Here is a 72089-nt window from a genome sequence, read left to right as displayed (position 1 = left end):
TGCAATAGAGGACTGTTTACAGCTAACTCAGATAGGGTGCTGGAGAAAACAGACACAATGAACAATGAAATAATTAAACAGTCCTAAATCAAGACTTAAATGTTAAGTTTTTTTTTTTAGATGTTTTAAAATGATTGGAGTTTGTGCTTTAAACAGGACAAAATGTGTAGCAAGCTTTATGCTTAAACAAATTTTAAGTTTTATTACCTTACATAATTTGCTTCTAAAGTAAATTTATCTTGTTTTAAACAAGATTTGTTTAGACAAATTTACTGTAGAAAAATACTTATTATAGATTAGCTCTTTTTTTTTTTTTTTTTTATTATTTAACTTTTTTAGTGTATAATGTTGCTGTTTAAGCATGAAAAATATCTGTTAAAAAGCACAAAGTTCCTCCAGCGGGAGTTCTTCTCTATATCAGTGTTTCTGAACTCCCTGAAACATTTATTCTTGATATCAACAATTGAATTGCTACTAGTAGAAATGTTCATTTTTGATATCAATAATTTGATTGTCACTAGTGAAAATATTCATTTCTGGTTATTAATGTGATTGTTACTAGTATGAATGCCATTTTAGATTTCTGAAATTATATTGATATCAGAAATACTTTTTCAGATATCAGAAATGCCATTTTTACTAGTGAAAATGTAATTCCTGATATCAAAAAATGCCATTGTTACTAGAAGAAATCTAATTCCTGATATCAAGAATTAGCATTTTAACTAGTGAAAACTGAGTTGTTTAAATCAAGAATTCATGTAAAAATGGCTTGCCATATTCCTATGAATACAAATTCTTGATATTGAGAATAATATTTTTACTAGTTCAGTTGACTTAATTGTTATCAAGAATTCATATCCTCAAGTCAAGTCAAGTCAAATTTATTTATATAGCGCTTTTACAATTGGTAATTGTTTCAAAGCAGCTTTACATATTAGAAGCACAGAAAAAAAGGGAAGTGGTTAAAAATAAGCTGTACAAACAAGCGTGGTAATATGTAACATATACAAGATGGTGCTACATTAAGCCAATGTCGGCTGACTCCCAGGGGTGGAAAAAACCCCCTAGGAGAAAACCCAGCGTGGGAAAAAAGTCCTAGGAGGGAAAAAACCCCTTGGAAGATATATATAATATATGTAAATGGATATGGAGATCAAAATCTGAATTATACATTTTTATTATAGAGATTAAAAATAGATTATATATATATATTTGTAAGCGGATACGGGGATTTAAAAATCTATGCAGCCAGAACTGGATCTGTAGGCCCATTGTCTCCTGGGCTACGTTGTAGTCAGGTCCAGACACAGGTTCTCCATCTGATCTGGATACGGCCTGGATCCAGCACCCGGAAAACCTCGGGATAAGCAGAGAGACAGATATTAGCGTAGATGCCATTCTTATTCTGATGTACAGGTATATCTAGTGTTATAGGAAATGTTCTCGGTTCCGGCCGACCTAATTATTGCAGCGTAACAATCCTTTAACGGATTTGAAAAATGTTAATGTATTGATAATGTGTTATGTGTATGCAAGAGCAAAGAGATGTGTTTTTAGTCTAGATTTAAACTGACAGAGTGTGTCTGCTTCCCGAACAATGCTAGGAAGATTGTTCCAGAGTTTAGGTGCTAAATAGGAAAAGGATCTGCCGCCTTCAGTTGATTTTGATATTCTGGGTATTATCAACTGGCCTGAATTCTGAGATCGCAATAAACGTGAAGGACTATAATGCATTAAGAGCTCACTTAGGTACTGGGGAGCTAAACCATTTAGTGCTTTATAAGTAAGTAGCAAGATTTTAAAATCTATACGATGTTTAATAGGGAGCCAATGTAATGTTGACAGAACTGGGCTAATATGGTCATACTTTCTGGTTCTAGTAAGAACTCTAGCTGCCGCATTTTGGACCAACTGTAGTCTGTTTAAAAGCCGAGCAGAACAACCACCCAGTAGAGCGTTACAGTAATCTAGTCTTGAGGTCATGAATGCATGAATCAACTGTTCCGCATTTGTCATTGAGAGCATATGTCGTAATTTAGATATATTTTTTAGATGGAAGAAGGCGGTTTTACAGATACTAGAAACATGACTTTCAAATGAAAGATTGGTATCGAAGAGCACACCCAAGTTCCTAACTGAGGACGAAGATTTAATGGAGCACCCGTCAAGTGTTAGAGAGTATTCAAGGTTTTTTCGTGAGGAAGTTTTTGGTCCAAAGATTAGGATATCAGTTTTTTCTGAATTTAATAATAAGAAATTTCTTGTCATCCAGTTTTTAATGTCAGCTATGCATTCTGTTAGTTTTGTGAATTTGTAGGTTTCGTCAGGGCGCGAGGAAATATAGAGCTGAGTATCGTCAGCGTAGCAGTGAAAACTAACACCATGCTTCCTAATTATCTCTCCTAAGGGCAGCATGTACAGAGTGAAAAGCAACGGTCCTAGTACTGAGCCTTGTGGTACTCCATACTGAACCTGTGATCGATACGACATCTCTTCATTAATTATTACAGACTGATAACGGTCAGATAAGTACGATTTGAACCATGCCAAAGCAATTCCACTAATGCCAATATAGTTTTCAAGTCTTTTTAAAAGAATGTTGTGATCGATAGTGTCAAAAGCAGCACTGAGATCTAATAACACTAATAGAGAAATACAGCCACGATCGGATGATAAGAGTAGATCGTTTGTAACTCTAACGAGAGCAGTCTCAGTACTATGGTACGGTCTAAATCCTGACTGGAAATCCTCACAGATTCCATTTCTTTCTAAAAAGGAGCACAGTTGTGTTGAAACTGCCTTTTCTAGTATCTTTGACAGAAAAGGTAGATTCAAGATTGGCCTGTAATTTACTAAATCTCTCGGATCTAGTTGAGGTTTTTTAATAAGAGGTTTAATAATAGCCTGCTTAAAGGTTTTTGGCACGTATCCTAGTGTTAAGGATGAATTAATTATATCAAGAAGTGGACCTACGACCTCTGGAAGCATTTCTTTCAGTAGTTTAGTCGGCATTGGGTCTAACATACATGTCGTTGATTTTGATGATTTGATAAGTTTAGATAATTCTTCCTCTCCTATAGCGGCGAATGATTCTAGTTTTACCTCAGGGACACTACAGTGCACTGTCTGAAGCGAAACTGTAGACGGTTGCATGTTTTTAATTTTCTCTCTAATATTATCAATCTTGCAAGTAAAGAAGTTCATAAAGTCATTACTGCTGGGCATGTATTAAACATGCCCAGCAGTAATGACTGGGCATGTATCCTGCAGTATCCTGGGCATGTATTAAAGACAAAACAGTTTGCCAGAGTTTGTGTGTTGTTGTGTTTGTGAAATCCAGACTATATCACTGTACATGCCTCATATTATTCAGGTATGAACATCAAACCCAAAGAGTGGAAACATGCATCGTTGATGTGGTTCAAGAACAGAAAGAGACTGAAGAAAATGTAAAGAAACACACTGTCGAGATGAAGGCTCTGGAGGATGCTCTGGCCAAGCTTGAACTGGAGCTGAGCAAAACTGCCTCTGAAAATAACAGTCCTCTAAACCAAGAGTGGGACATCAAAATCAGACTGATTGATCTTCAGATGAAGTTGGCCAATTGCAAAATACAACAGGGTGAGAGTCTCTCTGTGCTTTTAAGGACCAGAAACACACAGTAAATGCATCTGTGTGCACATCATGCTGGATCTCTCATGAATCAGAATCTGTTGTATGTTGTTTGTTCAGGTGCGATACCCAGTCCTGACCACCTGGAGGAAGTCCAGAAGAGTCTTGATCAAATCCGACAAATTCTGCTTGATCTTAAAAAGTTCTGGGAGAAAGTGGGTGTTACGCTGGACACACTGAAAGAGAAGTCCTTTGTTGGGCAGGATCTGATTGATATCCCGGAAGACATGAAGGAGGAGTTTCTGAACTCCATTGAAATAGCAGGAAAGGTTAGTTAGACGTTGAATAAATGCTTCTGGTGAAAGTTGGGTCACACTTTACATTAGGGTCCAATTCTCACTATTAAATATAGCTTCAAACTCCTAATTACTGCTTATTAACAGTTAGTAAGGTAGTTGAGTTTAGGATTATGGGGTGATGACATGAGAAAGCAAATTTGCCTTGATCTTTTGGCATATAAGAGGACTCTGAACCATCAAAACTTCCTGCAAGTTTCAGAACTTAAGACGTCCTCCCCATTATAAAGAAAGCATTTATTTAATCAAGCTCCAAATACAGCTCGTTGTGGATCCTATATATAATATTCTGATTTCTCAATTTCATCCCCTATGTAGTCTTTGTATACTCCATAATGCAGTCAATAATAGTGTATTACAACTAACACTATATTTTCCAAAATCCAAATTGTAAACTCAATAAACATATATCTAATAGTCACTGAAAGTTATTACCTGTACATGCATTTTTATCTTACTACTTTCAATGAAACCACAACGCTGACATACCGCATATTGTTTTATTCTAATTATTATTTCCTAGAATACAGTATGTGACATCAGCAGCCACATATTCAATCTCTGCTTCCCCATATAGAGAATAATTTCCACCAAATTCAACAGAACTTAAGTTAAGTTGCGGCCCAAAAATGAATTTTCTGTCATTAATTACTCGCCCTCATGTCGTTCCAAACCCGTGAGAATTTCATTCATCTTCAGAACACAAATGACGATCTTTTTAATGAAATCTGAGAGCTTTCAGTCCCTCCATTGACAGTTACGCAACTACCACTTTCAATCCCAGAAAGATAGTAAGAGACATCATTAAATGTGACTCCAGTGGTTTAACCTCTATTATATGAAGCGATGCGACTGCTTTGTGTGCCTCACTTCATAAAATTTAAAGTGATAGTCTGGAGGGACTGAAAGCTCTCAGATTTCATTAAAAATGTCAGTAACACTTTAGTATAGGGAACACATATTCACTATTAACTACAACTTTTCCCTCAATAAACTCCTAATTTACTGCTTAATAATTGTTAGTAAGGTAGTTGTTAAGTTTATGTATTGGGTAGGATTAAGAATGTAGAATAATCGGTAACACTTTATAATAACTGCACACTATGAAGCATTAGTTAAGCATTAGTTAATAGTTATTTCATCACTTATAAAGCATTAATAGACATTAGTAAGTAGTTTATAAATACAGCTATAATTGCTTTATTCATGATTTATAAGCATATCTATAATGTGTTTAATAATTGTATTTTCATACTTTATTAATAATCAATTTATCATTTCTAAATTAAGTATTACATTATTTACAAACCAGTTATTTAGGAGTTGTCAGTAGTTCATTTAGTAAGTGTAAGTAAATGATTAATAAACTATTTAAACATTCATTTATACATCTTATTATTTAGACACATAGTAATAGTTACTTAGTGTGTTAGTAAATGTTTTATTAACACATATTCCTACTGCAATTCATGATTAATTCAGATAGTTATAACACATTTAGAAGCGGTCAGTTAACTATTTTTTTGAGCTCATCTAAAGTGAGGACTATTTATGCTTTGTAAAGCTTTTATAAATGAGATTTAAAGGTTCAGTGATCTTCTGCACTGCTGTTCTCTAATGTTTTAAAGTTAGTACCGAGGTAGCATTTATTAACACACTGAGTAACTAATACTATATGTCTAAATAATAAGATGCATAAATGTACATTTAAATATTTTATTAATCATTTACTTACACTTCCTAAATGATCTTATGAACCACTGACAACTCCTAAATTACTGGTTTGTGAATAATGTAATACATAATTTAGAAATGATAAATTGATCATTAATAAAGTATGAAAATACAATTATTAAACTCATTATAGATATGCTTATAAATCAAGAACAAAGCATTTATAGCTTGGCTTACTAATGTCTATTAATGTTTTATAAATGATGAATTAACTATTTACTAATGCTTAACTAATGCTTCATAGCGTGAGTTATTCTAAAGTGTTACCGAATAATCTGTAGAATAATGTGTTTAATCTGTATTTATAAACAGCCATAATCCTAGTAACATGCATGCTAAAAAGACCCTAAAGTAAAGTGTTACCAAAATGTCTTAATTTGTGTTCCAAAGATGAATAAAGATCTTACGGGTTTGGAACGACATAATTTTAATTTTTGGGTGAACTAACCCTTTAAAGTCACCATGAAGTCCATGATTCTTCTTTATGGAATATTACAGTGCTTATTATAAAATATATATCTGTGCAGATCACTATTAAAGTTGAAATTGTTTTAATTATTTTGAGTTAAAGTAACTTTTACAGACTCTTACATCATGGGATGAATGTGTTGTGATTTTTTTATTATTTAATTTTTTTAAGTTTTGCTGGTGTGTCTTTAATCTTTCAGTACTGGAAGAGATTTGATGAATGCTGTCAGAGGGCACAGGGCATCTTCAGCGTTCAGTCTAAGGATGCATATAAATTCCTGGAGATCAATCCATCTTCATTTTTAAAGGATGAATGGAATAAGCAGTATGAGTCTATCATGGAGAAGCTGAGGAATATCAGTCCTCAGGGCTTGACCACAGCCACCATCACTGAGTGACAGACAGAGATCTGATGCTTCTTTCACACTTTAAACGCTCTTTATATGGCATACACATTTATGCATGCAGCTTATATTGTCATTTTTGTAACGCTTTGTAATCTTTACAACTGTTCATGCAAGTTACAATTCCATGTATAATTTCTTTAGTGAGTTGATATTAGGAATGTATTTCTCAGTTGTATGCTATTTCTGTTAAAATGGCTTTGCATTTCATTATAGTTTATAGATCTTGTGGTGGGTCTGGTCACATGACTGATTATGTCACACAATAAAGACTAAAGACATTCAACATCAAATGTTTCAGTGTACATCAGGGGTCAGCACAGTACCGATACTCCACGAGACATACCATCATTTCACAGTTTCTACAGTTTAACTTTAACTTTTTTTTTTTTTCACTTGCTCAAAATGGATAGGTTGTTCCTCAAAAGCAAGTATTCGTGTCAATGAAAGTGTCAGTGTCATCAAGATGAAAAGTCCTGACACCATTGTTTATGAACAAGATAGTCAAATGGTTTTGTCATGTTTTCATTATGACAGTTTACTCTGTCAATGTTTTCCAATGCAAAAAAGTCAGATCTTGGTGACACTAAATGCTCAAGACAGCACTATATACTATTTGCACAGCCATTTGAAAAATACAGTAAAGTTACACATTACTGTATTTAGTGAGGTAACTGAGTACAAGACACTACAGTTTTTCTCAGTCGCTTTGGTGCATTTCTCACATTTGTACAACAGTTAGTTCAACCTCCACAACATTTAGTCATTTGTGCACAACATAGTAGCAGTTTCTCATTCCTTCGAACAAATTGCAAATGCTTTTGGACATGCATCAATCGCTTTCACACAACTCTCTGCTGTTTTATAACATTATCATTTGCTCATGTCATGTCAGCCAAAATGAACTGTGAATGCTGAATAGTCATTCCATATAAAACTAATAGTCCTCATGAACTAGTTGTCAAAATCTGTCAAGCAAATTTTACAAATTTTTTTTAAATCTTTTTTTTTCCTGAAAATGTCTCCTAAATTGAACAATTTCTCTCAAGTGAATCTCAACTTTCACTGATGAGAAGGGGTGTGTGAAGCATTAGTTGCAACCAATGATAAGCCACTTCTCTACAATCACTGTCAGAGCTGAATCCCATAAACTCCCACTTTACAAGCATATACGAACCAAGCAGGACATAGTGTGTACCGTTTCTACAATACTGTGACACAGAAGTGGAAGGTCAGCCTCGTGGAAGAGGGGTGAGGGTGCGGGGAAGAAGGGGACAAAACAGGGGAAGAGGAAGAAGAGGCCAATAGGCAGATCCCTGATGAAATCAGGGCTACAATTGTGGATCATGTTGTCAATCACGGCCTCACAATGGCTGAGGCTGGTCGAAGGGTGCAGCCAAATGTTGGGAGAACCAATGTAAATTCAATTATTCAAACATTTTGTCGGGAGAACAGATGTGTGTAAATGGACAGTAATTCAGCACTAAACAATCTCCACTGCACTACTGTCATTGTGTCATACATGAAGCTTGCAGTGGGACAAGAACTTGTCACTGTACATTTTACATTTAGACGTACAGCTTTACTGCATCACACATTTAGTGTATTGTAGTGTACAGTAGTGTTACAGTAAAGATTTGCCATATGTACTGCAATATTGTTTACAGTTGTGCACAGCTCTACCCAAAGGGAGTTTATGTTTGTTGCAAATAAGGGTGTATTTTTTCTTTTGCACAATGCTGTGAACAAATTAGAATTGCAAAGAGCATATGCAGTAAAAATGTGAAACATACATATTCAGTGTCTTGTACTCAGTTACCTCACTAAATACAGTAATGTGTAACTTTACTGTATTTTTCAAATGGCTGTGCAAATAGTATATAGTGCTGTCTTGAGCATTTTCAGGTAGTGTCACCAAGATCTGACTTTTTTGCATTGGAAAACATTGACAGAGTAAACTGTCATAATGAAAACATGACAAAGCCATTTGACTATCTTGTTCATAAACAATGGTGTCAGGACTTTTCATCTTGATGACACTGAGACTTTCATTGACACGAATACTTGCTTTTGAGGAACGACCTATCCATTTTGAGCAAGTGACACGCTTTTGCAGGTTATCAACTAGGTTTTGCAGTTTGTACTAATTGTTTTGAGAACTGCATTAACTGTTGTGCAAATGTGAATAGTGATGTGAGAAATGCACCAAAGCGACTGAGAAAAACTGTAACTTTATCACTGCTTTAGAGTTATGAGGACTTCGTGTGCCTCATATCTCTCCTCTGACTGATCGTGCACAGCTTTGGATGGTAATAAAAAACATAAATAAGAAACTTGAGTTACAGGCATGAAAACTTTGGGCAAAAAAACACAAGAAAAACTTCTTCCCATTTTTGAACTGACTCTGTTGGCATATAATGAAACAAAGATTACTAAAGTCAACAGATTTTACTAATAGATCTACCAATCTCTGTGCAAAAATAAAATAATGATGCTACCATCTTTCTAAAGTCATTTTTACACCCCTCTAATAAATGTCCCCCTAAAGTCATATAAGGAAGCTTGAACTGCAGCACTTTCATTACCAAAAGAGGACGTTTTTGGAACATCCCTAATGTTCTGTAAATGTTCGGAAATTTCGTCACCTTTAGAGAACTTTTAGGGAACGTTGTGCAAGGTCCTGAGAACGTCGCCTTCTATGTGGGAAGTAACACATTGAATTAAGCATTAAATTTTGATGTAGAAAAATTGAAATAGTAATCTTTTCTGAAAACAATTTGTGTTTGTCAATCCCCAGATAGCAAGCAATGATCGAAATAATGTCAAATCAATGTTAATGTGTCAAAGTTAACCTTATTGAATCAATATCACTTTTGCACCCTCAATTAATGTTGAAAAAAAAAGTTAAAATTTCAACAAAAAATCAGTGGTAATGGCATTGAATCAACGTTTGCACTCTCAGAAAATGAAACACAACTACAACTGACTTAAAGCCACACAGCCTGAAATCAACTGGTTAATTGTTCCAACCTCTCCTCAGCAGACGGGTGAACTTTCATGAGCGTTTAGCTCAATGTGTTACATGACAGATCCTGAATGCTTCCAGTTGAAACTCAGTGTGATACATGCCCAGACTGCTGGAGGTACTGTGGCAGGAAATGATGTAGAAGTTGCATCAGTTCCAGGTGTTGTGCCTAAGAATGATCTAATCTGAAGCTATATCAAATACAACATGCAGTGCATTTATGTACAAATTCATTGTTCTTCTTCTTCCCGAATTTTAGTCATTGGCAGTCCTCCAGTATGAACCATAAATACGAAAATTATCAAATTTGGCTGGGTAGACCATGTACAGTTGAAACATGATAAATAACTTGCATGTTCATCACACCTGATTTGTGCTCCACACAAAGCAGTGTCCTCATCCACTGGGAAAAATATGAAGGATGAACCGTTCTCTAATCTGAAGCTATATTGAACAAAGTCTATTTTTGGGGTTAATGTTTTTACTTCACTTCCCTTCAAATTTAGAGCTGAAGTTAGTTATTGAGTCTCAGTTATCTTACATGAGGCCATCAACCTGAAGAACTCAATAACACTGATCCACTCTTGTTCTTTCAGATGTTGTGCTGTGGTGAGCTCAGATAAACCGCTCTGAAGAGTTTTGATCACAGATTCCTGTGAAATGTTCGTCACTATTTTGAAAATGTAACTCATAATATTTTCCACAAATGGCACCATCATTGCAAATATAGCAACACTTGATCCCATCATGGGCGTGTCTGTGTCATCATTTCTTCCTTTGTGCTGGTGAAGCTACTAATCAATGTTTGTATCTCAGCATTTTTCTCGGACTCTTCTATCTGCGAGTACAATTTGCAAAACTGTGAGAATAGGTGATGTGTAATATTCAGTAAGTGACTGGAGTATACTGAAATTGAATATTACACAACACCTGTGTATACTTCATCACCTGGAAGAGTTATTCACAAGAACTGAATATTAGACCTATATTTGAATATTAATCCGGACCGCTTTCGCAATCCGCTGTTGTGTAATATTCCGTTCTTGCCAAAAAAAACTCTACTTACTGGAATGGTTTTTCAAAATTATTCACAAGAACTGAATACTAATAAACAAAAACAGATTGCGAAAGCGTGCACGGATTATGAATTTATGGGTGTGGTTTACAAATCTGGGCGTATCTGACTTTTTCCCCGGTATTTGCGTAATCTATTTAATTCTGTTTGATTAATATTTCGTTCCTGCCAAAAAAAACCCTCTACCTACTGGAAATGTTTTTCACAATTGTTCACAAGAACTGAATACTAGTACACAAAAACAGATTGCGAAAGCGTGCACGGATTATGAATTTATGGGTGTGGTTTACAAATCTGGGCGTATCTGACTTTTTCCCCGGTATTTGCGTAATCTATTTAATTCTGTTTGATTAATATTTCGTTCCTGCCAAAAAAAACCCTCTACCTACTGGAAATGTTTTTCACAATTGTTCACAAGAACTGAATACTAGTACACAAAAACAGATTGCGAAAGCGTGCACGGATTATGAATTTATGGGTGTGGTTTACAAATCTGGGCGTATCTGACTTTTTCCCCCGGTATTTGCGTAGTCTAATTAATTCCGCTCCAGTTATCAGCTCCATCAAGGTCATGCTTCAATGTCAGTTGTATTCCCAGGAACAAGCGATGCACTTTTTTAATGTTTTATTAAATAAGTAACACAACTCACATTTTCTCACGTGTACCTGCTGTTGGTATTTATCATGGATTGGTGTGTATGACTAACATGATTCTTCTCTGCCAGTGTCAACTTATTAAACATATTATTTAGACCTGAATCACAATTATAATAGCCAATGTGCGCATATATTTAAAAATGTTAAAAATGGTCTTTAACACATTAGTCATTCATTTAAATATATGAAATATATTTTATAATGTTAATTCCATAATGTTCTTAAAGTGCTCTATTTTCACGCAATAATTTTGGTACTTAATATACACTAAAAATTCTGTGAGAAGTGTACTACATATGGTAACTAAATGTATGTTACAAGCTCATTTCTTAAAATTATCTTAAGAAGTACTAAAGAAGAATAGTTAGTATATTAAGTACAAAATTAGTGTGCGAAAATAGAGCACTTTAAGTACATTATGGAAGTGTATTTTTTCACCTGGGAATGTTCAAATAAGAACACTAAAAATTACACAGAAGTTTCAATTTAAGTATATATTTTTACTATTTAAAAAAACTTTTAAAGTGTGTTAAACTGCTAATATACTTTTTATATATTTAAAGGTGGTAAAAACTACTACTGTACTACTGAAAAGGAAATGTATTTGAAATATAATAAAAAAAAACAACAGTGAAAACAAATGTTTATTTATGCTTGAATATATGTGTTTACAGTTTTTTTTACGATTGCTTAAGCACAATTTTAAAAACAAGGCTCATTTTGTCAAAACACTACACACAATTCACAGATCCACACACAAGTAGCAGAACACCTCAGTTCATTTGCAAAATGAAACACTTCATTCAAAACTTTACATTAACTTAACAAAACCCAACTTTGACACCGTGTGGAACACACACGTTTCATTCTGATTCTGTTTGATTCATTTACACACTGCTGTGCTCAATCTTAAACACTTGTAACTTTCATACTTTTCTAATGATATAGTCTGGGTTTGATTTTTTTCAGAGATATTGTTAGAGTAATGCACATGAATATATTTTCAAAAAAACCACAAGATCAGTACTGCACATTGATGAAAATATTTATTTCTCACCACATTGTAAAACCATTCTATACATCCATGCCTTTCCAAAGGTTAAATTTTGCACTGAAAATCAGAACATATTCTAAATACAATATATTACATGAACAAAAATATTTGTGGAGACAAAACAAAAACATGATTTTAAATAAAAAAACAAAAGGAGAAAAAACACCTAAGCATCATCTCTGGCCATAGCACTTCATCCACATCACAGGTGATGTCCTCTCACGCAAGACAGCGAGGGAAGAATCTTCTTGAATGGCGAATCCATCCTTGCACAGACCCTGCATCAGTTAGGTCAGGCCTTCTCCATGGCTTGAATGAGGGACATCTGGAGATTGTAAACCTTTCATGCCAATAAAATAAAATAAAACCCTCCTCAAATGGTGGGAGTATTGGAGTGAAAATTGTGGATGCATATGAAACCAGTTTTGGACCAGAGCAGATAGGTGGAAATATACATTGTCCCATATGACAATGTATGTCATCTGCTCTGCATCCATTTGGTCTTCTGCTCTGTGATGATTTTGTGTAGTCTGTCTAAAATGTGAATATGTGGACCGTGTTGTAAGGGCCTAAGTTGGCATGCTGGTAGAGGACCCAGTTCTGCATGATTGCAACATACATTGTGATGTTACCACCACGTTGTCCTGGGACATTCAAAATAGCTCTGTGGCCAATGATGGTTCTCCCTCTAACTGCAAAATTGCCTTCCATTTTGTTGAAGACGCATAAACTCACCTTTTGCCTTTTTATAGTACTTGCACCTGATTGCTGAGTTTACAGTTAAGCACCTAAGTGTCTGCAGACCTGACGGCCATGTTTGATCAATTGGTTTATAGGCATGGTATTTTGGAAAGCAGCGTCTTGAAATGGCAAAGAAGTGACATTATGTTTCAGATTTCTGTGTCTAATGTAGAGAAGTGTGTTTAATGTTGTGCAGATCTGGTCTAAGGTTTTGCTCCTTGAGTGTGGAGTTTTAGTAACTGTGTGTTATTTTTAATTTTAGTGTGTAAGCAATCGTAAAAAACTGTAATACAATATACAAGGCCTCTTACAGTTTTTTTCTGAATGCTTAAACCCTAACCCTGATTCTTATAGTACAATTTCTAAAACTATTAATACTTATAGCAAAACCACTCACTGAGTTTGCAAAACTAAAAGCACAAACACTGCTTTGCACTCAGTTTGCAATTTTGTAACACACACTTTGCAAAACTGTAGGTACAATCCACTGCACAGCACTCTTTTTGCGGAACTGTAAACACAACTCACTGCTTTACACTCAATTTCCAAATGATTAACACACTCCTAGTAAAACTATACACATGTATGGCTATTATTTACACTATTTTGCCAACTGTCTGGCACACTGTCACATGTGAAAACTGTTTTAGATAATTAGTTCACTTTGCAATCAGCCTAAGCACTATAAATAAGCCACAGGTAAGCTGTCCGTGTGGAGTACAATGGAGGGAGCAGGAAGAGTGAGAAGAGTGAGAATTAGAGGAGGCAGAGGAAGAGGACGTGGAGGTGAAGAAGTAGGAGGAAGAGGAGGAGGAAGAGGACGCGGAGGTGAAGAAATAGGAGGAAGAGGACGCGAAGGTGAAGAAGCGAGAGGGAGAGGACGACAAGGACAAGGAGGATGAAGTTAGAGGAAGAGGACGAGGAGGAGCAAGAGGAGGACGAGGAGGCGGAAGAGGAAGGGTAAGAAGAGTAAGAAATAGAATTACTGATGACATCAGAGCTACAATAGTGGACCATGTAATCAACCATGGAATGACCCTGAGGGAAGCTGGCCAACGGGTTCAGCCTAACTTGAGCCGCTACACTGTAGCAAGCATCATAAGGACATTTCGAAATGAAAATCGGTTAGTACAGTCACTTTGCACTAAGTTTTGTAGCACTGCCATACTCTAATGAGAAACACAACAATACCATACATGTAATAAACAAATACTGAAATTGTTACTTTACAGAATTGCTAGACGTCCAGATGCTGGGGGCAGGGGAAGAATGTTTACTGCAGAACAAGAGACCCATATTGTCAATATGGTGATTGCAAATAATTCCATAAGGCTACGAGAAAATCAGCAGTGCATAATTGAGGATGACACCACCTTCCAAAACATACACAATGTGAGCATTTCTGTATTACAGTTTTTCTCAATTGTTTACACACAAATATTGGTACTTGAGACACAATGACCTCAAGCATGTAACTCATGCACCAACCCCCTGAACCAATTCTGCTAAACTACAAGCACAATTCCTGCTTTACACTCACATTGCAGTTCTAAAACACACTTTTTTCAAAACACTACACACAATTCTCTGCATTTGGCACAATTTTCGGGCAGAAAAGTCTCTTGTTTTCACAAGGAACACACTGCCATTCAAATATGCACACTGACTCATCACATAGGCAAACACCTGTCACACATTTTTACAATTAGCAAACAGAGCTTTAGCATAAAAGGGCAACAGGTGAGCTCTTCTGTTTTGGAGCAATGGATGCCAACAATGGAAACAGAGGCAGAGCAGCATAATTTTTTTTTACTGTAACTGTATACAGTAAATTCTTATATATATATATATATATATATATATATATATATATATATATATATATATATATGTATATATGTGTGTGTATGTATGTATGTATATATATATATATATATATATATATATATATATATATATATATATGTGTGTGTGTGTGTGTGTGTATGTATGTATGTGTATATATATATATATATATATATATATATATATATATATATATATATATATATATACTACAAATATTTTACAACACACTTATGTATGTACTGTCTGTAGTAAGTGTAACACTGAACCAAATAAAGACCAAAGTCATTATGATGAATGGAGAAGTGTTTTCCATTCATCATAGTGTTTTACATAGAGCACATCAGTGTTCAACTGGTTCTTATAAATGTCTATTCATATGATGGTTTGTGTGTGTCATTTGAAAACAAAATACCATTTTGAGAAGAAAGAACATTGTTTTGACTGTAAAGTTTCATTTTGCAGGAGAATTGAGGGGTTTTGCCCATTGTGTGTGAGTTGTTTGATTTGTGTGTAGAGTTCTGAGAGTATGAGGCATGCTTTCAAAAAATGTGTGTAAACAATCAAGAAAAACTGTAAGTCGTGTACTTGCCCGCAACAGAATCAGAATGAAACAAATCTACAGAGTTCCTTTTGAAAGAAACAGTGAACGTGTAAAACAACTGCGATATGACTATGTGCAGGTAAGCTATAGTATCAGTGGTACTGAATCTGGACATGCATACTGTAGTACTGTGCATGGGCCTACTGTGCTGCATTTGTTTTGTCTTGACCAGAGAGTGATGGAGCTAGAGGCAGATGCCATGGGTCATGAGCAGCTTTTTGTGGATGAGGCAGGTTTTACAGTTTTTTACAGACGCTAGGACACATTTCTCAATACTTAGGTCACTTTTGCAAAACTCTTCACACAGTGAGCACAACAGAAGTCTATGTGGGCTAAACTGAGGATCAATTATCATTGCTTTGGCACAAAATGCATTCAATGACTACATCTCTCAAATTTCATGAATTCTTTTCTCACTCAGACACAACAACTGCCAAAACTCTTTGTACGTACAGGCCAATTTGCACATGCTTACATACTGTTTTCAAAACTGTTAAACTTATGTTCAAAACAATAACAATACAAAACTGAATAAGACAGCAATTTGCTACATTTCTACAGTAATATTTTAATGAAATATATTTTAAATCTTAAAATTAAATGCTATAAAAACAATTGAATTGTATCTGTATCAGTGTATGGTGTGTATACAAATTCTTGTATTTTGGAATTACTCAGTGCAAAAAAATAAAAATAAATAAACGACATAAAATATTGGTGAATTCTGCATCATGTCTGATTCATTCCAGTAACATATATTGCAGTGAATTATAAACAGAGTTATGTCCTTGTTTTACACAAGAAAACATTGTATAATGCTACATGTTGTTAGTGTTTTTTAGGTCATTGTTTTGTGGGTGACAAAGTGTGTTTGTCGGCTGTCAACCTTTGCTAGTGTTCTGGAAGAATGAGTTGATTTGAGACCTGAATACAGTGTTTTGGTAGTTGTAGTGCATTTTGGATGTGAAATGAACTGCTTTGCCAAGATGAAAGTTGGTTAGGAGAACTGTGTAAAGAGTTTTGCAAAAGTGACCTAAGTATTGAGAAATGTGTCCTAGCGTCTATAAAAAACTGTAACCTCACTAAAACAAGGAGACGTGGCAGGAACATTATTGGACACCGTGCCATAATCAATGTCCCAGGGCAACGTAGTGGTAACATAACTATGTGTGCAGCTAAGTCAAAATGGTGTTGTTCAACCCTAGGCCCATATAACACTGTACACATTATTACATTCCTGGACACCTTACATGACATGTTCACTAATGCTCAGAGACCAGAGCAGACCAGATACGTCATCATATGGGACAATGTTAGTTTCCATAGGGCTGCTTTGATCTGCAACTGGTTTACAGATCACCTACTCTTCACTGTACTCAACCTCCCCCCATACTCTCAATTCTTGAAGATATTTTCCCCAGTGCCTTGGACTAGGACATTGCATGTGATGTAGATGAAATTTTGTGGCCGGACCCAGAGAGACGACACAATATAGACAGATTTTTTTTTTTTTTTTTTTTTTTTGACTTGGGAAAAAAAAAACACTTTGTTTTGTTTGTTTTGATGTGTGTAAATAAACACCAAGTACTTGAAGTTTGCATCCCTGTATGTTTATAGAACTATGACACGACCTCAAACTGACATAGCCTACCTTGTGCACAGAGAAATCAAAAGCCAGATGTGTTTTTTATTCATACCATCAGTGTGTAGTTGGCGCATTGTGTGCTTATTAATGTGATGGCTTGTGTTAACTGTCTGATACGAAAAAAACCTTTTTACGAAGGTTTGAAGAGTTAAGCAAGGTTTATTAGCTTTTGCAAGAGAACTACAATGTTTTGCTGATTTGGTGAAGGGTTTTCTTATTTGTGTGTAGAGTTTTGCAAAAATAGCCAATAGTTACAAAAAATGTGCTTAAGCCATCAGAAAAAACTGTAAACAAGGCTCTTGGCTCTGTTACTGTTTGAAGGCCCCAAAACCTCTTATATAACTATTGTCCCATCCCATTTTATTTATTTGAACCACTCTTTGTGCTTCAGTCTTTGTGTGACAAGATAAAAATAACACAATGTTAAAGACCTCTTTTGTTACAAAGTTGGAAAAGCTTGTTATGAATCTATATAAAGAGATTTGAGGCCTCAGAGTGAGAATGGTTTGAATATTCAAATTTTTTTCATCATAATTTTGTTCTCTATTACTGTGAATGTGCAGTTACGGGAAAGAATGGAAAAATGTGTAGGGGAGAGGCCCTCAGGTAATTGGCCCCAGGGCCTTGGCAAGTCATAATTCATCCCTGATTCACCACATCATCACGTGATATCTGATTTGAGGCATAAATATGCTGTCTGTAAGCGCAAGACAGCTGAAGTCTTTCAGGAGAACACAGAATATACGGTAAGTGTATTATACTTTCTATTCACAATTTACTTTAAATATACTTTGTAGTGGCTATCCTAAGTAGGTTAAACCAACTAGCATTATAAAAAATTAACTATGGTTTTATTATAGCAAAAATGTAGTAACCATTTTTTTTTACCATTTGTAAAATCACAGTTTACTACAAATACCATGGTTACACTTAAAAAAGTGTGCTTTTTATATACTTCTTTTAAACTAAAAATAAAGTGTACTCTCAGTCTACTTTTTATGTACTTCTTAGAAATATGCTTAAAATTACACTGAAGTATACTTGACTTAAAAGTCTATACTCAATCTTTTGATCAAGATATTGGCTTGTAGTTGTGTTTTTAGTCTTTTGATTGAGTAAAGAAAACAGATACTGTATGTTTCTAATTCTGAGTATGTGGATTTTTATGTAGTCCACTGCTAGTGTACATAAGAATTTACTTCAAATCTTTATTAACTTAAAATATTACATGCAAAAAATCAATATGTACATTAAATGAAAGATTATACCCAAATACTGGCACAAGAACACCCTTCCAATGGATTTACCATCTGACCTGAAAACACTAGCATCATTAACCATGTGCAAGCAAACTTTTGGAAAAACAATGCAATCTGAAGCTTTTGCACTGCCTATAGGGAGCATAGGAATAAATAATAGAGTCATCTGATTACAAGTTTAGCTTGAATGTCCTTTTCATTTGTAAAAATAGAAAATAAAACAGGTCCCAAAATGGAACCCTGAGGAACGCCTGAACTTATCTCAAGAAAACCTGATTTTTCAACATAGAAACACTGTGTTAGGTCTACAAAATAGTTTTTAAACCAATTTACAGCCTTAGGGCTGACACTAGCATTCCTAAGTTTGTTCAGCAGCCATTTGTGATCCACTGAATCAAACGCCTTAAGCAGATCCACAAATAAGGCAGTGCAATGATGCTTTCTGTCCAAGGTAACAATAGGATAATTTATCACAACCAGTGATGGCTCTGCGATGATCTTAGCAAAAACTGAAAGTTTGGAAATAAGACAGTAACATTATCTGAATAGATGTACTAAATGAAAAAGACTATTTATCTGATTACATACTGATTATATAACATAAGAGAAGAGGATTGTAAATCCACCCCTGAAGCTGATTCTACTTGCATCACATGTTCTATCATATTTTTTAGATACATTACAGTTGGACGCATTACCAGTCAACACTCCATTAAAAAAAATGATGGCCGATTGCATAGGTGAGACACTTTTCATTTCAAACTCATTAATTTATCCTGAAATAGCACTTCTGTGTTGCAAACATTTATCCAGCAAGGTAGCAAATGTCTGGAAGAAGCTGTAATGTGGCTTGTGATTTGAGTTCCATGATTTCACACAGAACATTATGTTGTGTCAATGCAATTTGAGACTTCAAAATTGATCGTGGATACAACCAGGGCAAACCAGCAAGTGTTTTCATAGTCTAAATGCAACTGACTGCACACATACTGTGATATGAAGCCATGAATGTAAAAACAAAGTCAAATTTACTAAGTGAAACAAGTTCACCCTACTCAAATTCTCAAAATATTACTGAAAGTGCATTGCACTTAAAGTTATGTGAATGAGTTACTGCAGATTTGCCAAAAAGCTTTGCATCAGACTCTAAAAGGAAAGTAAGTTCATTTTTGTGAAGCCCAAACCCGGCCTGGATTTTTAAACCCAACTCGACTGGTACTGTTACATTTTAAAGGTCCCGTTTTTCGTGGTTTTTTGAAGCTTTGATTGTGTTTATAGTGTGCAATATAACATGTGTTCATGTTTCGCGTGTAAAAAAAACACAGTATTTTTCACATAATTTACTTATCTGTAACCGTTGTTTCCACTGTCATAAAAACGGGCTGATGACTTCCTTGTTCTATGAAGTCCCTCCTTCAGAAATACGAAACGAGTTCTGATTGTGCCAGCGGTTCCTGTGTTGTGATTCGACAGCAGCTTCTGCTCCATCTTTCAAGAATAATCTTTGTGCGAATCCGGCATTAAACTGATTGAGATTGAGGAAGCTGTCCTCAGCAAAATGTGCTGCACATAGTTTTACATGTGGATTATAATTTTCGGGAACAGAGTTAAACATAAATTGTAACCATTGATCTCTAAGTACAGCGTCCCTGCCCACATGGAAAGAACCTATATGTGGATATATGCGCATATATGAAACCTATATGCAGTGTATATGTACATATATGCTGCATATATGCACATATATGATAATATATATGCTGCATATATGCGCATATATACTGCATATATGCTATATATATGCTGCATATATGCGTATATATACTGCATATATGTGTATATATGCCACATATAGGCAAAATTGAGGTGCATATATGTGCATATACAGGAAATATAGGTCTCCTGTATTGCTTCTTCATATCCATATATATGCCCTATACATACAAGATATGTCTTCTATATAGCTAATGGCAGGATCTGGTCATTTTGTAGCTCATATCTCATTTTTGACTGTCATACATGATGCCTAGCTCATATTTTCTATTATCAAGGCAAAAACTAAGAATTAACGAAAAAAATTATGCAAGAACTTATGTATGTGCGAATGTAGCAGTTATGTATTTAGACAATTATTTTGTGATTCCACTTGCCATGACCATATTTGGGGTTTCCTGCCGCCATGCTGACTTGGGGTGTTGACGCACTTTGCTGCTTCCCAGTCTGCATGAGACATCACAGCGGTAGGTCGCACAAAGTTTTTGCGGTGATTCAATTAAGGCCATGTTTCATGTAACAGCTGAATTCACATGATATATTTGTATGATTGTAATCCAAAACCCCTCTGTGATGTACATTCAGATGTTTCGTTGATTATTTTTCTTTACTTAAGTTACTTTTAATATCTCTCTTTCTCAGCGTTGTGCGTTGCTGCCGCATGCTGTTTGTATGCTGCACAAGTCCTCATATATTGCCATTTGTGTTATACAGAATAAAGTGAGGACCTGATGGCAAGATTTTTCACAGTCTGTCTTTGATTACGACACAACGCAGAAAACACACCGCTACACGAACACGTGAAATTGGTCCCACATGGAAAAAACCTATATAAACATATATGTTTCAATATAGGTTTGATATAGGTTTTTAATATATGTGACATATATAAAATTGGCCGTTTTCCTATATTATGTGTACATATATGTACATATATGTACATATAATATAGGAAAACGGCCAATTTTATATATGTCACATATATGTAAAACCTATATCAAAACCTATATTGAAACATATATGTTTATATAGGTTTTTTCCATGTGGGTGGGAAGGCCAAACAAAGGTGATTGGACTGCGGGATGAAAATAACAGCGTTTCAACGACATGGCGACAAACACACTCTACAAACGCAACTCTTGCTCTTCTCCGTGGGAGCGCAACAAGACCACGCCCCCTTTTTTTGTGTATTCCTATGGGCGGAGGTTAGTCAAAAAACTGTTTTAGTGACGTCATTAAAGAAGGAAGTAGAGGGATGTAGTCCAAACTGGCCGTTCGATGTAGGCGACTTCTGTTAAATAAAATATCTCGCTTGGCATTGAACTTTGAGCTTTAAAATTTTACAGATTTTATTTATACTCTAACAACAACATTACACACTAACTAAAGTTTTAAACATGGGATCACGAAGAACGGGACCTTTAAGACCAAACACGACCCGAACCCACAATTCGTTTCTCACAGCAAATACCTTTTTGAAATATGCTGCATTTTAGGATTGCATGCAACAACCAGTGAACAAATACATACAGTTTCATTAAAGGGTTAGTTCACCCAAAAATGAAAATTATGTCATTAATGACTCACCCTCATGTCGTTCCAAACCCGTAAGACCTCCGTTGATCTTCGGAACACAGTTTTAGATATTTTAGATTTAGTCCGAGAGCTTTCTGTCCCTCCATTGAAAATGTATATACGGTAGACTGTCCATGTCCAGAAAGGTAATAAAAACATCATCAAAGTAGTCCATGTGACATCAGAGGGTCAGTTAGAAGTTGTTGAAGCATCGAAAATACATTTTGGTCCAAAAATAACAAAAACTACGACTTTATTCAGCATTGTATTCATTGTATTCACATTTACTCATTCCTCAAACTTTGTCACTACAGTCTAGCTTCTTTTAGTTGCCGGTTCTGATCCAATGCCTGGCTTCTTACATATATGTCATCACCTCGGCGAAAAGGGAGGGGGCCAGAGCATATTAAAGTGTCTGACATCATACTTATGAGTTCACACACCTCTTTAATGTTATTTCAACAAGAAACACTGAGAGTAACCAAGGCTGGCACATAAAAATAAATGACACATTTCACTCATGATTGAACCTGAGGTAGTTCATCACTAATGTTTGGTTTGTATCTCATCAGATGATTCTCAGTTTGCCATCAGTGAATCCACATGGAGTCCAGAGTTCATCCAGGAGCTTCTTCCGTCTGCGGAGCGAACGGCTCTCCTCTATAATCTGTCATTCTTGTGTCTGGGAGGCTTCCCAAAGCTGGAGCGTATGATCAGAGACCAAGCTATTGAAACACAAATGCTGTTCGGAACCTCTGAGGCTGTTCTGCTGAAGGTGAGACTAATTCATCATGTTCTGCTTTACATATTGTAAAACGTCTGTCTTCATTTACCCGCCCTTATGTCGTTTCAAAGCCATGCTGTTAATTTTGACATGCAAGTATTATGTTAAAAAAACTAAAACAAATCCAGTTTAGATGCTTCTATTGTGAACTAATGTTTCTTCTTTCGTAATTGACTGAAATAAAAAAAAAACTTTAAAAGGTGATTGTGGCTTTTTTCCCTCAAAATTCCTTGTGTATGCAGTCAGGTATTAAAATTTGAGAAAATAAAAAAACAGACTTGTGAGATTTAAACTCACAATTTCTAAAAAAAAAAAAAAGCAAGCTTCCATAGATACTAGTGCACTGGGCCATTGTTTTTTACAGTTCTTTTAAACTTATCCTTGTGGTTAATTTATGTTTTCTCGTAGTGTGTTGGCACAAGTTCCAACCTGGTCTCTTCACTGTTCCCGATGCTGAAGAATGCTGTTCTGAAGAATAAATCCCGTTCTGGCTGTACAATACCTGGAGAAAGCCAGAACATGGATCAATGACATCATCAGAGCCGTGGATGACATTGTGAAGAGGTAAAAACACTGATGTAGTTTTGCATTTTACAACAAGCAATCAGTACACCGCAAACAAATGATTTTCTTACTTTCTTAATCCCTGTTCACACTGCCAGTGACTTTGTTACTGTATGTTGCTAGTCTCTCTACTGTGAAGATGCTTGTGGGCGTTCCTAGTGCTGTCGCTCTAATGTTATTGGTTGACTGCATGTCTGGCCATATCTTTAGAAAATGCAATCACAAATGATATATAAAACTATGATTTTGTATTTTGACTAGGAATTAGACTGAAAAGAATTAAAAGTAGCATTCCGCTGTTGGAGAGTGTTGTGATACAAACTACAGAAATGCACAGTTAAAAGCCAACATTGTAGTTTTGAGATTCTCCTCAGAGATATTCCTCATTTAAATAAATCCCACCCGGTGGGTGGGGCCTGCTTGAGTTGCGTTAGTAGCGTGTTGTTGTCATGTGAAACTGGTGGATCATATCACTGTACATGCAACCTATTTTTCAGGTATGACCAACAAACCCGAAATGTGAAAATCATGCACCAGTGATGTGTATCAAGAACAGAAAGAGACCGAAGAAAAAATAACGAAACAAACTGATGAGGTGAAGGGTCTGGAGGATGCTCTGGCCAATCTTGAAAAGGAGCTGAGAAGCAATGTCAAAAATATGGAGGAAATTGAGAGAAGATATCAAGACAAAAACAACGAACTACAGAATCAAGTCAGACAATATGAAAAACAAAAACAATGTGCCTGGTTTCTCAGAGCTTTTGTTCCATTTTTTGCATGCCACCAAGATGCTTCGAACATGCCTGGCATTGCTGCTAAACAATCCGAGCTGTCCAATCTCAACTCTGAAAAGAACAGTCTGCGAACCAAAGAGTGGAACATCAAAATCCAACTGACTGATCTTCAGCTGAAGTTGGCCAATTCCAAAATACTACTGGGTGAGAGTCTCTCTGTGCTTTTAAATTATCATGCTGTTTACATGTTCATCACAGCCTGAAGGCTCCCAATGATCTCTCATGAATCAGAATCTGTTGTATGTTGTCTGTCTAGGTGCGATACCCAGTCCTGTCCACCTGAAGGAAGTCCAGAGGTGTCTTGATCAAATCCGACAAATTCTGGTTGATCTTAAAAAGTTCTGGGAGAAAGTGGGTGTTACACTGGACACACTGAAAGAGAAGACCTTTGTTGGGGAGGATCTGATTGCAATGTGTGACATGAAGGATGAGTTCCTGAACTCCATCGAAATGGCAGGAAAGGTTAGTTAGATGCTGAGCGAATGTTTCTGGTGAAAGTTGATTATGCCTTTCATTAATATTCTCTGAGTTCTAAATTTTATTCCCTATGTAGTTTTTGTCTACCCATAATGCACTCTGATTAATAGTGTACAACTGACGCTATATTTTACAGAATCCAAAGCGGAGAACATAGTAAACTCAAACAAAGACATGAGTGTCTAATCACTTGTACATGTATTTATTTCATCTTACAACTGTCAATGAAACCACAAAGCTAACAAAGCACATATTGTTAAAATGTAATTATTATGATTTCCAAGATAAGTTACATATAGTATATGTGACATCAGTGACCACATTTTCATTAACTCATTCTCCATGTAGTGAAAAATTTCCACCAAATTTAACTTAAGTTAAGTTCATTCATTAATTACTCACCCTTATGTCGTTCCAAACGAGACACAAATTAAGATATTTTTGATGAAATCTGAGAGATTTCTGTCCCTCCATAGACAGTCTATGCAGACCACTTTCAAGCCCCAGAAGACATCATTAAAGTAATCCATGTGACTTCAGTCATTAACCTCAGTTTTATGAATGTGATAAATGACAGAATTAATTACAATTAATGACAGAATTTTAATTTTAACCCTTTAAAGTCACCATGAAATCAACGATACTTGTTTTTTTTTTTTTTTTTTTTTTTTTTTTTTATGGAATATTGCACTGTTGATATAAATAATTCATTCATGCAGATCACTAGTGACATTGTAATTGGTTAAATTATTTTAAGTTAAATGGAAAAAAATAGTTTGCCATGACTTGTTGCCATGACTTTTACAGATGCAGGGAATAGTGAGTGATTTCGGCCAACATGATTTTGTGTCACTGTATTACAGTAAATGTGTTGTGACTAATGCTGGTGTGTCTTTAATCTCTCAGTACTGGAAGAGATTTGGTGTGTGCTGTCAGAGAGCACAGGGCATCTTCAGCCTTCAGTCTAAGGACGCATATAAATTCCTGGAGATCAATCCGTCTTCACTCTCACAGGATGAAAGGAAGAAGCAGTACACGTCTATCATGGAGAAGCTGAGAAGATCAATCCTCAGGGCTCGGCCAAAGCCGCCATCACTGCATAACAGACAGAGATCTGATGCCTCTTTCACACTTTAAATGCTCTTTATAAGGCATACACATATTAATGCATGCAGCTTATATTGTCATTTTTGTAATGCTTTGTAATCTTTACAACTGCTCTTGCACTTATAATTACAGTTTCAAATACATATACACTTTAGTGAGTTGATGTTAGGAATATTTCTCTGTCTCAATTTATCTCTGTTAAAATTGCTTTGCATTTCATTATGGTTTATAGATCTTGTTGTCTGTCCACATGAATAATGTCTGTCACACAATAAAGACAAAAGACATTAAACATTTCATTGTACCCAAATCAATCAAAAAGTCTTTTTCCAATGTTTTCCAATGGGTCACCACAGTTCCGCTTTCATCTGGACAGTTTAAAATGAGCGGTGCATCCAAAAACAGGGTTGTAGTAGTCTACACACCACAAGCACTCATGGGCATTTATGATAATGATCTTCCTCTTAATATTTTTATCCAGCACCAAATGTTCTTCATTCAAGACATTTTTTGCTAAACACGTAGAGTGCCACAATTTACTAGCAATTTCTAGCTCAGTTGGAGGAGATGGCAGTTCGGCATTGAGATGTCGTTCTTCACCATATATGGTGCATGGGGTTGAGACTAGACGTCAAGAACGGCTCACTGTCTCCCCAGTAGAGAACTACGTTCCTGGGGGTGACATTGGACTGTGTTATGATGCAGCACAGTTTTCTCCTGCTCGTATAGAGACCATCTTGACTACAGTCACCAACATCAAGCTAGGCCAAGCCATCACAGTCAAACACTTTCAGAGAGAGCTATGGCTTCTGGCAGCAGCGTCCAACGTAATACCTTTTGGCCTGCTGTACATGAGACCTCTGCAGTGTTGAGACCATTATAAACTTTAGAGCTCCCTCCACGAGGAAACTTTATGCCCTAAAGTGGAATGTGTTTGCTTTATGGTGCAGAGAATGACAGTTGGACCCAGTTGCTTCAGTGCTGGAGTTCCTCCACCCATTTATTATTTGTTTCCTTCGTGGTGCTCGGAGTCCTGTTGTCCAAGTCAGGGTTCCTGTTTGGGACTTGGCAGTGGTTCTTGAAGAGTTATCCCTGGCACCCTTCGAACCCTTTGACAAGGTGGCGGAGAAGTTTCTCTCTTTCAAAGTGGCCTATTACGTCCCTTAAAAGAGTTGGGGACCTGCAGTCTCTTTCCGTTGCTCCCACTAGCCTCCTGGGAGGGCTATGTACCCAAGGTGCCATCAAATGTGGCATGGTCTGTAATTCTGCAGGCTTTTCATCCTCCACCACATGTGTCGGGTGATCTTGAGAAGCTACATTTATTATGCCCTGTTAGAACCTTGGAGGCCTACATACGTATAGGTCCTCAGGTTGAAGGAAGTCAGACCAGCTACTTGTGTACATTGGGTCACTTAAGAAGGGTTCCCCTGCCTCTAAACATTGTGGAGGCTATCTCTTAAGCATACGAGGCGTGCAATTTGCCTACCTGACTAGCGGAGTGGCATTCTTCAAGGCCCTGTTATCAGGGGCTTCCCTTCAAGATGTCTGTGATGCAGCTGGCTGGGCCTCCCCACACACTTTCATAAGATATTACAGCTTGGATCTTCCATCCATGCCGGGTTCTCAAGTCATCTTGTCCTGAGTTGTGCTTTGACAAGCTTCACACCAGGGTAGACTCTAGTTGGTGTGGCGCAGTGGGAATTTCATTCCCCAAAGTGATGTTCCGATGCAGCGCAAGTTCCCTCGAAAGGGAACGTCTAGGTTTACGACTGTAACCCTTGTTCCCTGAGAAGAAAACGAGATGCTGCGTCCCTTTGCCACACCTCCTGAGTGCCTGAGAACGACGTGAAGTGTCGTTTCTGAAGCAGCATCTTGTACCCTTCTCAGGGAACAAGAGTTACACGTTCTAATTGTGAAAATTATTTGGAGATAGCAAGGAAAGGAGACTTAAAACTCTGAAATAACTTTGCCCTCTGCAAAAACAGAATTTTGTAATTTGTCTGCCATTTAAATGTAGTATGTATATATGCTATGCTGAATTGTGTCCTGTGGTGTTATGAGCCAATCAGTGTTGACATGACGCCATTTTCTTGCAACTCATCTCAGGTGATTGGCTCAGAAAATAACTTTAGAAAATGAGTCAAACCATGAGCTAAAATGGCAGTATGTAGGTTAGATGAACGAAAGTCTTACAGGTTCGGAACGACATGAGGGTGAGTAAATGATGACAGTATTTTCATTTTTGGATAATTAACTCTTTAACTCTGCTCAAGGCCAAGTGTTTGCTTTCATAACAAGACTGTACACAAAATACATGATGATTTAGTGAATGAATCCAAAATATCTGTATATCACCTGTAGGTAACATGCTAATTCATCTGATCTTAACGGTTGTCTGAATCATTGTCATATATTGTCTGAGCACAAAATAATGAATACAATGATGTACACTTGTTAAAATGTTTCATTCCTGTTGGGAGTTTTTGTTTTACTCTTTTAAGGATGACGATAAGACAATGAATATTTATTGAATTAGCATAGGCCTATATCGATGAAAACATAAAGGTATTATGATGGTTAATGTTATTACCCCCCATAAAGTATGATGTATGAAGGATAAAGTACATATGTGACAAAACTGTTAGTAAATCAGTGAAAGTTTTCAGACAGAAGTATTCTCACATGGCCCCTAGGTGTCAGTGTTTCCTAATTCATTTCAACAATCCCTTGCAGGTTGTGAAAGTTAAACTAAAATGAATATGTGTGTAGTTAGTGAAATGTGTCACTTTTCTAGAATTGTCTGTAATACAAAATATTCAAAGTGTTAACCCTATCATTATGGTAAATGAGTGTGTTTAGAGAGAAATCCATCATCAGAACTTGTTGTTTTGTAAGGATTCAGTTGTTGTGACATGTGAGTCTCTGTTGTCATGGTGAATTTAAAGAATGGAATCCCTCTATAAGGCGGCTTTACCGCTCCATCACAGTCCTCTTTAACATACACTGTAAAATCTAGACAAACAGTTATATAGAAAAAGAAAGTCTTATTTATATGTCCACTTTAGAAGAATCAGATACCAGTGGTTTTCAACTGGTTTGGCTGTGGGACCCACATTTTCACATTTCTTATTAAGCCGTGACCAAATTTATTCCTCAAATGGTTGACACTCTGTCCCAATTTAGTTACATATAAAGTTAAGGACATAGAGTTAAGGAAACACTCCCTCGTCTCCAAGATTTTTTATCAACAAGACGAACCCTAACTCTCCTCACAAGTCCTGTCATGATCCCAACCTGTTTGCCCCGTCTTATGCGTCGACTCTTTTGTTACTTTCTGTCCTAGTGCCATCCATGACTGTTGGTCAATGTAGCTTTTTTCATGTTGATGAGTTCTCTGATTGATCCCCAGGTGTATCTTGTTCCTCGTTTAGCTTGTTTGCCCCTGTGTGTATATATAGTCCTTGTGTTCTCTGAAAGAAACATTCACTAACATTATTGCTAAATGTAGGAGTTTTTTTGGACTAAGTGGAATATGAAAGTGATAAATAAAAAACAAACATGCCATGGTTACAATTACAGACGAAAAAAGAATGGTATGTTAAAAAATAAAACTGTGGTAAAACACTGTATTTCAGAAAAACTTGTTTAAAGAAAAAAAATCAAAGAAACATAATGCCCCTGATATTAACTATTAACTATAGAACTATTGTGATTGTTTGTTATTAAGCTCGTACAAAACGCACAGCTAGAGTTCTTACTAGAACTAGGAAGTTGACCATATTAGCCCAGTTCTGTCATCACTGCATTGGCTTCCTGTTGAACATCGTATAGATTTTAAAAATTGCTAATGTTACAAAGCACTAAATGGTTTAGCTCCCCAGTACCTGAGCGAGCTCTTAATGCAATAGTCCTTCACGTTTATTGCGATCTCAGAATTCAGGCCAGCTGATAAACCTAAAAATCAAAATCAACAGCAGGCTAGATCCTTCTCCTTTTGGCACCCAAACTCTGGAAAATCTTCCTACTTGTTCGGGATCAAAACTCTGTGTTTAAATCTAGACTAAAAACGCATCTCTTTAACCTGGCATACACATAACACATTATCAATTTATATTTTCAAATCCGTTAAAGGATTATTAGGCTGCATAAATTAGGTCAGCCGGAACCGGGAACACTTCCTATAACACCAGATGTACTCGTTACATCAGAAGAAGAATGGCATCTACGCTAATATTAGTTTTTCTGTTTATCCCGAGGTTTACCGTAGTCAACCGGATCTGGGCCGGGCCGCGGAGACCAAGGACCTGCGCCTTGACACGACCACAACGCAGCCCTGAAGTATCAGCAGAGATCGAGTCAACTAGATCATCCATTGTGAAGACATCATCGACACGACAGCCAGTGCCACAGTTCCTCAACAGACCGTCCATACCGGCGTGATGAATACGATCCTCAGCTGGATGGAACTGGAATAAATACTTTAAATGTTGCGATCCTATCGGACTTATGATAGCAACCTGAATCGTAACAAAGCACTGTTCGCCAGAGGAGAACTGGCCCCTCGACTAAGCCTGGTTTCTCCCAAGGTTTTTTTTCTCCATTTTAACACCTGTTTGCCACCTGATGTCACCTGTTGGAGTTTGGGTTCTTGCCGCTGTCGCTTTTGGCTTGCTTAGTTGGGGACACTTGACATTTGATATTCAACAGTGCTTTGATCTGTCTGCATTGACACTATTCTTTAAGAGCTGCTGTGCAGCCACAATTATACACCAGTTATCACTGTAAAGCTGCTTTGACACAATCTGCATTGTAAAAAGCGCTATATAAATAAAGGTGACTTGACTATTGTTCAGAGTGTTACAATTGTATTACAATCTTCTTTAAAAGAAGAGTATTATTCCCTTTTATACATCCAATTGTGTGTTTGTTTGCGTGTACATAATCTGATTCACAAAATAAACCATGCATATTCTTTTGTTATTTTTCGTCACTTGCACATATATAGAAATGAGATCCTCATAAAATGCCCATGAGATGCCAGCACACGTGGCCTACAGATGTGACCCGATATCTGCAGTCATAAACAAACCTTAGGAACTCAAATATACCGTGCAAAAGTAAAAAAACAATCCATGTTCAATTTAGCCAAAGGTCTGTAGGCCAACATCACTATTCCAATATGCTTTGGTCATATCGAATCCCCAGAGGATAATCCAATGTCAAAGGTCAACGTGACGTAGGTGGGCATGACGTTAATGGTCTGGGTGGGGGAGGGGCGTGGCGGGGTCAGAGGTCACCATCACCATCATTTTATCATAAGGTCTCTTATATGTGCTACTACTGTATGTGCCGACATTCTCTAACAAAATCATGCTTTACAACATATTCTGATGTGTTATTGTTGAAATATTACATGCCCCGCCAGGTAACTGTAAGAACTAGTGAAATAATGAAGTAATGACACCTCCATTACACTTTGTTGGCACATGCAATTACCTCGAGGACATGTTCTGGAGATCATAGTTCATTAATAAAACATCAGAATATGTTGTAATCCAGGGTTTTGGCAGACACTGAATTTATTTAACCCAGATAACATAACCATTGATAATATGTCGAGTCAGTGTTGATGCGTACAAAGTGATGTTGTTTCAGTATCACTCTTGCACCCTCAGTTAATGTTGAGATTTCAACCTCATATCAATGGTAATATTATTGATTCAACATTACAAAGTGATATTTTTTTAACATGCACCCTCATTTAATGTTGAAACAATGGTGAACAAAAAAATCAATGGTAATGTTTATTTAGACTTACATGATACCTTGTGTGTCATTTTTCATTTTAATTGTGCAACTTTATCTAAACTAGGCGACTGCGTATGTTAGAATCAGCGTATGAATCTCAGCAATGGTGACATGCTTCATGGTGCAATGCATTCTGGGAGCCATGGATAAGTTTCGTATGAGGCACCCAGAATGCATTGCACCATGAAGCATGTCACCATTGCTGAGATTCATATGCTGATTCTTGATATCTGTGTGCGAGTAAAACTCACAGGAGCCCAAAATATGTAAATGGTGTTATAAATCGTTTGATGTTCTGATGAAATTCTATTATTCTCTGGCTGTAGAATCATAACAATAAAACAGAATTAATAACATGCTACCCGTATAAACCTCCCACATAATATCAATGAGTTAAGCCAATATATGATGATTATATTCTTACCATCAATCAGCTTACAGCATCTGATTATATTTTCTCTTGCTGTTCTCAACATAACAAACAGACACAGCTATCAAGAGAAAAACTAATGTTAAAAAGTCAAGAGCCTGACTAAAGCACACACTGATCGCCACAATGGTAACATCAAATCAAACTATTACTTTCAAATAAGTAATCAACATCTAAGCCTCTTCTTAATACTTAATACGAACTTCTGTAGATGTCTGACAGAAATAAAGTCAGTCTGGTTAGTAATAAGTGAAGCTAATGTTGTTTGTGGAGTTGTTTAATCAGATCTTGAGAGATGTAATGTATTTTATCTTCAGTTGATTTCATCCACGGCTGTGGCTGGAAGTAGTTCTTGTGTTTCTCTTTCCTTCAGTGATTCTGCTTGTTAACAGCAGGTGTTCTTCACTAATACAAAATCATTATTCAATCACTTAATTATCTCATTACCTCCAACACTGATTAAGTGTTACATTAAACAGCCTGTAGTGTGCACACTAAGCAGTGTTCATTTCATCTGGGCAAATCCATGTGGGGCCTACATGGAAACTGGGTGCAAAACTGGCTGGGTCCCAGTTAGATAGCCCAGGTCAAACCCATTTGGGCCCCACATGGCTCTGCTGGCTGGGGATGTGACTTGTTTAACATGATCAAGCCTGTTATTTTTTCATTTAAAAAAAAAAAATTGATCTAAGACTGGAGATTGCATCGTAAAGTAAAGTTACACAATGATTGATTCTACATAACTGATGTTGAAACAACATTGAAATTTACAAAAATAATCAATGGTAATATTGTTGAATCAACGTTACACTATGATGTTGATTCTACAGCACTGATGCTGAATCAATATTGAAATTAACAAAAATAATCATTAGTTTGGCTATAATATTGTTTGATCAATGTTAATGTGATGTTGATTGAACTAAAATGTCAACTTAAAATAAGGTTCTGAACAACATTAATATTTCAGCTACACTTCAGTGGTGCATCAGCAAATTTCTGACCTTTTCAAAGGTTTGGGAAAACTTTTAAAAACATAAATGACACCTTTCCAGTTTATTTTATTTGACAGTTTAACTCAAACAATGACAAAGAGAAAATTAAATGCTTTAAGAGTGAGGCATAAAGGACAAAAGCATTACATCCTTTAGAAATAACATTGCTTAAGTCTTATGTCATCATAAGTTTTCAAAATCTGGCTTGCATCAGACGACTGCCTCTTTTCCTTTGGGTTCTCTGAAATCTGAAAAAGAAAGCATGATGTTACTTAAGAGCAAGACAATTCAGTTGTCATATAAAGTCACATTCAAGAGTGTTAAAATGTTAAACACAATATGAGTCACTTTTTATAAACTGCCAAACACAGAATATTATAACTATATTTTTAATAGTGTTAAATTATGTCAATTTAATCTATTTATCAACACCTTCAATAACACTATGGGAAAGCGTCTAATCTTTCCACCCAAGTTCATCTCCAGCTCTAATTAAACACACCTGAAGCAATTAATCAAGGTCATTAGGATCAATGAACATTTCCAGGCAGGATTGAGAGGAATAAACACCTCTGAACTGCATTACATAAATCTCAGTTCATTTCTGTGAAACTATATAATATTCATATAACAAGTTTATATTTTAGAATAAAAGAGTTTAGTTTTTTTTTTAATGAAAATGTCTTTAAAGCTGCAGATTAACCTTATATAGATCTCAATCTGTTTAAATATCACAAAATAGCCATGTTAGTCATTTTCTCAAACACAAGGTGTCATTTTTTATTGTGTTTTTAGTGGAAAAAGGGGAAACTAAGTGGATATCAGTTACGTTCTTCAAATTTAATACAGATTCAGGAACATGAATGATTAGCTGATTAAGCAGTAATGAGGGAGCAGGATAAGACACAAAGGCTGCATTTACACTGGCACAAAACATCTGATCTTTTGCTCACATCTGACAGAGATCGAAAATTAAATGCACACGTGTAAACACAAAAATCCACACAGGATCCGATCTGAGCCACTTCCAAAATGTGGTTTTGAATCCGATAAATATCCGATCTCTGGACATGCGATCGCATCAAGTCCCAGAAGATAATCCTATGGACTACAACTCAATGTATTATCAATATCAAATTTATCAAGAGGGTGCATCTCATTTTTTTAATTTGTCCATCCTCATCTGTCTTCATCCCTGTTCAAGGAAAGAAATCAAGGTGCTCTGGAAGCATTGAGTAATAGATGCAATACATGGGCTCTGTGTAAAGTATGATATTCTTGCTCACATTCATGTCACTCACACTTCAATAAATGTTATTGGAACTTTAATAAAAATAAATATTACTAAAGCAAGATGCATGCACTTTTTAGGAATTTAGAAAATGGATGGTTTATTCAAACACTTTAATAACACTTTTAAATAAATAACTAATATATCTTATTAGATTCAGTAACAATAAATCAAATGCAAATTACAAACACAAAAAAAAAGAACAGAGAAATTATACGGAAGATGCACCATTGTTTGAAACCCAGAGAAGTCAGGTGGTTCAACAAACAACACGACTGTATGAGATGCACCTGTGTTTTCTCTCGAATGAGGAGGAATTGATTAGACTGCTGAGAAGTGCACATGCAAAACCAAAATAGCGTTTACCAATTTCAAACTAAAATGCATGTTTCAACCATTTTTTAACAGACTTGCTAAAATTATGAAGGCCCACCCCACACCAAGCCCCTGGTGGATTAATCCAAATCGCGTAAAAGCCCACTGTGGATTAAAAACGCCCCACTGATTGAGAAAACCCACTAGTGTTCTGCAGAGATACACACCAACTATAAATCACTGTTAGTTCAGTGCCACTGTCTCCACCCATGTGTGCTGTCGACTCATCAAAATTTCAATGCTGATCCAATATGCATAAACATTGAAAAACACTGCTTATGAAGCTTCTGAATAGCGGTTCGGAGCACCAAAGTCACGTGATTTCAGCAGTTTGGTGGTTTGACATGGCGGTTTCGAATCATATCGACAAAAAAGATATACGCTCCGAAGCTCCTGAAGCAGTGTTTTGAAATCGTCCATCACTAAATAAGTCGTTATTTTGTTTTTTTTGGCGCTCCAAAAATATTCTCGCGGCTTTATAATATTAATATTGAACCACTGTATCACATGAACTGATTTAAATATGTTTTTAGTACATTATGGATCTCGAGAGAAGAAATGTCATTGCTCAAGCCTCACCGAGCCATCGGATTTCAACAAAAATATCTTAATTTGTGTTCTGAAGATGAATGAAGGTCTTACGGGTGTGGAATCGACATGAGGGTGAGGAATATTAATGACATTATTTTCGGGTGAAGCTAACCCTTTAAGTATATTTTTCTAAAATATATATTTTCAGAAAATATGCTAAATTACAACTACTTTAAAGTATGTTAAAAGTTGTATTGTGAAAATGGGTAAAAGCATGATGCTAATATATTTTTTTATATATTTAAAGATGGTACAAGTAGATTTGCAATTTACTATTGACTATATACAGATATTTTGAGTGCTGAAACCCAGAAACCCATCAACAGTGAAAACAAATGTTTATTTATGCTTGAATATATGTCTCATACAAGGCCATTTAAACAAGCAAGGTCTCGGACTATGAGGGCTCCCAGTTGGGCCTTATGTGTCACAGTCACTCTCTCTGCACTACATAGCTCAACATTCCTCCTTAACCACACACCTGCACTCAGTCAGCCATCACCACACCTGCCACATCTCACCTCCTGATTCCAGATTTCCTGCACCTGCACGTCCTCATCAGCGCACCCTTTATCTGCCACCTGATCCCTTCTTATCTTTGTCTGGTCTCGTCTGAGAAATTCCACAGACCTTTTCCAGTTTGACTCACCTCAGATACCGACCTGTTGTTCCTGATTTGTTTTTTGTCTGTCATCATCTGTTCCCCTTCATCGTCGTCTTCCTCGATCCTCTGTTCATCAGCCTGCATCGCCACCATGTCACCTGCACAAGAAACACTGTGTTACAGCCAGCTAAGTCTACTGCATACTATCATCTGCCATATTCCCTTACCTGTTGCATTCCCGCTCTGATCCTATACACATACAGTATATCTGCAATAAAGACATGTTGTTTAACAACCTCCCTCGTCTGTCCTCTTCTGCTTATGACACTATGTGAATGTGAAGGCCCCAAAACCGCTTATAGAACTGTTGTCCCATCCTGTTTTATTTATTTGAACTTTGAGCTCCTGTCCTTGTGTGAAAGTTACTGGATTAAAAATACAGAAAAGTTTGTTATACACAGGAGATGACGAACGTTAAACAAGACTGCAGACCTTTTCTGTATTTTTTATTGATATACATATAGGTCTCAGCACCTAATTAGCTGGGTGAGCATGGTGAATGCTTCGATTGAAAGTTATTGGAAAAAATAACTATTTATTATTACAATATAACTGCCCATTTTCTATAAGTTGAAGTGAGACTAAATTTTAAAACATAGGCTATTTTTTTTTGTTGCTAAAATTCAAAATTATCCTACAAAATGGGTCTAGAGAGAGAGCAATAGAGTATGTTTTAGCACGCTTATGATTTAAAATGTAAAAATTGTGATATGAGCCACACCGATCATGTGAGCAAAGTCTGCAATTAATACGTTTAATTAAATCATAGCCTTTTGTAATTAGATTTTAGTTCGTTTGACAGATACTTTGCCAAAGCAATGGCGCAAAATGTTAAAGTTGTGTAAAATATTTTCAGTTCATTATGAAACTATATGGTGGGATTTGAGGCCTCAGAGTGAGAATGTTTTGAATATTCATGATCATCACTACATGTTCAATTCTACACGCTCAGAAAAAAGGTACAAAAGCTGTCACTGAGACGGTACCCTTTAAAAAGGTTCTAATAGGTACTCATATGTACACTTTTGGTACCAATATGTATCTTTAAGTTACTAATATGCACTCACAGTACTAATATGCACCATAACACTCTTTACATACAAAGGTGTACCTTTTGAAAGGGGTAACCCCAGTGACAGCTTTTGTACCATTTTCCTAATATACTTAATTTGTACAAATAAGGGAAACAATGGAAATGGGAACGGTGTGTGTGAGAGAGGTAATTGGCCCCAGGGCCTTGGCAAGTCATAATTCATCCCTGATTCACCACATCATCACATGATATCTGATTTGAGCTATAAATACTGCTGTCTGTAAGCATAAGACAGCTGAAGTCTTTCAGGAGAACACAGAATATACGGTAAGTGTATTATACTTTCTATTCACAATTTACTTTAAATATACTTTGTAGTGGCTATCCTAACTAGAGCTAGCATTATGTAAATTAACGAGTTTTATTAAAGTAAAAGTGTACTAACCATTTGAACAACATGATGACATTGAAAGTATTCTGTACACAGATGTAAAGTACAGTACATTACTATTACATTAAGTACAGTACTCTCATAAATGACACTTATGTAGAAAACTATCACTTGTAGTTGAGTTCAGGAACTGGTGATGAACATTGACAATAATTTGTACTGTATAAGCAAGTGTATTGAAGTTTAGAAGAAAAATACATTTCAAGTGTATTAAAGGATTAGTTCACTTTCAAATAAAATATTCCTGATAATTAACTCACCCCCATGTCATCCAAGATGTTTATGTTTCTTTCTTTCTTCAGTCGAAAAGAAATGAAGGTTTTTGATGAAAACATTCCAGGATTTTTCTCCTTATAGTGGACTTCAATGGGCACCAAATGGTTGGAGGTCAAAATGTCAGTTTCAGTGCAGCTTCAAAGAGCTTTAAATGATACCAGACGAGGAATAAGGGACTTATCTAGAGAAACGATCGGTCATTTTCGTGAAAAAAATACAACTGTATATGCTTTATATAAACAAATGATCACCTTCCAAGTGCTTATGCTTTCCGTATTCTTCAAAAAGTTTATGCTGTATGTCCTACGTCTTCCCTATTCTACTTACGGAACGAACGCGGCTCCAGTTACATTTTTTCCGTAAGTAGAATAGGGAAGGTGTAGGACATACAGTGTAAGCTTTTTGAAGAATACGGAAAGCTGAAGCACTTGGAAGGAGATCATTTGTTTATATAAAGCATATACAGTTGTATTTTTTTTTTTTTTTTTTTACGAAAATGACCAATCGTTTCTCTAGATAAGACTCTTATTCCTCGTCTGGGATCATTTAAAGCTCTTTGAAGCTGCACTGAAACTGTAATTTTGACCTTCAACCGTTTGGTGCCCATTGAAGTCCACTATAAGGAGAATAATCCTGGAATGTTTTCATCCAAAACTTTCATTTCTTTTCGACTGAAGAAAGAAAGACATGAACATCTTGGATGACATGGGGGTGAGTAAATTATCAGGAAATTTTTATCTGAAAGTGAACTAATCCTTTAAGGCACACCATATATATTAAAAACTAAACACATTTAAAATACATTAACAAATGTAATTTTGGACAACACACTCAAGTCGAAATTAAAATCAATTATTTGACGTGCTTTAGTGTATTAGTCAACACATCAAAATAAGTGTACTTCCTTAAAGCACTGCAAAAACATAATGATTTATTAAAATGTATGTTTAAGTAAAAATGGATTAGACATTAAAGTAAATTTTTACTAGTGTGTTAATATTGTCATTAAAGTGTACTCTCCTTAAGTACACTAAAGTGGCAAATGAAAACAGACTCCAAACAGAGGTGGCTGTGACAATCTTCAAGTGCACTTTTTTAAAAAAAGTATACTTTTCAGGTTTTAAGTACACAAAAAGTACACTTTCAGTACAATTAAAAGGTCATGAAACCCCAAACCACTTTTTTGAGATGTAAACAGATATGTATAGGCTGCGCATCATTGAAAACACTAAACACTCATTAATGTTATTCATAAGTGAAAAATAGTTATTTTTGCATTTTTCAGAGCGATTTCTGTCTTCCGGTTTGAAAAGCTGAGTCGGAGCAATGTCAAAATCTGACGTAATTGTGTACTTTCGGCCCAAGTATGGGCATGGTCGAACATGCTGACGTAGACCATTTCGAGCGATTCTCGGCATATATTCATGACATAAAGCTCATTTAATCCAATCACTGCACTGTAGTATGCATAAGATTATAATTGCAGTATTATGCATGAGGAAGTATCACTTCTCTCGCCTCGGTCTGTTGTCATTGAGACATATCGCTGGTGTTTGTTTCCTCAGTGCTACAACACAATGTGTTTTCCTGAGACGCGACCAGAGCAGAGGTTTGTGTGCATGTGGATTGTTTTGCTGTAATCTACCAGCACAAATGGAAAATATGTTCACGTGAGATCGCATTACAGCGGAGAATTCAAATGTCACAAAAGTGCGGCTCGTTCACCTCTACGTTCAAACACGCGAGCCGTAGGCTGTTTCCCTCAGCACAGCAGCACATGAGTGTTGTTTGTATTTTGCTCGCGATGCGGTCAGAACTGGAGTTTGAATACAAACACATAAAAAATACGACTGTTATGATATGCGCGCTCCGCGTGTATCGGTTTCAGCGCGGAGCTTCGCGTTTAACAACACTAGCCACGTGGATCCTATAGCTCATACAGAATAAAGTATCCGTGTTTAAAGTTTTTATTTCACACATTCTCCTGCACCAAACATTAACCAGCACGCTGTAGTTATGCACACATATTTCATCAAGTCTTCTTCAAATGAATTATATGTGCAATCTGGACACGGATACAGTGGTGTAGCCTATCTGAACGCAACAACATGATTATTCTAATAGACAAAAGACAGATTTTGAGACTGCAGTGCTCGTAAACGTAATCAAAGTAGCCTATTATTAGCCCTATTAAATATTCTTTCGCATTTCTCCCTTGTGCTTGGGAGTTTGTTGTCATTTTCTCCGTGCTCATATATTAATATTCATTATTGTGTATAATGAGTGTGTTGTATGTCTGTGTTTCATTGATTGTTCTCTCCCCTCTACACTCCCACTTTTCCAGAGCTTTACACGCCCATTTTAACAGACTTTTTTGAGCTTTGAGGTGTGAACGACCAGGGTAAAACAGGGGGGTTTCATGACCCTTTAAGCACACTTCTTCTTCACAAATGCAATCTGAAGCTTTTCCACTGCCTGTATTATGGAGGGAGCATATGAATAAATAATAGTCATCTGCATACACGAGTAGTGTAGCTTGAATGTCCTTTTCAACCTTATTTATAAAAGGTTAAAAAGGCAATGCTGCCTTATTTTCTGTCCAAGGCACCAATAGGATAATTGATCACAACCAGTGATGGTTCTGTGATGATCTTAGCTAAAACTGAAAGTTTGGAAATAAGACATTATCAGTAACATTATCTGAATAGATGTACAAAATTAAGAAGACTATTTATCTGATTACCTACTGATTATATAACATAAGAGGAGAGGATTGTAAATCCACCCCTTAAGTTGTAAACAATTCTAATTGTTGATTTTACTTGCATCACATTTTCTGTCATATTTTTTAGAGACCTTACCTTTGGATGCATTACCAGTCTACGCTCAGTTAAACAACAACAACAACAACAACAACAAAAAAAAAAAACATGTCCAATTCCACAGGTGAGACACTTTTCATTTCATTTATCCTGAAATAACAGTTCTGTGTTGTATACATTTTATAATTTCCCTTCAAGGTAGCAAATGTCTGGAAGAAGCTTTAATGTGGCTTGTGATTCGAGTTCCATGATTTCACACAGAACGTTATGTTCTATGCAACTCGAGACCTCAAAATTGATCTTCGATACAGCAAGGACAACCAGCAAGTTTTTTATAATCTTAATGCAACAGACAGCATGCATACTATGATATGAAGCCATCAATGTAAAAACAAAGTCACATTTACTAAGTGAAACAAATTCACCCTACTCAAATTCTCAAAATATTACTGAAAGTGCATTGCACTTAAATCCATGTGAACTCCAACTGAATGAGTTACAGCAGATTTGCCAAACTGCTTTGCATCAGAATGTAGAAGGAAAGTAAATGTTGAAAGTATGTGCTATTTATCTGTTTTTGGTTGATATAGGTGGTAGGGGTGTAACAATACATCATGATGATAGGTGGAGTTTCACTTCTGTGCTCGGTGGTAGAGGTCTGGCTTCTTACGTATCTCGTCACCCTGGTGAACAGGGAGGGGGCCAGAGCATATTAAAGTGTCTGACATCATACTTGCGAGTTCACACACCTCTTTAATTTTATTTGAGCAAGAAACTTTTATTTGAGGATCCAAGACTTGCACATATATAAAAACTTTATTACACATTTCACCCATGATTGAACCCCAGAGGTTGTTGACCATCACTAATGTTCGGTTTGGTGTCCCAGAGCTTGTCGTCAGTGAATCCACATGGAGCCCAGACTTCATCCAGGAGCTTCTTCCATCTGCGGAGAGAACGGCTCTCCTCTATCATCTGTCGTTCTTGTGTCTGGGAGGCTTCCCAAAGCTGGAGCGTCTGATCAGAGACCAAGCTATTGAAACACAAATGCTGTTCGGATCCTCTGAGGCTGTTCTGCTGAAGGTGAGACTAATTCATCTTGTGAATTATCTTAATTTCATCATGCTAATTCAAAAATTACTTTTTCCTCAGGATTCTGCATGTGCATGCAGTTCCAAGTATATACATTTTTATTCTGAGGTGGAAATAAGCTTACATAGATACTAGTGCACTGGGCCAACAAAAGTTTCTTTTATGAAAGCATAGACTGTATAATACATGGACATAGAATCCATGACTTCACCCGAAGGTTTCTGAAGAGCATTTTTGAAGCCCAAAATGGGTGGAGCCGGCTGTCGCCATCTTGGCAGCGTGTCACTCCAGGATAACTGAAAATGGGCAAAGAGGCGGGATGTGGGTGGAGCTGAGGTGCCTGGTTGCTGAAACCACACCCTCCCAGCTCGACATGATCAAATTAGCTCAAGGAGCTATCTATCTATCTTAGATACTATCTAAAATATTAATAATGATGACAAATTATACATCATTTAAAGGTTTACTATCAATCTATGGTGTTTGTTTTACGATATATAGATGCTCCAGCAATAGTAATTTTGTAATTTGTGTTGGGTGTGCAAATGACAGCATGCAAAATCAAAATGGGACTTCATACCTTTGTAATGAAATATCCATGCCCACGATAAGCATCCATTGAAAAACATCCAATAGCACTTTTTGTCCACACTTTTTGTCCACTTAATCTAAGAAATATTGATATATTGTCCATTTGTTTGCATCATATTTCTTCTGAACAATTTACTCTCTATCGAGAAATTATGCAATCTGAGCAGCGTTTATGTGTTCTATGGGATTGACTCCTTTTTGGAGTCTGTCTTTAGCGGCCAGTCGATGAATTGCACTTTGTCACTTCCGTGTTGGTTTCAAGAGAGAGGAAAGAAGGTTGCTGCTTGTATGAAACTTATCCTTGTGGATTAATTATCCTCGTTTTCTTGTAGTGTGCCGGCACGAGTTCCAACCTGGTCACCTCGCTGTTCCCAATACTGATAAAAGCTGTTGAGAGGAACAGACCCAAACTGGCTGTGGTGTACCTGGAGAAAGCCAGAACATGGATCAAGGACATCATCAGAGCCGTGGATGACATGGTGACGAGGTGAAAACATTTATGAAGTTTAGCATTTCAAAACAAACAATCAATTTTCTTATCAGTACACAGTGAACAAATTATTTTCTTGGCTTTTACTCACATGTAAACATTGATCAGCTCAACCTAACCTGAATGACGCACAAGATCAAATCTTGTGCTTAAAAAGCAATAGAGTCTCTTCAGAAAATTTGGACTAAACCACTTGATTCATATAGATTAGTCCGATCTCTTTTTGAGACATCAAAGATCAAGTTGCAAAGGGAGTGAATGGAAGGACAGGATGCTGTCAGATTTTATCAAAAAAGATCTTCATTTGTGTTCCGAAGATGAAAGAAAATCTTACAAGTTTGGAACGAGTAATTAATGGCAGAATTTTCATTTTGGGGTGAACTAACTCTGAATTTACCGACAGACTGGGAAGAGAGAAGCAGCAACAATGAAGAGTATAGGAAAAATAATGAGCATTCAAACCTGTTCTAGTAGAGCCCAAAAACAATATCAAGACTGTGTAAAAGGGCAGAATAGTTCCTCTTAGAGAATATTATTCAGAGCCTGTGTTGTGTTTGTGAAATCCAGACTATATCACTGTACATGCACCCTATTTTTCAGGTATGATCAACAAACCAAAAGTGTGGGGAATTGCACCAGTGATGTGTTTAAAGAACAGAAGGAGACTGGAGACAAATTAAATGAACACACTGTCGAGATGAAGGCTCTGGAGGATGCTTTGGTCAAGCTTGAACTGGAGCTGAACAAAAATGTCAAAGATATGGAGGAAATTGAGAAAAGAATTGAAAAAAGCACCCAAGAGCTGCTTTATCTGATCAGAAATAATAGAAATTACCGTTATTCTTTTTTATGGGGCTTGTTCTCATTTAATCGACACTATAATGATGCTGCTATTCTTGCTAAACAAGCCGAACTGAACAGTCTCGTCTCTGAAAAGAACAGTCTGAGAAACCAAGGGTGGAACATCAAAATCAAACGGACTGATTTTCAGCTGCAGATGGCCAATAGCAAATTACAACAGAGTGAGAGTCTCTCTGTGCTTTTAAAATGATTATTACTAACGTTAATGCATCAGTGTGCACATCAAGCTGTTTACATGTTCACCCAATGATCTCTCATGAATCAGAATCTGTTGTATGTTGTTTGTTCAGGTGTGATTCCCAATCCTGTCCACCTGAAGGAAGTCCAGAGGTGTCTTGATCAAATCCGACAAATTCTGGTTGATTTTAAAAAGTTCTGGGAGAAAGTGTCTGTTACGCTGGGCACACTGAAAGACAAGACCTTTGTTGGGGAGGAACTGATTGAAGACCTGAAACGCATGAAGAAGGAGTTTCTGGACTCCATTGATGACGCAAAAAAGGTTAGTTAGACGTTGAGTAAATGCTTCTGGTGAAAGTTGGGTCACACTTTAGATTAGGGTCCAATTCTCACTATTAAATATTGCTTCAAACTCCTAATTACTGCTTATTAATAGTTAGTAAGGTTGTTGAGTTTAGGTATTGGGTAGGATAAAGGGATGTAGAATATGGTCATGAAGAATAAAGGGTTAGTTCACCCAAAAATTAAATTTCTGTCATTAATCTGCACGGATAAATCATTTATAATAAACATTTCAATATTGCATATAAAAAACAAGATTAGTCAATTTCATGGATTTCATTTCTGTCATTAATTATTCACCCTCATGTCGTTCCACAACTGTAAGACTTTCGTTCATCTTCAGAATATAAATTAAGATATTTTTGATGAAATCTGAGAGGTTTCTGATCTCCCATTAAACACAGCAATGTCATTCCAAATTTCAAAATTTAGGCCCAGAAAGGGTCTAAAGACATCATTAAAAGGAGGAGTCAGAAATCTCTCGGATTTCATCAAAAATATCTTAATTTGTGTACCAAAGATGAAGGAAGGTCTTACATGTGTGAAACGACATGAGGGTGAATAATTAATGACAGAAATGAAATCCATGAAATTGACTAATCTTGTTTTTTATATGCAATATTGAAATGTTTATTATAAATGATTTATCCGTGCAGATCATTATTTGAAGTTGAAATTGGTTAAATTATTTTGAGGTAAAGTAATGGAAAAATAATAATGTTGCCATGACCTTTACTATGTACAGGTGCTGGTCATATAATTAGAATATCATCAAAAAGTTGATTTATTTCACTAATTCCATTCAAAAAGTGAAACTTGTATATTATATTCATTCATTACACACAGACTGATATATTTCAAATGTTTATTTCTTTTAATTTTGATGATTATAACTGACAACTGAGGAAAATACCAAATTCAGTATCTCAGAAAATTAGAATATTACTTAAGACCAATACAAAGAAAGGTTTTTTAGAAATTTTGGCCAACTGAAAAGTATGAACATGAAAAGTATGAGCATGTACAGCACTCAATACTTAGTTGGGGCTCCTTTTGCCTGAATTACTGCAGCAATGCGGCGTGGCATGGAGTCGATCAGTCTGTGGCACTGCTCAGGTGTTATGAGAGCCCAGATTGCTCTGAGAGCGGCCTTCAGCTCTTCTGCATTGTTGGGTCTGGCATATCGCATCTTCCTCTTCAATACCCCATAGATTTTCTATGGGGTTAAGGTCAGGTGAGTTTGCTGGCCAATTAAGAACAGGGATACCATGGTCCTTAAACCAGGTACTGGTAGCTTTGGCACTGTGTGCAGGTGCCAAGTCCTGTTGGAAAATGAAATCTGCATCTCCGTAAAGTTGGTCAGCAGCAGGAAGCATGAAGTGCTCTAAAACTTCCTGGTATACGGCTGCGTTGACCTTGGACCCTAGAAAACACAGTGGACCAACACCAGCAGATGACATGGCACCCCAAACCATCACTGACTGTGGAAACTTTACACTGGACCTCAAGCAACGTGGATTGTGTGCCTCTCCTCTCTTCCTCCAGACTCTGGGACCCTGATTTCCAAAGGGAATGCAAAATTTACTTTCATCAGAGAACATAACTTTGGACCACTCAGCAGCAGTCCAGTCCTTTTTGTCTTTAGTCCAGGCGAGACGTTTCTGACGCTGTCTGTTGTTCAAGAGTGGCTTGACACAAGGAATGCGACAGCTGAAACTCATGTCTTGCATACATCTGTGTGTAGTGGTTCTTGAAGCTCTGACTCCGGCTGCAGTCCACTCTTTGTGAATCTCCCCCACATTTTTGAACGGGTTTTGTTTCACAATCCTCTCCAGGGTGCGGTTATCCCTATTGCTTGTACACTTTTTTTCTACCACATCTTTTCCTTCCCTTCGCCTCTCTATTAATGTGCTTGGACACAGAGCTCTGTGAACAGCCAGCCTCTTTTGCAATGACCTTTTGTGTCTTGCCCTCCTTGTGCAAGGTGTCAATGGTCGTCTTTTGGACAACTGTCAAGTCAGCAGTCTTCCCCATGATTGTGTAGCCTACAGAACTAGACTGAGAGACCATTTAAAGGCCTTTGCAGGTGTTTTGAGTTAATTAGCTGATTAGAGTGTGGCACCAGGTGTCTTCAATATTGAACCTTTTCACAATATTCTAATTTTCTGAGATACTGAATTTAGGATTTTCCTTAGTTGTCAGTTATAATCTTCAAAATTAAAATAAATAAACATTTGAAATATATCAGTCTGTGTGTAATGAATGAATATAATATACAAGTTTCACTTTTTGAATGGAATTAGTGAAATAAATCAACTTTTTGATGATATTTTAATTATATGACCAGCACCTGTAGGCAATAGTGAGTGATTTCAGACACGTCATGAGTTTATGTTGATGTATTTTTAGTGAATGTGTTGTGATTAATGCTGTCTTTAATCTTTCAGGACTGGAAGAGATTTGGTGTATGCTGTCAGAGAGCACAGGGCATCTTCAGCATTCAGTCTAGGACTGCATATAAATTCCTGGAGATCAATCCGTCTTCATTCTCAGAGGCTGAAAGGATTAAGCAGTATGAGTCCGTCATGGAGAAGCTGAAGAAGATCAATCCTCAGGGCTCCTGAGTGACAGTGATCTGATGCTTCCATTCACACTTTAAACGCTCTTTATAAGTCATACACATTAATGCATAGAGCTTATCTTGTCATTTTTGTAATGCTTTATAATCATTCTTTCAATTACTGTTCAACATACATATACTTTACTGAGTGTTTGTTAGGAATATTATTTCCCTATTCTATGTCTCAATTTATGAATATCTCTCTTAATATTGCTTTGCATTTCATTATGGTTTATAGATCTTGTGGTGGGTCTGGTCACATGACTGATGTCTATGTCACACAATAAAGACTAAAGACATTAAACATGTCATTGTATCTTAATCATTCAAAAAGTATTTTTCTAATGTTTCAGTGTGCATCAAGGTTGTAGTAGTCTACACACCACAAGCACTCATTTATGATAATCATCTTCCTCTTAATATTTTATCAAGCACCAAATGTTCTTCATTCAAGCCATTTCTGCTAAACATGTAGAGTGCCGCAATTAAAAAAATACAAGCTGCAGATCATGTGGTTATTTTGACATCAGTTTGATATCTTCTACACAGCAGAAAATATATGACTAGTCTCCGACTGTTTGACTAAACCGGGCTAGTGCCAAGATGAGCAGATGTAGTATAGGCTATTAATCATCAAGTTAAAAGCATAAAAAAAAAAAACAGTGGTCTAGTTGTGAAAATTGTTTGGAGATGGCAAGGAAAGACAACTTTGTTTTCTGCAAAAATTAGTGATGGAAGAAATGAAGCTTCTTAAAGCTTCGAATCAATTGAACCAAATTGATTCTCAAAATGATTCACTGTTTTGAAGTGTTTGAAACACAACACGCTGGTGACACCTGCTGGTCAAAACAGTGTAAATGCAACAAAAACTCTTGCCAAACATGCATAAAAACAGCTTTTACAAACCCATTTCAAATGTTTTATTGAAATTATAATCTATCAGATGCAATTATCTAATCATCTAATATCACTAAATATTAAGAGTCTGTATAATATGTATTCTTTTATCAGTTTTCAGGGCTTGTTATGTTTGTATGGGTCAGTTAAACAGAGATTAATAACTATATTCCTTTTAATTTTACAATACCTCATTAAACGTCTACAAATGTATAAAACTCATCAGAGATCAGCTAATAGACACTTACAGTTTTCATCATTCAATTTCTCCAAACTAGTTCTCAAAACAGTTAAAGGGTTAGTTCACCCAAAAATGAAAATTCTGTCATTAATTCCTCACCCTCATGTCGTTCCACACCTGTAAGACCTTCGTTCATCTTCAGAACACAAATTAAGATATTTTGATGAAATCCGATAGGCCTCTATAGACAGCAATGGTACTTCCTCTCTCAAAATCCATTAATGTTCTAAAAACATATTTACAACAGTTCACATGAGTTCAGTGGTTCTACCTTAATATTATAAAGTGACGAGAATACTTTTGTGTGCAAAAAAACCCAAAATAACAACTTTTCAACAATATAATGATGGGCCGATTTCAAAACACTGCTTCGGAGCTTTACGAATCGAATCAGTGATTCGGAGCGCCAAAGTCACATGATTTCAGCAGTTTAGCCGTTTGATAGGATATCCGAATCGATTCGTAAAGCTCCGTTTATGACCCTTTAACAATCAGCAATCATAATGATTAAAAAACAAACAAATTTTAATGGGTTTGCATCATAGTATGAGATTATATACACAGAAAAAAGATAAAAAATAAATTAATCATAATGCATCATTTTATTATTATTATTATTATTATTTATAAGCTTGTCACTCATATATTTTAAGGTCAACGTCAACATGGCGGATGATGTCCAGATTGCATTCATACTCAACAAGATCAGCCCTTTATGCCCCCAAATAGAAATTGTATGAAATGTATGTATGGATTTATATTATAGTAGTACCTTGAAAAAGTAAACTTTAAGAAACAAGCAGCTTTATTGAGCGTTTCTGCCTGAGACACTAACAAAAATGGATTTACAAAAATCGCATTTACATTTATTTGCATTAATGCGTTTGGCAGATGCTTTTATCCAAATATATTTACAGTGCTCTTATTACAGGGATGATCCCCGTGGAGTAACCTGTCCTGGAGTGAAGTGTCTTGCTCAAGGACACACTAGTGACGGCTGCGGAGATCGAACCAGAAACCTTGAGCTTACCAGTTGAGTGGTTTAGTCCACTACACCACAAAAGTTATAAAGCTGCAGAAAAAATTAGCATGTAAAAATATAAAATATGGCAAGAAACAAGCACTAAGATACAAAACAAGCATAGTTTGTGCTTTGGTTCATTTTTTTTTGGTTAGCAACACTAAACAAGTTACTAAACTAGTATGACATTTAGACCAACAATATGTAATTGTAGACTTACATCGTGTAGCATTTACTAAAATAGGGTTACACAACCCTAAGAACTGTTCTTGCAATTAAAACTTTATATAAGAATTATTTCAAGCAAATCTGGAATTAAAACATTTTATGAGGAGAAATTTGAACTCTCTCACCTTTGCCTTCAGTCTGTTTTTACTGAGTGTTCACTGCTGAAGCCATCTAGACTAGTTGATACTGTCATTAAACACGTGTTGAGCTGTTATTTCAGGGTAAATTAGTGAGTCTGAAATGGAAAGTGTCTCAGCTTTGCACACTGTACTCTAAAATGAACATGTAAACTAAATACCACTAATGCTTAAATTGAATCTTAGTGCACTTCCACAAAAATATAAGAATGTACTACAAATGTACTTGTTTGTATTTAAGTATTCTTGTACTTTATTTTTATTTTGGGTGGTCATAGATTTATACAGATTTGTATAGTTATAGCCTATGTAGGCTAATTATTCCCTGTCCTTTTGTAAGTGTTTTGTAATCTCGTGATTTATCATTTGAGCCGAGTAGTGCTCGCTGCAGAGCAAAAAGAGAGGAGGGTTATGGGTGGGGTTAAGGTGTGGCTCCACCCATTATGCCCACAGTAGGTCGAGAGAGGCGGAGCTGGAGCTTATACTCCACCCATGGATCTGATATAAGTACTGCTGTCTGGAAGTGTGACACTCAGTTGAAGACTGCTTTCAGGAAAACACCGATTACACTGTAAGTGTACCATTTTTTTTTTTTTTTTTTTTACGATTTACTCTCAATATTCATATTTTTTTCTTTTCTACTTTTCTGCATCTTACTCCTGCTCTAGCTTGCTCTGCATTATACACCTGACATTGTAAAATATGTAAGCATGATTGTATATATAACTATTATTGATATATTTTTTGTAAAATAAAAAGTAAATTGTAAAGTGACGTATCAGTCATTATGGGCGCCTGTGTATTTTACAAATCACATCTCTGTATATCATTATCTGATATCTGATATAGCATATTCTGTCATGATTATCTTGTAGGGGCGGGGTTTATGTAAATTTTAGGGTTTGTGATGTCACTAACCCAGGAAGAAGCTCGTTGTAGTCCCTACCAGCCGCTTGTTGTAGATTTCTGTAAAAGAATATATCTCTCTTTGCATTGAACTTTGAGCGTCGTAACTTTGCAGATGTTGTTTATGATCAAACAGCAACATTACACACTAACTAAAGTTAAAAAGTCAAAACTGAATCTCAGCTGAAAACTGCAAATTCACCTGATATTCAAGAACCCTTAAATTGTAAAAATTTTTAACTGTTGATTCTACTTTCATCACATCTTCTGTCATATTTTTTTAGAGGCCGTACAGTTGGACGCATTACCAGTTTACGCTCAATTAAAAAACATGGCCGATAGCAGAGGTGAGCCACTTTCCATTTCAGATCAAGAAACTCTGAGAGGCACGTCTGTGTCGCACGTCCTGATATTGCTGAGTTAGATGCGTTCCTGGGTCAACATATTTTGTTGATCCTGGAACAACATTCTAGTCTGAAAATTTAGTCTTAACCCTATTCCTACCCCTAAACCTAACCCGTTATCCCAAAAATCAGAGGGAAATGATAGATGAATAACACTGATGTAGAAGCACCCATTCATGATTTTAAGCCTAAACTTGACATAATCTGTAAACTTGTCCCTCAAATCTGATTGGTTGATTTGAATGTTGTTCCAGGATCAACAAAAATGTTGACCCAGGAACATGTTGAACTCAGCAATATCAGGTTATGTCGTCTGTAAATAAATGTTGACAGATTTTGATTGAACCCCAGAGGTTGTTGAACATCACTAATGTTCGGTTTGGTGTCATTTCCAGAGTTCATCCAGGAGCTTCTTCTATCTGCAGAGCGAACGACTCTCCTCTATCATCTGTCATTCGTATGTCTGGGTAAATTCCCAAAGCTGGAGTATCTGATCAGAAAACAAGCTATTGAAACACATCTGCTGTTTAGATCCTCTGAGGCTGTTCTGATGATGGTGAGTGTTAGGATGTACCAGCTGCCAGAGGTGTAAAAAAAAAAACAGCAGGGGACAAAAATGCACAGTTCAGAGTGGTTTTAATCCAAAAAGTGCAAACAAGTAGTTCTCCCAGTTGTGCACAGTAGCAATAGTCAAAAACAAAACAACAAAGAAAAAAAAACACAAAAAAAAACAAAGAAGATAAATCAAACTTACTTATAATATATGAATAAATGTAAGTTTGGCTATGCCAATGTCCAGGCCCAAAATACATGTGCAATTCAACCTCTCTATCTTCCATTCCCCTAAAATGGCTGCCTTTTAAAGCTTTGGCTCCTCCTATATTTGGAACATACCATTTTACGGGGAACACTTTTAAGTTACAAGCAGATGACAAAATAAAACCATAATTCCTTCATTATAGTTCGCCTCTACAACATACATCATTTGCATATATTACAGTTTAAACTGCTCAAATCAATAAAGACAAGACATATAAGGAAACACTTACATCCACAGTTCTCTCCCTCCCCTATGAGGTCAGAACCAGATGGAGAAATCTGCCATGAGCAAATGTTAGCTTAAAAATGGCTACTTCCCATGTGGACAGGTTTGGCAAGTGAGAGGTGCACCCGAAGGTATGTCTAGCTGTTTGAAATGCATTGAAGTTAACTTGATAACTAAAGAAAATGAAATAAACACCTATTGTATAAAGTATTTTGGTATTCTTTTCTGTGTAACATTATTGGAACAGGATACGTTACTGAACATTAAACATTTAAACAAATAACAATATTTAACAGACAAAAACAAAACTAACAACTTGGGATGATAACTGGGATGTCACAACTCCAAAATTAAGGCACAAACATACAACTACATAAGGATGGTATAGTTTGCCGGCATTTAGTTTGTATGTATGTGTAATGGTGGAAAGAGTTTGTTATACATATACCCATGCTCAGTCCCTTCAAAATAAAAGTCCTAGGTCACAGTCAGTCTTTGACCGTGAGACTAAATCATCATGTTCTGTTTTACATCGTAAAATCTAAATTCTGTCATTATTTACTCACCCTCGTGTCGTTTCAAAGCCGTGCTGTTAATTCTGACATGCAATTAGTGAAAGAAAAGAAAAAACAACAAAAATCCCACAAAATCCAGTTTAGAATCTTCTGAAAGTGTGACTTTCCTAATTGACGAAATACTTATAGAACTTATTTCCACCATGATATAAGACATTTAAAAAAAAAAGTTATTGTATCTTTTTTTTTTTTAAATCAGACTTTTTTCCCCCCTCAGGATTCTGCATGTGTATGCGGTCAGGTGTATAACTATTGTAGAGAAAAACAAACATGAGATATAAACACAATTGTGAAGAAAAAAAATAAATAAATCAAGTTTCAAGTACCTACATTTTTTTTTAAGCTTCCATAGATACTAGTGCGCCAAACATGTTTTTTTATGGTTGTTTTATGAAACTTAACCCTTAGTAAATTGTTTTCTCGCAGTGTGTCGACATGAGTTCCAACCTGGTCACTTCGCTGTTCCCGTTAGTAAAAGAAGCTGTTGAGAATAACAAACCCGTTCTGGCTGTGAAATACCTGGGGAATGCCAAAACATGGATCAATGACATCATCAGAGCCGTGGATGACATGGTGACGAGGTGAAAACACTGATGAAGTTTAGCATTTCACAACAAACAATCATTTTCCTTATCACTGCAAACAAATGATTTTTTGATGAAATTATTTTTTACTGTCTTGTTGTCGCACTGTGCTAAGCGTGGTGAAAAAGCACAATGAAGAAGATTAGCATAAAATTACTTTATTTCCAGAAGACATCAGATGCACATTTTCCACATGTTTTTATGATTCTTTAGGGTATTCCTGAAAAGTCTGTAACATACCTTGGTAAATATTCTCAATGGTTGTGTAAAACAACACCCTTTTTACCTTGTAAAAATCAGCTCTGTTCACAGCGAACCGTTTTGGTGCGTGGCACTTTAAATGATAATGAGCTACTGTTCACCCCGCCCCTCTTTTCTGTGGGGTGTGGACACAAGACAGGTGGAGCGCTGCCTTGACAAACATTGAGCGTATCCCTTGGGAAAAGTATGGCAGCGGGAGGATCTAAAGACACATCAGTACAACCTATTTGAGCCGGAGTCACACCCGGAACAACTTCGGCAATTAAGGCTTGAACAGAAAGTTTCTGAATTGTTGGTTTTATTGTCTACACCTGCTCCGGGTCGAAACAATGGAGGACTGTTTACAGCTCACTCAGGGTGTGTCTATGCTAAAATGACAGTGTCTGTCAAGAGTCGTGGGAGGGGCCTGTGCAGAATGATGTCACTTTGCCAAGAATCTGTGAATGGCTTGATCAGACAAAGCGCTTATGATTTATGGGGATTTAAAAAAAAATGGATTTTACCATTATAGGGAGGTTGTGTACAGACACTGATGTCCAAACACCATGTAAAAGGGAATTTTGCATCCGACATCCCCTTTAACAAGAACTGTCAACAGAAGACTGAAACTCAGGCAGACATATACTGGGAGGAAACAAAGAGAAATAATTAGGCAACAGCTGAAAACATGAACTAATCAAATCAGGAACTATGGGGACAAATTAATGAGCAAACTCAGACAGGGTGCTGGAGAAAACAGACACAATGAACAATGAAATATAATCAAGAATTAAATGTTGTTGTTTTTTTTTTATATTTAACTTTTTCACTGTTTCTGAAACATTTATTCTTAATATCAACAATTGAATTGCTACTAGTAGAAATGTTCATTTTTGATATCAATAATTCGAGTGTCACTAGTGACAGTGTTAATTCTGATAACATGAATGTCATTGTTAGTAAGAATGCCATTTTTGATTTCTGAAATTATATTCCCACATAGCAACATTGTGTCGGCCCAGAACCGGCCCACATCTGGTACATGTGGCATGATGATCTGGCCCACATGCTGCAATGAATTATGGCCCTTGTGTGGGCCGTTTCTGTTTGCCAGATCTGAGCCACAAGCAGGCCACAGCAATGCCACATGTCAGCCAAGAGCAAAGAAATAAACCAGAACCGGACCTTTTCTGAGCCACAAAATCTGTGTATATTAAGTATAGAGTGATCTCAGCCTTAATAAGCCTGTTAACAAGCAGAATCATTAAAGGAAAGAAGAGAACAGAAAAAGAAATGAGCAGAAACACAAGAACTACAACTGACTTCAGCCACAGCCTTAGATGAAATCAACTGAAGATGAAAGACATTAAATCTCTCAAGATTTCAACAGATGATGATTAAACAACTCCACAAACAGCATTAACAGATTCACTTATTACTTACCAGATTGACTTTATTTCTGTTAGACATCAACAAAGGTTGTTATTGAGAATTAACGGAGGTTTAACTCTGTTTCATTTGAAGTCACCATAATGGTGAATAGTTGTTCCATTAGTTGGGCTCTTAACTCTTATTATACATTTGTCTTTTCTGATCGCTGTGACAGTGTGTTTGTTGTTACAGTAGCAAAGGAAGGTAAAGCAAAATGTCATCAGGTGATGATAGCTGTCTGTTGGTTGTTTTGTAGTCATCATGAAATGGCCTGATGTCTTTTGAATCTAACAATTGTGTTGCTGTTAATACATTTACATTATAACCCCATGTTACTACAGAATGAACTATTGCACCAATCAGAAGATTTTAACAGACATGAGCACTAAAAAATAGTCTATGATGAAAGACACAGACATCAAGAATCAGCATATGAATCTCAACTATGGTGACAATCAAAAGTGCCATGCTGCAATGCATGCTGGGTGTTTTGTAGTATATGCTGGTACCCAGCATGAACTGTGTGTTCTTGTGTTTGTGAAATCCCGACTATATCACTGAACATGCCTCATATTATTCAGGTATGATCAACAAACCCAAAGTGTGAAAACATGCACCAGTGATGTGTATGAAGAAATGAAAGAGACTGAAGAAAATCTAAAGAAACACACTTATGAGATGAAGGCTCTGGAGGATGCTCTGGCCAAGCTTGAACTGGAGCTGAGGAAAATTGTCTCTGAAAATAATGGTCCTCGAAACCAAGAGTGGGACATCAAAATCAGACTGATTGATCTTCAGCTGAAGTTGGCCAATTCCAAAATACTACAGGGTGAGAGTCTCTCTGTGCTTTTAAATTATCATGCTGTTTACATGTTCATCACAGCCTGAAGGCTCCCAATGATCTCTCATGAATCAGAATCTGTTGTATGTTGTTTGTTCAGGTGAGATTCCCAGTCCTGACCACCTGAAGGAAGTCCAGAAGTGTCTTGATCAAATCCGAAAAATTCTGGTTGATCTGAAAAAGTTCTGGGAGAAAGTGGCTCTTACGCTGAAGACACTGAAAGACAAGACCTTTGTTTGGGAGGTACTGATTGAAGATCTGAAAGACCTGAAGGAGGAGTTCCTGGAGTCCATTGAAGACGCAAAACAGGTTAGTTAGACGTTGAGTAAATGCTTCTGGTGAAAGTTGGGTCACACTTTAGATTAGGGTCCAATTCTCACTATTAACTATATTGCTTGAAACTCCTAATTACTGCTTATGAAAAGTTAGTAAGGTAGTTGAGTTTAGGATTAAAGGGGTGATGACATGAGAAACCAAATTTACCTTGATCTTTTGGCATATAAGAGGTCTTTGTACCATTAAAACTTCCTGCAAGTTTCGTAGCTTAAGACGTCCTCCCCATTATAAAGAAAGCATTTATTTAATCAAGCTCCAAATACGGCTCGTTGTGGATCCTATGGGACAAGGTGACGTCACCTAGAACCAGTTGTTTACATATGACTGCCTCATTTTGCATCATTGCATCATTGACATGACAAGATGCAATGAGATGCAATGAGATTTACAATAAGATTGCGATGCCACACGGATGTGCCATTCCTATGCTGAAGGATCCAGACTTCAGGGAAAAATGGATTCAGTTTATTTTCCATTCACGTGTTAATTTATGCATGTGTTCACTACATTTCACAGATGGGATGACTGTTTAAGAAAAAAAAAAAAATGCAGATATGATGCTGGCTTTGCCAGAACACTTTTGCTCAAAGATTAGGTTAATACTCAAACATGCAGATAATTATTATTAATAGTCTTTTTGAATGTGCACATACTCCAGGGGTCTCCATGCAGCATGTTCTTGCTCAGTGGGCATTGCACCAGAAGTGTGAGTGTTTATAGCAATCTTAATTTTAAGGCTCTTTACAATATTACTTTTTAATCTTATATCACCTGCTAATATAAACACTTTCTTATAAGTGAATTATGAAAATATGTTGCCTCATTTCTAGTACATGTGATACATAAGTACAATTTTGCCATATTAATGCTGCGTCTTCAAATATGACCTGTGCATGCAGTTTGTCATTTCATTGAAATTAGTGTAGGGAAAACACCCTAGAAAGTAAAATTAGCTCAAATTAAATATTTATAGGGAATTATAAAGAGTTATTTAGATTGCGACCAAGCAACTGATTCGTCCAGCGTTCATTTGCTCGAGCCGTAATAAGCTCTTGTAACGGATATAAATATCCAACAATCGTGAAAACACTGATTAGAGCACGGTAACTAAATCGATAGTTTAAGACATTACATTTTGAAAGAGAGAGAGAGTGTGATATGATTAACAGAATTCCTATCAATGCATTTCAAAGACCCGAACGAACCATGAATCATTAATTTAAATGCACCAGTTCAGTTTTCATCTGGAGGTACTTGCATTGCGTTGACTTAAAGGTGAATTTCCCTCGTCGTGCAGAGAAGGGTTTCCCAAGTCGATGATTGGTCCAGGTCAGGTCCGTGTGGAACAATGAAAGGTCTTTGTCGCTGGAGTTGAAGTGGCAAAAGTCGTTGGTTGAACTTTGCAGCGACACAAGACTTTCAGCGGTAAAGGAAAATTAAGTAAAGAAAAGAAAAGTGAGTGAAGGTTGGATGGCTTGAATGAGCTGCTTGTCTGTTCTTCTTGTTACTCCATTGTTCTTGGTACTTGTCTTGGCTTCTTTTCCCAGAACTAACCAACTCCTAGTTCACTATCTTGCAATATGATCATTTAAACTTAGTTGTTTGTCACACCTCTGAGGAGTCTTGGCCAATCAGACATTGTCCTGTTTCAAGAGGGCCTTCCTCTGCCCCAATAAAACATAGGTGTTACATCCCGGTCTGTCTCTGCTTTAGCAGAGTGCCATTTTAAAGGTCCCGTTCTTCGTGATCCCATGTTTCAAACTTTAGTTAGTGTGTAATGTTGTTGTTAGAGTATAAATAAAATCTGTAAAATTTTAAAGCTCAAAGTTCAATGCCAAGCGAGATATTTTATTTAACAGAAGTCGCCTACATCGAACGGCCAGTTTGGACTACATCCCTCTACTTCCTTCTTTAATGACGTCACTAAAACAGTTTTTTGACTAACCTCCGCCCACAGGAATACACAAGAGTTGCGTTTGTAGAGTGTGTTTGTCGCCATGTCGTCGAAACGCTGTTATTTTCATCCCGCAGTCCAATCACCGGGTCTAATTCCGGCTCAAATTGATAGGGTAAAATTAAAGACATGTTTACAATAACACTGGCATAACCTGATATTGCTGAGTTCAAGATGTTCCTGGGTCAACATTTTTGTTGATCCTGGAACAACATTCAGATCAACCCCACTGAGCAAATTACGTCCAGAAGACGTCTTTTTGAGGTCTTGTCTCAGGTTGAAAAGACGTCCACTGAGGGGCCAGAATGAAAGTTTTTATGACGTCTTTTTTGGACGTCTTCTGGACATCCGATATAGACGAACACGCACAATCACCAAAGGAGAAAAATCAAAATTTTTAAGCCACCATCGTGGAGATGAGTGTTTGCTTTAGTTGGGCTCTTGTCCCTTGCCTTATTAATATTAGAGTTTGTTTGGGCTGTTAACGCAGTCATAACAGCGAGACAAGTAAAGAGAAATGATCAGGTGTTGGTTATGGTCTCACATAATCATTGTTTGATCTGAATCACTGAACTCATTTAGAGCCCAATCTCTGAGTTATATTAATGTTATTGATTACAGCAGCACTGTGATTCTACTGCACAAGATCAGCTTTATCAAGATAATATAAAGGATTTCACAAACAGTTGTTCTGAGCAAAAAAAAATCTTTCTCTTAGGCACACACAGACATCAAGAATCAGCCTGTGAATCTCAACGACGGTGACAAGCAACATATTCTGATCAACAGATCAACTCTGAACATTAGAAAACAAGCTACTAAAAAGTCACATAAACAGAACAAAATAAAATATGAGAATAAAGGAAATTACTAAGACAAGTAAGCTCATAATTTATTCATGCAGCAATGCATGATGGGAGCCATGGATGAATTTTGATTGGTGGCTCCCAGAATGCACTGCAACATGCTTTTTGATGGTCACCACTGTTGAGATTCACAGGATGATTCTTGATGTCTGTGTGTGCCTAAAATAAAAGCTTTTTTTTGTTCAACACACCTTTTCTGAAATCACGTGAATCGTATTGCTAAAACTGATCTTGTGCTGTAGAATCACAGTGCTGCTGTAATCAATAACGTAAATCTAACTCAGAGATTGGGCTCTAAATGAGTTCAGTGATTCAGATCAAACAATGATTATGTGAAAACATAACCAACACCTGATCATTTCTCTTTGCTTGTCTGGCTGTTATGACTCAATTAACAACCCAAACAAACTCTAATATTAATAAGGCAAGGGACAAGAGCCCAACTAAAGCAAACACTCATCTCCACGATGGTGGCTTAAAAATTGTGATTTTTCTCCTTTGGTGATTGTGCGTGTTCGTCTATATCGGATGTCCAGAAGACGTCCAAAAAAGACGTCATAAAAACTTTCATTCTGGCCTCTCAGTGGACGTCTTTTCAACCTGAGACAAGACCTCAAAAAGACGTCTTCTGGACGTAATTTGCTCAGTGGGACCAATCAGATATGAGGGACAAGTTTACTGTTTATGTCAAGTTTAGGCTTAAAATCATGAATTGGTGCTTCTACATCAGTGTTATTCATCTATCATTTCCCTCTGATTTTTGGGATAACTTATGGGTAGGGTTAGGTTTAGGGGTAGGAATAGGGTTAAGACTAAATTTTCAGACTAGAATGTTGTTCCAGGATCAACAAAATATGTTAACCCAGGAACACATCTAACTCAGCAAAATCAGGACGTGCAATAACACTGAGCGCGTGCATCTCCACGTTATGGGAAGAGGCGTGACCTTTCCGGGCACGGTGCGCTCAGAGCTGTCGAATCACAACACAGGAACCGCTGGCACAATCAGAACTCGTTACGTATTTCTGAAGGAGGGACTTCATAGAACAAGGAAGTCATCAGCCCGTTTTTATGACAGTGGGTTTCCACTGTCATAAAAACGGGCTGATGACTTCCTTGCTCGGTATACAGATAAGTAAATTATGTGAAAAATACTGTGTTTATTACACGCGAAACATGAACACATGTTATATTGCACACTATAAACACAATCAAAGCTTCAAAAAACCACGAAAAACAGGACCTTTAACATAATTTCTATTAACTGGAATATGATACATTTTAAACAGATTTCATTCAAGCCATGATTTAAGAAAGATGAAAAGAAAAAAAAGAAAAAGTCCAAATAAGCCATACTTTCAGTCATTCAGTCAAGAGTTAACATATTTACATGAATTGTGACTGTTCTAAAGCATAACTTTTTACAGGTAGTACTTGTGGACACATAATGCAAAATGTATGTAGTTAAAAGATGTTTGATAAGTCCATTAAAATTGCTGGAACAATTTTGAAGCAGTTTTATTTGTAGAACAGTCTCTTTGGCTTTCCTGTGAAGTAAGGAAACAAAAGGGGTCTGCATTGTCTCTCTGTTTCTTTGCTCTGGTGATCAAAGGCTCTATCTTCTTGGGTGATCCTTTGGTATGTCACTTCTCCTGCTATCAGGAAGCATAGGGTCGTAAAAGCCATCTGCATTGGTTCTCTCTGTAGACGAGCCGGAGCCGAAACCTCGATTCTGAATTAGAAATATGTTTTGAAAGAATCATCTGAATGATTCATTTGTCTGGTTCGTCCACAGTTCCTACATTAGTTTAATAATGTTCAACTTTTAGCAAGTTACTGGATAATTAGGCAACAATAACCTGTTTTCAAGTGTCTGGTTACAAATGACATGAGATAAGACACAATTTATTTGAAATATTTTCCCACTTTCCATGTGGACACGGGCTGATCCATTTTAGTTGATGATTCCGGCTCAATCATATTAGTCTCATTGCAAGAGCCATCACCAATAATCGGCAGCTCCCGCTACTAACAGTTCCACACGTGTTCTGACTAGGGCTCGTTAATAATTAATGCATAGGCACTGCCATTAGCCAATCACAACAGTGGGCGGTTACACTGAACTCTTAAAGGGGGAAAAAAAAACAAAAAATACTGATTGAGTCAGAGTGAGAGAAACAGGGTGTGAAAAGGCCATAAATAACTACATTTTTTACATTTTTTGTCCAAAAAACTATATTGATATTATAATTGAACCTAAGGGAACATAAAAAAAAAAAACAACTTCATGATCCCTTTAATGGATTTAGAATAAGGTCATGCAGAATGATGCATTAATATGTGCTTTATAAGTTCAATACCCAGTAATATAAGCTGAAAGTTGATTATGTCTTTCACTAATATTCTGAGTTCTCAATTTCATCCCATATGTAGTTTTTGCATACTCCATAATGCATAATGCAAGATGAATTAAGATCTTACGGGTTTGGAACGACATAATTGTAATTTTTGGGTGAACTAACCCTTTAAAGTCACCATGAAGTCCATGATTCTTCTTTATGGAATATTACAGTGTTTATTATAAAATATATATCTGTGCAGATCACTATTAAAGTTGAAATTGTTTTAATTATTTTGAGTTAAAGTAACTTTTACAGACTCTTCCATCATGAGTTTGTCGATTTGTATTTTTAGTGAATGTGATGTGATTAATGCTGGTGTGATTTAATCTTTCAGGATTGGCAGAGATTTGGTGAAAGCTGTCAGAGAGCACAGGACATCTTCAGCGTTCAGACTAAGTGCATATAAATTACAGGAGATCAATCCGTCTTCACTCTCACAGGATGAATGGAAGACGCAGTATGAGTCTATCATGGAGAAGCTGAAGAAGAAATCCTCAGGGTTCATCCAGAGAATGACAGACAGAGATCTGATGCTTCTTTCACACTTTAAATGCTCTTTATACACACATTAACACATTTTAATGCATACAGCTTATCTTTTTAATTTTGTAATCATTACAACTGTTTTTTGCAAGTTACAATTCCACGTATAATTTCTTTAATGAGTTGATGTTAGGAATGTATTTCTCAGTTGTATGGTATTTCTGTTAAAATTGCTTTGAATTTCATTATGGTTTATAGATCTTGTGGTGGGTCTGGTCACATGATTGATGTCTATGTCACACAATAAAGACATTAAACATTTCATTGTAGCTTAATCATTCAAAAAGTGATTTCTAATGTTGCATCAGGGTACCGTGACTCCACGAGACACAGCATCATTTTACAGCTTCTACAGTTTAAACTGAGCGGGGTTGTAGTAGTCTACACACCACAAGTGTTTAGGGGCATTTATGATAATGATCCTCCTATTAATGATTTTCTCCACTGCCAAATGTTCTTCATTCAAGCCATTTCCACTAAACACGTGGAGCGCCGCAATTAAAAACAACAACAACAACAACAAAAAAAAAGATGCAGATGATGTGGTTGTTTTAACAACAACATAACCTTCTCTAAAACACAGCAGAGAATATATGACTGACCGTACGTCTAAACTGGTCTAGTGTCAGTATGTGCACATTTTTATTACATTTAGTAAACAATACTCTCTGGCAGTGGCGAGCAAAGTCGAAGCACCCCTAACGTTACATCATTCGCTCAAACAGTTTTGCGTTCAATTTAGTTGCAAGCCTTTGTTAAAAATTGGGTTTACATGCTCTCAATAAGAAATCCAAACTGGTGAAATAAATGAGAAAATCGCAGCATCCAAACTGTCTTCCAAACTGCAAATGCTCTAAAAATACTATCTTGAGAACAAAAACGTATGTATGTATGTAAAAACGTATGAGCTACACAATGTAAAATGTAATTAGTTGAGTTTACTTAGAAAGCTTAATTAAACTGTTGGGTTTATATAAAAAAAACTTAAGGAAACCGATTGCCTTAAATTTAGCACGTAAGTTAACTCATCATTTTGAATTGATAAAACTAGCTACCACACAGTACAGAGTACTTAGAAATCTTGAGGATTGGTAATTCAATTTTACAAATTGAGTACTTAGTTCAGTCATGTTAAAAATCTTGTTCACATTATATAGAAACTGCCTTAAATTTCTCAAGCATTTTTTACTCAGTTGCAACAATGGACCATACATTTATTTGTATTTAATAAACTGGAGATACTGTTGAAAATAATAAAGTTTGATGTCACCATCATGGTGGAAAGTGTTTGCTTTAGCTGGGCTCTTGACCTTGACTTTTAATATTAGTGTTTCTCTGGCTGTCCTAACTCAGTGTTTGTAAGACACAGCTGTTATGGTGAAAAAACCAAGAGAAATGCTGGGATTGATCTGTTGGATTTGTACTTATAATATCTTCATCAAAAATCCACAGATTTAATTTTGAGGTTTGCACTGTATCAAAAGTGTGCTTTGTCACTATAAACAATTAAATATTTTATTGCTGAAAATAGATCAAGAGATCTATTAATATTATATATAAATCTCAACAACGGCGACATGCAATGCATGCTGGGAGCCATCATAGTATAAAACTCATCCATGGCTCCCAGCATGCATTGCAGCATGAAGCATGTCACCGTTGTTGAGACGCATACACTGATTCTTGATGTCTCTGTGTGTCTATGTAGTCCAAAACGTTTTTTGACTAGCGTATTAAAAATATGATTTCAACAGTGCTCTGTCTTTTGCTATAGTTTCATTGATTATTAAAAAACACTTATTTGTTTTTAATGACAAACCACACTTTTGATCAAGTATAAACCTCAGGATTAAATCTGTGGGTATTCATTGATATCATCAGGAAAGATGCAACAGATCAATCCCAGCATTTCTCTTGGATTTTTTCACCATAACAGGTGTGTCTTACAAACACTGAATTACAACAGCCAGAGAAACGCTAATGTTAAAAGTCAAGGTCAAGAGCCCAACTAAAGCAAACACTTTCCACCATGATGGTGACATCAAACTTTATTATTTTCAACAGTATCTCCAGTTTAATAAATACAAATAAATGTATGGTCCATTGTTGCAACTGAGTAAAAAATGCTTGAGAAATTTAAGGCAGTTTCTACATAATGTGAACAAGATTTTTAACATGACTGAACTAAGTACTCAATTTGTAAAATTGAATTACCAATCCTCAAGATTTCTAAGTACTCTGTACTGTGTGGTAGCTAGTTTTATCAATTCAAAATGAGTTAACTTGCTTGCTAAATTTAAGGCAATCGGTTTCCTTAAGTTTTTTATGTAAACCCAACAGTTTAATTAAGCTTTCTAAGTAAACTCAACTAATTACATTTTACAGTGCAGCGAAAACACCTCTTAACTGTAAATTAATTTACAGTTGACCTGGAAAAATACTGTTAACAACTGTAATACTCTTTTTGACCCATAATGCATTGCAAAATACAGTAATAACTTGTAAAATGGTAAAACAGCACGTTTCTGAAGAATTTTGCTGTAAAAACTACAGCGATTTGTTACAGTGCTGTTCGGTGTGTTGTAGAAATCTAAAAGGAATATTTCATGTTAATAACAATTTTTTTCATCTAATGGTTATGCACTACTAGCTGTCTGGTGGATCCAAAATGGTCAATATTCATATTCGTGCATTTTATTCATATTTCATGTTAATCATTTTATCATTTATGGCTTATGATTTATCAACATTATCTTTGATTTCATACATTCATGTACTACTCCATATATTAATCCTCATCATATTTAACTCTTTATTGTACTCATTTATGGTTTTCTTCTTTTATCTTTAAGAGTATGTATGCTTGCTCTATTCAACCGTTCTTTAAAGTGTTTCAGTGTTCAGGACATGTCAACACGTTTGTGGTTAGATATTGGACATCTGCCAAGTACTGCAGAAGCAATGATGTTTTCAGAATTTGGTGTAACACTTTACAATAACGTTTCATCCCAGCCAACACAGCATGGTGGGGCCCAGATGGGTGTCACCTGGGCAGCCTAACTGGGGCCCAGACATTTTTGTCCTCGGTTTCCATGGAGGCCCCACATGGGTTAGCCCAGATGAACTGAACACTGCTCAGTGTGCACACTACAGGCTGTTAAATGAAACACAGAAACATGCTGGAGTTAATGAGATAATTAGGTGATAACGAGCAGAATCACCAAAGGACAGAGAAACAACAAAAACTACGACTTCAGCCACAGCCTTCGATGAAATCAACTGAAGATAAAAGACATTAAATCACTGAAGATCTGATTAAACATCTCCACAAACAGCATTACCAGCTTCACTTATTACTAACCAGACTGACTTTATCTCTGTCACACACTCTTATTGAGAATTACCAGAGGTTTAGATGTTGATGATTTGTTGAAAATGTTTGGTTTGATGTCACCGTGATCGAGGTCAGCGCTTGCTTCAGTTAAGCAGTTTGACTCTTGACTGTTTTAGCAATAATGTTTCTTTGGCTGTTCTTGCTGTTTGTTATGATAAAAAAAGCAAGAGACAATATGTTTAGCTGTTGTCAGCTGTTTGATGATATGAATGTAATAGTCATCATGTTATGGCTTTGTTTACTGATAAAAATGTTATTAATTTTGTGCTGGATCTTCTCCAGAACAACAAAAAAAAAAATTACAAAAATCAGAGCAGAAAAAAAAATTCTGAAAAATACAATGTACATTAAAGGCTTTAAAACACCTGCAATATTTATTCACACACAGACATCAAGAATCAGCATATGATTCTCAACAATGGTGACATGCTTAATGCTGCAATGCATTCTGGGAGCCTCGTAGAAAACTCATATATGGCTCCCAGAATGCATTGCAGCAAGAAGCATGTCACCATTGTTGAGATTCATACGCTGATTCTTGATGTCTGTGTAAGTGAATCTTGCAGGAGGTTTGAGGTGTTTAGTAAACAATGTGTTTTTCAAGTTTTCTAATTAAAACATTTTTATTGTTGTAATTCAAGAAAAGATCCAGAACAAAGTTAATCACATTTTGCTCATAAAAAGCTCCGTCATTAGATCAGTGAATTAAGCCACTAAATGACGACTATATTTTTATCATTCAGGAGCTGACCACATTGTCTCTTGCTTTTCGTGCCATAATAAACAGCAAGAACAGCAAAAGAAACATTATTACTAAATCAGTCAAGAGTCAAACTGCCTAACTGAAGTAAGCGCTGACCTCGATCACGGTGACATCAAACCAAACGTATTTTCAACAAATCATGAACATCTAAACCTCTGGTAATTCTCAATAACAACTTTTGTAGATGATTGTCAGAAATAAAGTCAGTCTGGTTAGTAATAAGTGAAGCTGGTAATGCTGTTTGTGGAGATGTTTAATCAGATCTTCAGTGATTGAATGTCTTTTATCTTCAGTTGATTTCATTGAAGGCTGTGGCTGAAGTCGTAGTTCTTATTGTTTCTCTGTCCTTCAGTGATTCTGCTCATTATCACCTAATTATCTCATTAACTCCAGCATGTTTCTGTGTTACATTTAACAGCCTGTAGTGTGCACACTGAGCAGTGTTCAGTTCATCTGGGCTAACCCATGTGGGGCCTCCATGGAAACCGAGGACAAAAATGTCTGGGCCCCAGTTAGGCAGCCCAGGTGACACCCATCTGGGCCCCACCATGCTGTGTTGGCTGGGATAATGTTGATTTAATAGCATTACCATTGATTTTTTTTTTTTTTTCACCATTCTTTCAACATTAAATGCGGGTGCAAACGTGATATTGAACCAACATCACCTCATAATGTTGGTTCAACGATATTATCATTGATTTTTTGTTGACATCTCAACGTTGTTTCAACATTAACTGAGGGTGCAAGAGTGATACTGAAGCAACATCATTTTGTAACTTTAGTTCAAAACAGTTAGCGTTGACACATCAACATTGTTTCTATGATTACATGCTATCTGCCGAAATCCTGCATTACAACATATTCCGATGTGTTATTGATGAACTATGATCTCCAGAACATGCTCCTGAGGTAACTGCATGTGCCGACAAAGCATATTGGAGGTGTCATTACTTTATTATTTCATTAGATCTCACAGTTACCTGGCGGGGCATGTAATATTTCAACAATAACACATCAGAATATGTTGTAAAGCATGATTTCATTAGAGAATGAGTTTATCCAGCCCTCTTTGTGCTCGTTCTTTTGAGAACCTTTGAAATAATAAAGTAATGAGACGTCCAGTATGGTCTGTTGGCACATATAGTACACTGCAGAGCTGTATAGTCCAGGGGTCAGAAAGTAGAAGTCCTGCCATATTTTTCATTCCACCCACTGAAGCGGTGTTAAAGTTAATGAGATAAATAAGTGATAAATTGAGTGATGATTGAGCATTATTGAAGACACCTGATGATAACAAGCAGAATCACCAAAGGAGAAAATCACAATTTTTAAGTTACCATCATCGAGGTCAGGGTTTGTTTTAGTTGAGCTCTTGACCCTTGACTTTTTAACATTAGATCTTGCTTGGGCTGTTAACTGAGTTAAGTAAATAAAAGAGATGATCAGGTGGTGTTGGTTATGTTTTCACATAATCATTATTTGATCTGAACTCATTTAGAGCCCAATCTCTGAGTTAGATTTACATTATTGATTACAGCAGCACTGTGATTCTACAGCAGAAGATCAGCTTTATCAATATAATCCAAAGGGTTTCACAAAAGTTGTTCTGAAGAAAACAAAAAAAGATTTGTTTCAGGCACACACGAACATCAAGAATCACCCTGTGAATCTCAATGACGGTGACAAGCAACATATTCTGATCAACAGATCAACTCTGAACATTAGAAAACAAGCTACTAAAAAGTCACAGAAAAACAGAAAAAAAAAAAAATAGTGAGAATAAAGAAAATTACTAAGACAATTCAGCTCATAATTTATTCATGCAGCAATGCATGATGGGAGCCATGGATGAATTTTGATTGGTGGGACCCAGAATGCACTGCAACATGCTTTATGATGGCCACCACTGTTGAGATTCATGGGCTGATTCTTGATGTCTGTGTCTCAAAATGAAAGTGATTTTTTTTTATTTTATCAGAACACCTTTGGAAAATTCCTCAGATTATATTGATAAAGCTGATCTTCTGCTGTAGAATCACAGTGCTGCTGTAATCAATAACATAAATTTAACTCAGCGATTGGGCTCTAAATGAGCTCAGGTCAAATTACAATTATATGAAAACATAACCAACATCTGACCATTTTTTCTTTTTGTTTGTCTGGCTGTTGTGATTCAGTTAACAGCTAAAACAAGTCTAAGATTAAGAGTCAAGGGTCAAGAGATCAACTAAAGCAAACACTCATCTCCACAATGGTAACTTAAAAATTGTGATTTTCTCCTTTGGTGATTCTGCTTGTTATCATCAGGTGTCTTCAATAATGCTCAATCATCACTCAATTTATCACTTATTTATCTCATTAACTTTAACACCGCTTCAGTGAGTGGAATGAAAAATATGGCAGGACTTCTACTTTCTGACCCCTGGACTATACACCTCTGCTCAGGAGCATGTTCTGGAGATCATAGTTCATTAATAAAACATCAGAATATGTTGTAATGCAGGATTTCGGCAGATAGCATGTAATCATAGAAACAATGTTGATGTGTCAACGCTAACTGTTTTGAACTAAAGTTACAAAATGATGTTGCTTCATTTTAACTGATTTAGTTAACCAATGTTGTCTAATGAAACGTTATTGTAAAGTGTTACACCAAATTCTGAAAACATCATTGCTTCTGCAGTACTTGGCAGACGTCCAATATCTAACCACAAACGTGTCGACATGACCTGAACACTGAAACACTTTAAAGAACAGTTGAATAGAGCAAGCATACATACTCTTAAAGATAAAAGAAGAATAACCATAAATGAGTGCAATAAAGAGTAAAATATTATGAGGATTAATATATGGAGTAGTACATGAATGTATGAAATCAAAGATAATGTTGATAAATTATAAGCCATAAATAAGAAAATGATTAACATGAAATATGAATAAAATGCATGAATATGAATATTGAGCATTTTGGATCCACCAGACAGCTAGTAGTGCATAACCATTAGATGAAAAAAATTGTTATTAACATGAAATATTCCTTTTAGATTTCTACAACACACCAAACAGGGATGACAAGAGTGAAGGACATAGGGTGCCTCATCAATTTGAAGGTAAGATAAATAGAGTCTTTTATGAAAAATAATCAGCATTTTACCGTTTTGAGATCATGTGCACAGGACCTTTTGAGAAGACTAATTTCTAATGTCTGCTTGCCAGCAGTGCAAACCCTCTCTGGTGGTTTCTGCACTTGCATCTCTCCTCTGGTTTTGTTGATCTTTCCTGGACTCATTCTGGTTAACAAACTTTACACCCAGCCTTCGATTATGCTCACCTGTCAGCACTGTACAGAGCCCTGTTTTGTTTAATAAATGTTCTGAACTGCCTTTACTGATTATTTTTTATTTATTGAACTAAATATATCTAATATGCTATCACATATACTGCATGCTTTTATAAATGCATACCTTTTGAAGGATAGATTAGAATATACCCAGCCAGCAGAGCCATGTGGGGCCCAAATGGGTTTGACCTGGGCTATCTAACTGGGACCCAGCCAGTTTTGCACCCAGTTTCCATGTAGGCCCCACATGGATTTGCCCAGATGAAATGAACACTGCTTAGTGTGCACACTACAGGCTGTTTAATGTAACACTTAATCAGTGTTGGAGGTAATGAGATAATTAAGTGATTGAATAATGATTTTGTATTAGTGAAGAACACCTGCTGTTAACAAGCAGAATCACTGAAGGAAAGAGAAACACAAGAACTACTTCCAGCCACAGCCTTGGATGAAATCAACTGAAGATAAAATACATTACATCTCTCAAGATCTGATTAAACAACTCCACAAACAACATTAGCTTCACTTATTACTAACCAGACTGACTTTATTTCTGTCAGACATCTACAGAAGTTCGTATTAAGAATTAAGAGGAGGCTTAGATGTTGATTACTTATTTGAAAGTAATAGTTTGATTTGATGTTACCATTGTGGCGATCAGTGTGTGCTTTAGTCAGGCTCTTGACTTTTTAACATTAGTTTTTCTCTTGACAGCTGTGTCTGTTTGTTATGGTGAGAACAGCAAGAGAAAATATAATCAGATGCTGTAAGCTGACTGATGATAAGAATATAATCATTATATATTGGCTTAACTCATTGATATTATGTGGGAGGTTTATACGGGTAGTATGTTATTAATTCTGTTTTATTGTTATGATTCTACAGCAAGAGAATAATAGAATTTAATCAGAACATCAAACGATTTATAACACACCATTTACATAGTTTGGGCTCCTGTGAGTTTTACTCGCACACAGACATCAAGAATCGGCATATGAATCTCAGCAATGGTGACATGCTTCATGGTGCAATGCATTCTGGGAGCCATGGATAAGTTTTGTATGATGCACTCAGAATGCATATGATGATTATATTTTTAATCATCAAGCACTGTGATTCTATAGCACAAGATCAGCTTTTACAACATGGTTCAAAGGATTTCAGAAAAGGTGTGCTGATCAAATAATAAAAAAAAAAATTAAAAAAAAAAAAATATATATATATATATATATTTTTTTTTTTTTAGGCACACACAGACATCAAGGATCAGTCTGTGAATTTCAACAGTGGTGGCCATCATAAAGCATGTTGCAGTGCATTCTGGGAGCCACCAATCAAAATTCATCCATATCTCCCATCATGCATTGCTGCATGAATAAATTATGAGCTGAATTGTCTTAGTAATTTCCTTTATTCTCACTATTTTTATTTTTTTCTGTTTTTCTGTGACTTTTTAGTAGCTTGTTTTCTAATGTTCAAGTTGATCTGTTGATCAGAATATGTTGCTTGTCACCGTCGTTGAGATTCACAGGCTGATTCTTGATGTCCGTGTGTGCCTAACAGAACAACTTATGTGAAATCCTTCAGATTATATTGATAAAGCTGATCTTCTGCTGTAGAATCACAGCACGTCTCGTCTTCAACAAGCCCAAAAGAGGCCACGTCACGCCTCTCTTCATCTCTCTTCACTGGCTACCACTTGCTGCTCGCATCAAATTCAAGGCGCTGACGCTTGCTTACAGATCTACCACAGGCTCAGCACCCTCCTACCTCCACTCACTCTTACGAGTCTACACTCCTACCAGAAGCCTACGATCACTATATGAGCGAAGGCTTGTGGTACCATCACAGAGAGGCATGAAATCACTTTCCAGAACATTCTCATTCACTGTCCCTTGCTGGTGGAATGATCTTCCTGCCTTCATCCTGGAATGCTGAATCCCTGACAATATTCAAAAGACAGCTGAAAGCCCATCTCTTTCATGAGCACTTAACCTCATCTTAAAAAAAACCCCAAAAAACCCCAACTTCTTAGTCCTATCCTTTCACTTCCTCTAATCCCTTTCTATTGTAGCTTATGATAATCTGAGCACTTCTTGTCTATTTGCCTCGACATGGCAACTCACTTGTTGTATTCCTCACTTGTAAGTCGCTTTGGATAAAAGTGTCTGCCAAATGAATAAATGTAAATGTAAACGTAATGTAAACAAAAAGCAGCTGCAATATTATTTAGACACACAGATATCAAGAATCAGCACATCAATCTCAACAATGGTGTCAATAAAGCTGATTAATTTATTCATGATGCAATGCATGCTGGGAGTTTTGTACTATGCTGGCATCCAGCATGCATTGCAACATTAAACTTTTGGAATGTCACCATTGTTGAGATTCATATTCAGATTGCCAGTGTCTCTGCTGTGCAAATTACACAGAAGTTCAACATATTTGATGCACTGTATGACTTATAAATTCAGCATCATCACAACAACCACAACACCTGATCAACTTCATGTTGGTATTTTCTTGCCATGTCAAACATATTTTATAAACACTCAGTTACAGCAGCCAGAGAAAGTTAATGTTAAAGAGTCAAGAGCCCAACTAAAGCAGACACTGGTCTCCGTGATGGTGACTGTGAACTTCAATAAATTGTCATTTTTAATAAAACATCAACATCCATATCTGTTAATTCTCAACAAGAACTTCTGTACATGTATGAAAGAAATAATGTCAAACTGGTTTGTGTGTCAGTGTGGCTGAAGTCAGTTGCAGTTCTTGTGTTTCTGCTCGTCTGTTTTTTCTGGTCTTGTTTCTCTGTCCTTCAGTGATTCTGCTCATCAGGTGTTCATCAGTGTCTGAATTCACTCACTTCTTTTCATTCACTCTGTCAAGTGTACTATAATAGTGAACTAATGTAGGAAATAGTGAATGAGGGTATAGGGTGTGATTTGGAACACAGCCTCTGAGTGTCGACTTTGAGCGATGTTAACTCACAGTATATTCCTGTAGGCTATTTTCTCGAAAATGACAAACATTACCCAGAATGCATTGTTTCTACAGTATATTACTGTTTTCATGGAAAATGGTTTGTTACTGTCAGAATTTGGCCGTTTTTCTACAGCAAGGTTTAACTGTGAGTGTAAGTACAATACAAAACACAGAATCTGATATTTGGAAAAAACTTCAAAACAGGTTTACAACACTTCTTATTCATTCTAAAGTCCTGACAGAAAGTAACACATTTTGTCCCTTTTTTCTCTCTTGCTTGGATTCCTCCTCCTCCTTGTTCCTCTTCTTCTTTTTATATCCTCTTTCCACTGAAGAATCTCATGTAATTCGGTATTCTATATTATGTAACATTCTCAATTCTCATCGTTCTCATTTTTTGCTTCTTACCAACTGACACCAGCGCATGCACAAGACTTTGAGTTTGACAAATCACATTGTAATGTGCAACGTGAAGCTTCAAGCTT

At 36.4% G+C, this 72089-nt stretch overlaps 3 protein-coding genes across 7 annotated transcripts in view; all 3 read left to right on the top strand.

Annotated features, from left to right (window-relative positions):
* The window catches only part of LOC125258080, a 15159-nt gene extending 8289 nt beyond the window's left edge, over nucleotides 1–6870 (top strand). For all 5 annotated transcript variants that reach the window (XM_048174909.1, XM_048174910.1, XM_048174912.1 and 2 more), the window contains 3 exons: nucleotides 3377–3624; nucleotides 3736–3944; nucleotides 6374–6870. In XM_048174909.1, the coding sequence (XP_048030866.1) occupies nucleotides 3377–3624; nucleotides 3736–3944; nucleotides 6374–6571 (655 nt within the window). In that variant the 3' untranslated portion in view covers nucleotides 6572–6870. The remainder of the gene's footprint in view (nucleotides 1–3376; nucleotides 3625–3735; nucleotides 3945–6373) is intronic.
* Nucleotides 6871–17950: 11080 nt separating this feature from the next.
* LOC125258077 lies at nucleotides 17951–46769 on the top strand. The gene is made up of 7 exons (XM_048174899.1): nucleotides 17951–17969; nucleotides 19157–19222; nucleotides 22403–22605; nucleotides 42308–42462; nucleotides 43066–43487; nucleotides 43617–43825; nucleotides 46293–46769. The coding sequence occupies exons 2-7, from the start codon at nucleotides 19204–19206 to the stop codon at nucleotides 46467–46469; spliced, it is 1185 nt and encodes a 394-aa protein (XP_048030856.1). The 5' UTR covers nucleotides 17951–17969; nucleotides 19157–19203; the 3' UTR covers nucleotides 46470–46769.
* A 2727-nt stretch (nucleotides 46770–49496) lies between these two features.
* Nucleotides 49497–61378, top strand: LOC125258083. The gene is made up of 7 exons (XM_048174918.1): nucleotides 49497–49560; nucleotides 50180–50242; nucleotides 50695–50855; nucleotides 52346–52500; nucleotides 54756–55003; nucleotides 55116–55324; nucleotides 60908–61378. The coding sequence occupies exons 2-7, from the start codon at nucleotides 50227–50229 to the stop codon at nucleotides 60977–60979; spliced, it is 861 nt and encodes a 286-aa protein (XP_048030875.1). The 5' UTR covers nucleotides 49497–49560; nucleotides 50180–50226; the 3' UTR covers nucleotides 60980–61378.
* Nucleotides 61379–72089: the final 10711 nt, after the last annotated feature.

This window comes from Megalobrama amblycephala, linkage group LG22 (assembly GCF_018812025.1).
Source record: "Megalobrama amblycephala isolate DHTTF-2021 linkage group LG22, ASM1881202v1, whole genome shotgun sequence".
NCBI classification, from domain to species: domain Eukaryota; kingdom Metazoa; phylum Chordata; class Actinopteri; order Cypriniformes; family Xenocyprididae; genus Megalobrama; species Megalobrama amblycephala.
This window is presented reverse-complemented; position numbering and strand designations above follow the sequence as displayed.

Coding starts and splice junctions, on each gene's coding strand:
- LOC125258077 (XM_048174899.1), top strand. Junction 42,463..43,065: donor GTGGATGACATGGTGACGAG/GTGAAAACATTT, acceptor CCTATTTTTCAG/GTATGATCAACAAACCAAAA. Junction 43,488..43,616: donor CAATAGCAAATTACAACAGA/GTGAGAGTCTCT, acceptor TTGTTTGTTCAG/GTGTGATTCCCAATCCTGTC.
- LOC125258083 (XM_048174918.1), top strand. Junction 50,856..52,345: donor CTGAGGCTGTTCTGATGATG/GTGAGTGTTAGG, acceptor GTTTTCTCGCAG/TGTGTCGACATGAGTTCCAA. Junction 52,501..54,755: donor GTGGATGACATGGTGACGAG/GTGAAAACACTG, acceptor CATATTATTCAG/GTATGATCAACAAACCCAAA.